This window comes from Corylus avellana, chromosome 11 (genome assembly GCF_965113065.1).
Source record: "Corylus avellana chromosome 11, dhCorAvel1.hap1.2, whole genome shotgun sequence".
NCBI lineage: Eukaryota > Viridiplantae > Streptophyta > Magnoliopsida > Fagales > Betulaceae > Corylus > Corylus avellana.
This window is the reverse complement of record NC_142500.1, coordinates 17,586,163-17,656,262: the sequence shown is the minus strand read 5'-3', so window position 1 is coordinate 17,656,262 and position 70,100 is coordinate 17,586,163. Positions and strand designations below refer to the sequence as shown.

Here is a 70,100-nt window from a genome sequence, read left to right as displayed (position 1 = left end):
ATGGCCATCAGAAATCTAGTTCAGTTAGGAGCTGTTACATGGAATAAGGATGCTCTTCAATTAACTGGTGAAGGTAGGTATTTGGTTAAATTGGGTATTGAGCCTCGGCTTGGTAAGCTGATTCTAGGCTGCAAAGAGCATCGTTTGTTTCGAGAGGGAATTGTTCTTGCTGCTGTAATGGCAAATGCCAGTAGCATATTTTGTAGAGTTGGTAATGATGAAGACAAACAGAAATCTGATTGCCTTAAGGTGCAATTTTGTCATCCCGGTGGCGACCTATTTACTCTTCTCTCTGTTTACAAGGAATGGGAGTCTGTGCCTCCAGATAGGAAAGGTAAGTGGTGTTGGGAAAACAGTATCAATGCCAAATCTATGCGGAGATGTCAAGACACAGTCAGGGAATTAGAATTTTGCCTCAAACATGAACTTAATGCTATCATTCCGAGTCACTGGTATTGGGATCCTCTTAAGTCTACTGAGTATGATAAATATATGAAACAGGTTATACTCTCTTCCCTTCAAGAAAATGTAGCCATGTACTCTGGATATGATAAACTTGGTTATGAAGTGGCACTAACTGGACATCATGTCCAGCTGCATCCTTCAAGTTCATTGCTGATATTCAGTCAGAAGCCTAGGTGGGTAGTTTTTGGTGAACTCTTGTCAATTTCTAATGAATATCTGGTCTGTGTAACTGGTGTTGATATAGAATCTTTGTCTACCCTTTATCCTCCCCCTCTGTTTGATGTATCTGAGATGGACAGCCGAAAGTTGCAGGTGAGGGTGTTGACTGGTTTAGGTAGTACTCTCCTTAAAAGATTTTGTGGAAAGTTCAGCAGTAATCTGCTTGGTCTTGTATCACGTTTACGGACCAACTTCATGGATGAACGTATTGGCATTGAAGTCAATGTTAACCTGAATGAGATTCGGTTACTTTCCCCTTCACAGTGCATGGAAAAGGTTTTTATTTTTGTAAATGGTGTGTTGGAGTATGAGCGTAAGTTATTACTTAACGAATGCATGGAGAAGTGCTTATATCATGGAACTGGTGTTTCATCTTCTATAGCACTGTTTGGAGCTGGTGCTGAGATCAAGCATTTGGAGCTTGAAAAGAGATATTTGACCGTTGATGTCTATTATTCAAATGTGGATGCCATTTCTGATAAGGAGCTTATAATGTTTCTTGAGAAGTTTGCTTCTGGTAGTATCTGTGCTATCCACAAGTTTACAGGCATTGGACAGGACAGTGATGACAAAGGGAAGTGGGGCAGGATAACATTTCTTACTCCTGATGCCGCTAAAAAGGCTGCTGAACTAAATAATGTTGAATTCAATGGCTCCTTAGTAAAGGTAGTTCCTTCACAGACATCATTTGGAGGGGACTCATTTCCTGCTGTTAAAGCTAAAGTTTGTTGGCCGCGTAGGCCCAGTAATGGGTTTGCAATTGTAAAATGTGAGGCTCATGATGTTGGGTTCATGCTTAGAGATTTCTATAATCTGGCGATAGGAGGAAAGTTTGTTCGCTGTAAAGCTAGCAACAAATCTTCTGATGGTGTTGTGATAAGCGGAATTGATAAAGAAATCTCTGAAGCCGAAATTTTTGAAATTTTGAGGTCTGCTACAAATAGGAGAATCCTGGATCTTTTCCTGGTGCGAGGAGATGCTGTAGAAAATCCGCCATGCAGTGCTTGTGAAGAAGCACTCCTAAAAGAAATCTCTCCCTTTATGCCTAAAAGGAACCCCTACACTAATTGTTGCCGAGTCCAGGTCCTTCCACCAGAACAAAAGGATACTTTCATGAAAGCTTTTATCTCTTTTGATGGAAGATTGCACTTGGAGGCGGCAAAAGCTTTAGAGCAACTGGAAGGGAAAGTATTGCCTTGTTGTTCTTCATGGCAGAAGATAAAGTGCCAGCAATTATTTCATAGCTCGTTGTCATGTCCTGGGCCCGTCTATGTTGTGATCAAGAAGCAACTGGATCCTTTACTTGAAAGCTTCAGGGATTTAAAAGGTACTGCTAGGGGCACATTATCCTTTTCATATACAGATGTTTATCCATTACTTTTTCTTGCTTATTTTCTGTTTCTTTTCTATTTTTTGGGGTTGCTTCAAGTCTTGGGATTATCTTCCATTTGTGCTTCTTTCTCATTTAACTTTCTTCTTGATTCTATTTGGTTCTTTGAATTTTCTCTGATCAACTTTTTGATTACTTCTCTTTTTACATATAGCCACATGTAGTCTTATGATAGAAACTGTTGTGATGTTGGTTCCTTTTACTAGCTAGTTCATGTTGTTATTATTGAGATGGTCAAGACAATCATTTATGCAGCAAGATGCATTGTGTCAGAATCATTGTCTGAAAGAAAAGAATCCTTTCTATATATCTTTAGATGTTTGTCAAAATTTGTAACTGTCTTCCTCCTGAACTTCCCTGTAATCTAGCAACGATTGGCTTATATTGAGCCTCATGTGTAAATAATTTTGTGGTTTAATAGTTCAATTGTTCTGTTCTATATAATAATACTTTACTCTTCTGGATAAGTAAGATTTTTGGCCTCTTTTTTTTTTTTTTGGGTCTGAGCAATTGGGGCTTGTTTTTCTTCTGACATACTAAAAATGTTTATGGAAGTTATATATACTTCTTGAAATTGGATTATGGATTCGATGGTAAAAAAGTGACTGCTTAGGTACAAAGTGCAGAACTAAATGATAGGTTTGGATACAATGATTATGAATTTGGATTATTTACTTCAATGCACTGTTTTTCAATTGTATACACATTTTTGTTCCTGTATAATATTTTTAAGTTTCCAGTTTATGCATCCTGATAATTTGCTATGATAAAATGGAACCTTTTAGCTTTGAACTGAGACGAATTTGGTGCTATATAGCCAATAACTTTGAAATTACATCTAACATCTATTGATTTCTAATGCTATCTACATTAGAATAAGATGGGCCAAAAGTATTTGACGGTTGTTTGAAATTGTCATTAGATTTGTACAACTCCAGTACTTGTATTTTGTTGCTTAACTATATTGTTTCAAATTTGTTTCTGCATCATGTTGGTGAATATGCAGTGAAAATAGATGATCAAGAGGTAAATAACACTTCCTGAAACTTTTAGTTTCTATTTGGTTGATTATCCACTCCGGAAACAGAGATTCCGGAGAAGTTTCTGTAAAATTTAGAGTTAGGATGGGTATATAACCTTAATTAGTTTCTGTGCTTTATATAGTTTCTGTATAAAGTGCATCTGGTGCATGAGGTAATCATGGAAAACTAATTAAAGTTATCTCTCATGGTATATAATGTTATGCAATTAAAGCTTTAAGAAGCAGGATTTCAAAAAGTGAACTTGGTTAAATGAGAATGTTGAATTGGATGATTGGGTAATACTGGAAATGAAAAAAATTAGACATAAATGCATTCATGTCAAGTCTGGTGGCACCAATGATAGAGAAGATGAGGGAAATCATCTTAAGATGGTTTGGTTTGTGCAATATAGACACAAGAATGTGTGGATATGGATAGTGATATGGTTCAAGTTGATGTAGTGGGAAATGGCATGATTGCCTAGGATTTGCTGGACGATATCTTGCTATGTAGTGCTGAATGGTGAAAAAGGATTTATATAGAAAGCTTTAAGCAGTTGAAGTTTTCTTGAGTTGTATTCATCTCAAATAAATATAAGATCTGTTATTAGCTTGTTGGGCAGTCTTGTTGATTGTTCTTGCTTTTCTCCATTTTAGATTATGCTTATGTGCCTTTCCTCTATGTATTCATTTTTCATTATTGCTTGCTCAGATTTGTGATTTAATGTGGCAAAATAGATTTCACTTTAATTGAAGTGAATCTTATGTAAAAGCAACAGTCGCCTGTCTCCTTTGCTAAGTGTCATAGGCATCTGAACTAACCTCAGGATTTTCCTGCTCCCATTTCTTGCTAGTCATGCTGATTTCCTTTTAGGTAGAATCTGTAATATGTGAGAAGTTAAGCAGAGACGTTGCATCTGTGAGTAGGGACTTACAGACAGCTCTAGCATTTATATGTGACATTATGTTGAAATGGGGCAAAGGTTTGTTGCGAATCTCAAGTTGTTAATAGTGGATCATCACCATGATCCATTGCCCGTTATGTTTGTGTGTACATAGACATGATTGCTTAAGCACTGTCTGTGAGTGACTTTGGGTGAATGACTTACCTGCTGTTAGGAGGTGTTGATACTGTTAGCCAATTCGCTGGTTATGTATATCCGCTAAGTTGGAGGTGATGTTGACCAATGTTCTCACTATGTTAGCATTGCTCTAATTTCCTAGACTTTATGAATAAACTTTTCCAGTATTTTTTTTCTTAATGCTGAGGACCAAAATTGGAACGATTCATAATTTTCTTAAGATAGATTTAATACAATAAATTTTCTGGGAGCGGATTCTGAATTTGGTCAGGGTGTCACTGGAATTTATTGAGACAGAAAAACACAAATGTGCATCTTCATGTTTGTCTCAATATCGAGGAGCAAATTGGGAAGGACTTGTATTTTTCTTTTATTGAGATTCTGTAAAATAAGTTTGCTTCATGGAGTTTCTAAATTTGGTTGGTGAGAGCTTTTGAATTACTAGGTGAAATGAATAAAGGAGGGGCTATTGTCTTCATTTTTCCCTTGTGTGAATATGTGTCACAGTTCCACATTTGGATAATTAGGGTGTTCCAATTTTTCGCAAATATATGTTATCAGCACAATCATATAGAGTCAGAACAATCTTGTTCTGCGATTACTGTGCTAACAGTTGTGAGTGGTCTCTTTCACAGGTGCAGAGTGCACTCTAGACAGGATTGCTAATGGTTCCTTTCGAGTGAAGATATCTGCAAATGCTACAAAAACTGTGGCAGAGCTGAGAAGACCTGTGGAAGAGCTTATGAGAGGGAAGACCATGGATCATGCCAGCCTCACCCCTACCATTATACAGCATCTATTTTCCAGAGATGGCATCAGTCTTAAGAAGTCGGTGCAACAAGAGACAGGAACCTTCATTATCTTTGACAGGCATAGCCTTAATGTACGGGTATTTGGTTCTCCAGACAAGGTTGAGTTGGCACAGAAGAAATTGGTTGAATGCCTTTTGACCCTTCACGAAAGCAAGCAACTTGAAATCCATCTCCGAGGTGGTGTTCTGCCTCCTAACCTAATGAAGGAAGTGGTGCGTAAATTTGGGCCAGACCTCCATGGGCTCAAAGCGAAGGTACCTGGGGCTGACTTTACTCTCATTACTCGTCGGCATGTGATCTCTGTTCATGGTAGTGAAGAGTTAAAGCAAAAAGCAGAAGGGATTATTTATGAGATTGCACAGATGCCATATGGGTCGGCTGAAGGGTTTGACAGTGAAACTGCTTGCCCCATTTGCTTGTGTGACGTCGAGGATGGTTACCGGCTTGAGCGCTGCGGGCATTTGTGCTGTCGGTTGTGTCTGGTGGAGCAGTGTGAGTTTGCAATCAAGAACAATGACAGTTTTCCTATATGCTGTGCCCGTGAGAGCTGCCGGGCTCCTATTTTGGTTACAGATTTGAGGTCTCTCTTGACAAATGATAAGTTGGGGGAACTCTTCAGGGCTTCTGTGGGAGCATTTGTTGCATTGAGTGGGGGTGTTTACAGGTTTTGCCCATCTCCCGACTGTCCTTCAGTTTACCGAGTGGCAGATCCTGGGACTGCTGGTGAGCCATTTTTCTGCGGGGCATGTTATGCAGAGACTTGTACTAGGTGCCATTTAGAGTGTCATCCTTACATGTCATGCGAGCGGTACCAGGAGTTCAAGGACGATCCAGATTCGTCTCTCAAGGAATGGTGCAAGGGCAAAGAAAATGTGAAGAACTGCCCTGTATGTGGGTATACAATTGAGAAAGTTGATGGGTGCAACCACGTTGAGTGTAGGTGTGGGAGGCACATCTGCTGGGTATGTTTGGAGTTCTTTCAAAGCAGTAATGATTGCTATGACCACTTGAGGATTCTACACCCGCCCGAAGTTTTTTAGCTGCTGCCTGCTGTCTGCTGTGTTAATAATATTACCTTAATACCTAATCTATGGCCTTGAGTTATTCTTGTATGTATATCCCAGATGTATATAGGTCGTAATAAGTATATACTAATGTGTAGCCAGACAAATGATGCCTTTTTATCTCCCATCACTAGTCTTTTTCATGCAAAGTATGAACCCTCATGGGATCCTGCAACTGCTTCTGTAAATGTCTTCAGATGATTGCCTTCGTTTTCATCTGTTTTCAGGATTCTTATGCTACAAATGAATTTCTTTGCAATTACAAAATGTCACCACGCATACAAAACCTGAATATAAAAGCCATTTTTTTTCTCTCTCTTCGTTGATGTCTGTAAAATGATAATGACAAAGGAGAGGAACAAATGAAAATAAAAAAAGAAAGATCAAAATAAGTATCTGCAGCCAAATACAAAGCCTACGCCAACAAATCCCAAACAAAATGCGAAAGCCATGAACCATGTTACACCACTCCCACCCTCACCCCCATGATCCTCCTCTTTCAACAATCCGCCATAGCCACAACCCTTCTGCTTTTGTGTAACTTGAAGCTCAAGCAACCTCACCCACTGCCGATAAGCAAACAACCGCGTTGCCTCCTCAAGCAAAGCATTGGAAACACAATCCCTCTCTTTAACCAGAGCTGCCGCTTTCTTTTCCGCCTCTCGTGCCCGCGTCTGTGACAGCCTCAAAGCCTTCAAAAGCTCCAACTTCTCATTCTCGCCGCCACTAATATACACGTGAAACTCGTCGTTATCGTCTTCTTTCCCTGTGGTCGTCATGCTAAGTATCCTATTCATGGACGATACGACCGTCGTATCCGACCCCGTAAAAACCTTCATGGGCGGAGGCAGATCACAGTTCTGCATGAGGTCAACACCAGGCTTTTGAGAAACCTCAACACCCATCACCATCTCGTTCCCATCCAAAGCTTTAGAGTTCAACTTCTGGTTGTTCGACGATGCCCTCCCTGCCATAACTGAAGCCTTCATGAATCATGCAAATAATATTTCAATGATTCTGGTTGGTTAACTTCATGGGTTTTGATCAGAATTTCCGAAACAAAGGCTGAGAGTGTTTGAAACGTGCAAGAAAGTGGGGGGTTGGTGGTTGAAATGGTGATTGCGTTAAGAGTGGAGGATTGGGGATGGTAGATTTCACATGTAGGTGGCTACGGTTTGGGCTTTAATATTACATGTTGCTTTAAATATGGGAGAAAATTCGTTGCTTGCGTGGTCGGACAAACATATGTCTACTTTGGCAAGATTCCATCTAATGAAATGATGCCCCAACCCTTTCCTCAAAAGCCAAGGGGAAACTAAACCACCATTTAGTTTTCAAAAGAGAATTAAAAATAAATTTGTTGAGAAGACTTTTCTAAATTTTAAAAACTCTCAATTTCACCCCTCGAACTTTCAATTTGATGCAATTTACTCAATTCGGTCAATTTTTACTGTTAAACTCTAACGGAAACCCCTAAAAAGACAAAATTACCCTTCGATTTTCTTTTTAAAAACAACAAAAAAAAAAATTGAAAAAAAAGGGGTCACAAGGGCCAACCCTGATTTTTTTTATATATATAATAATTTTTCAAAATTTTTAATTCGAAATTTTTTTTTTTTTTAAAAAAAAAAAAGTCAAGGGTATAATGGTCATTTATCACTTTTAAAGTTTAAAAATTGATGGATGGGTTAAATTACATCAAATTGAAAGTTCAGGAGATGAAATTGAAAATTTTTTAAGGTCTTCTCAAAATGTATGATAGTCCAGAGATTTAAAGTAAATTTTTTCCGATAAGAATAATAGGTTCTACTGTATCTAAGAACAATCTCAAGACATGTCTTGTTTTAAAAAGGAAAAATATAATTTTTGGTAGTACTCCCAATCAGGCCCAAAAGTTAAGGCCCAATTTGTATAAAGGCCTACAATGCATATTCATGGATGATTCACGATGAAGGCTAGCTTTGAGGTTTTAAATGTAGCAGTGAAAAACTAATCCTATGTCTCAAGTACAATGCATATTTATGTTGCTACAATTATAACCATTTTTTATTTTTTATTTTAGAGCAATAATACCTACATCATCTAAGAGTTTACATGTTTATAGAACTTAACCAAATTGATTTAACAACCCACCAAAGCATTCTCAATATATAATGAGATTAAAAAAAAAAAAAAAAAAAAAAAAAACCCAGATGGAGTGCACTGGATTACAACAAATACACCGTCTCCACGATAAAATAGAGCCCCAAAAAAAAAAATCCTTTGAAAAACTGTATTGGCCTATCCACCTTTTCTTTATCTAATTCTATTCAATTAGGTAGCATAAGCATCTTAATCTACCTAATCTGCCTGCAAAATCCAAGACCAGCTTAATTATAACCCCTACTGACTCTTTAGTAGGTTGCATTCTAGTTCATAGCCAATGGATTTCCTTACTTTAGAAATGTTATTTAGTAGACTATTATACGATTGTCATACAACTTAAATGACACAACATTGAAAGTTCGCGTTTGAATCAACATGAGCTTGTAAAAAATAAAATCTAAGGAGTAAGGACTAAATTTTTATTATTATATCATTCCAATTGTATAAGAGTCCTATATCAATCTACTAAATAGCGTTTGTTGAGCACTTCAATAGAGGGCACATGGTACAAATTTTATATACTTACACATCCTTCACATGTATTATATATATAATAGTAATTTTTAGCACACCGGCATGCTTGAACAATAAGCACGCCGGTGTTAAAAAATTATTTTATTTTATTTTTTTTATTGTTCAAATATTATTTTAATAATATTTTATAATATTTTAACACCGGCGTGTTTGAACCCGATGTGCTAAAAATCACCACTCATATATATATACAGCACACTCATAATTGGTCAAATTCTCACGTGTTAGTATGTATAATATTCTTATAAAATTCAGTAAATATTGCAATATAAAATATCCTAATTAAGCTTTGTGCATCCCCCATCCTAAATACATCAGATTCAACAGTCAGTCTAGTTTAATAAGTTATAATATTGTATAATATCTTAATTGAGTGGATTAGCTAGCTTCTGATCTCCAAGATGAAGGGTCTTTGTCAGCTAAAATAATTACTACTCTCCCCGGCCATGGCTACTCAGCCTACTCTGAGATCACCATTGACGTACTTGCATTTCAAGGGTCCTTTATGGTGAAATATCATCCTGTATAACTAAAAACTAATTCAGTAAGCATCAATATTTATCATTAACCCCCATTTATTTTGGCGAAAAATATCTTCTTTTTTTTTTTTTTTTTTTTTTTTTTTTTGCTGTTTGAAAAACATTTTGAGGCATTTGGCTCATGTGAAAAATCATCAAATATTTCAAAAAAAAAAAAAAAATCATCAAATATTTCTTTTATTTTAATATAATCTGAGAAGCGGCGAGTCAGAGAGAGACAATGAAGAGAAGCTGCAAAGGAAAAGAGTGTGTGAGAATAAAAGACCTTTAAGGGTGAAATTAAGATCTAATGTAATTGTCTGCTCATATTGCCTGCAATTTGGGTAAGTAATTATGAGATAACCCTTATAAGACCTATCTGTATAAACAAGTATCCGGCCAGCTCAAGGTAGACCACACAAAAGGCCTTGCCCGGGGTGTGGAAGAGTGGCAGAAAATGGTTTGTACATATAAGAATTATAAACCATTTTACGCCTTATGAATGCTATTTTATTTAATCAATTGAAAACATTTGCAACCTGACCAATATTTTATGGTGCAATTCCATTTTTGCCTAAAACCCAATTCCAATTTCCATGGACATAGGCGCGTATATATATAGAATAATAGGCAATACTATTCCTACCCACCTAGTTCTTCTGGCATTCATAAAAGTAAAATGAAAGTCTTCTAGTGAGGCTTAGTATAATATGTTGGGACATTACTTGAATTAAAAGTCTAATTCTATATAAGTTTGTGGACTTCACCATATCCCTACTCTAATTGCAAAAGGAAGCATCATCATCATCCATTATCTACCATATCACACACCACTATTGGCTATAGTATTATTTATTAGAGAAATAAATACCTAGTTGATTTTTTATTTTATTTTTATTTATAGAGGTCTTAATATACATGTTGAAACATCACTTATTACTTGAGCAAATTGTAACTTTTTATGCCACCAAAACATTTTGGACCAATAAGAGCATAAGAAATGTCATAATAGGACATTAGGGACACATGTTCCATAACATAACAAATGAGACACGTGTCTTAATCTCAACAAATCCATTTCCAATTAAAATTAGATCCGAACCGAATTCACTGTTCTTTTATGCATGAACCTGGTCTGGTGTTCTAGGGAAAAAAGAAGTTGATGAATTAAGAAGTTAATTGGAAGCAAGTATAAAAGGTGTTTTTATATTTATTTGATTTTCACATTCATGCATGGGACTTTGAGTGATAAGGGTGTTGATGAATTAAGAAGTTGCTTAATTGCCATGTTTTTTCTTTTTAATATAAAATATATTTTGGTTCACCACCGTCTTTTGCCGGTGAATGATTGGTTCTAACTTAAAATGAAATGAAAAAAACAAAAAAGGGAAAAAGTATACTTTACCCCCTCAAATTTGGAGCGATTTTCAATTTGACCTCAAATGTTTCAATTTTTGCAATGCACCTCCTCAAACTTTCAAATTTTTGCAATTTGACCAATATTATTCCAAAATTTCTATATTGCCCCAAATTTTTTATTTTTTGTTTTTATTTTTTATTTTTTTTTATAAAGAAAAATTTGAGGGTGCAAAAATGGCTAGATGGCCAAAGAGGTGGCTGTAGAATTTTTCTTATAAAAAAAAAAAAAAAAATTATGGGCAATATGAGAAGTTTGAGATACAATCGGTCAAATTGTAAAAATTTAAAAGTTTGAGAAAGTGCATTACAAAAATTGAATAATTAGAGGTTGAATTAAAAATTGCTCTCAACTTTAAAGGGTAAAGTGTACTTTTTCCCAAAATAAAAAATAAAATAAAATAAATCGATGATTGGTTCAACAAAAAGATACCAACCTCCTTTTCCAACTCTTTCACCTGCATTTTCCACATTTTTTTTTTTTTTTAAATGTGTGATTTTTTATAAGATTTATCCAATAAGTGAGTGGACCGTTGAAATCTATAAAATTTCATTCACATTTAACAATATAATAGTAAGATTGTTAGGCCTTGTTTGTTAAGCTGCAACACAGTTCCCCATTTTCCATGGCACGGTTTCTCGATCAGTACCATTTGACCATACTGTAGTGAGACATGGTTAATCATATATGGGACAAGCTAAGTTATATTAAAAGACAATAGAGTCCTTATGAAAGATAAAAAATCAATGTGTAAAGTGTTTAGAAGGGGCAAAATAGGAATTATCTACACTTTTAATTTTCAAACCTGGTAGTATATACTGCATCAGTCTGTTTAACTACAAATTGTACTTGAACCTTCGGGGCCAACCCAGAGGCATACAGACTATACAGTGCCGTGTGAAATGAAAAGATCTGCCAAACACCCTCTTAGAAATTTCCAATTTCTTGACAGAGAGCTTAGAATATGATGCCCAAGATAACGATCAATAAATGTTGATTTGATCGGTTGACCCGGTTTTATCATTGACTATTAGTCCAGCACTATCACATATTTAAATTGGTGATTTATAACTGATTGGCAAAAGAAAATAAAAGCTACCTAATTCCATTATGAATGTAGGATCATGGAAATAAACTAGGGTAAAGATGGCACGCCGCGTGCAAAAAAAAAATTTTTAAAAAAAAAAAAAAAAAAAAAAATTTTTTTTGCACTGTCGTGCATGGGCGTGCCACGCACGACGCGTGCTGCTAATCATGACTTCAAATATTGCCTTAAAATTACGACATGTCACAATAAATAATCAATAATCACATAAGTAATTTGCTCTCTCCTCCACTCAAAATTGTTTTATGAGGAGCTCTCTCCTCTTCTCTCCTCCCCTTTTACTCCCTACTCCTACCCTCCCTTCCCCTTTTTTATTTATTTATTTACTTTTTATGTTTGTAGGTGTTCTCTAATAAGATCAACAACTTCTGCCTTTCTACTATGCGTCCGTTCACCTTCCATTGTGTTGTGCTGTTCATCTTCTCTTCGGCCTTTGTTGCTGCTTGGTGGTTGTTTGCAGTGGCGGATCCAGGAGTTCATTCTACCGGGGGCGTCAATAAAATAATAAAATATAATGATAAATAATTTTTTTTTCTCTTTATATATTATATTTTTATTATAATATGGTAAATACAATAATAAAAAAAAAAATTATACCACAATATATGTATCATAAAAAGCATATTTATATGCTAAATTGATATATTAGTTACCATGTAGGCACTAGTACAAAAGTAAAGGAAAATACAAAATACAAAGTGCCTAAAATTGCATTCTATGTGGTCTTAGAGAAACAAAATCATTAAGTATTAAATCTGAATCGAAGCTTTTCAGCAATTCCCCTTTCAATGTAGACAAGTAAATTATCTTTAAGAAATTTATCTTTCATTTTGCTACGAAGTATTGTTTTAATAATTGTTTACTTCTCATACTCTAATGATATTATAATAAAATTATTAGCATATTCCGATAGCTATTAGCCTAAAATGAATTAATAAAAAGAACAAATCTAAGATTAGTAATAATCTTCTGAAACTTGTTGATGCTTGAAAAAAATTCCAAAGTACTATATAAAACACACCAAAAAAAAAAACAAAAAAAAAATATTATTTTAGAATAAGATAAACAAAATGCCAAATATTGATAAATAAACATTAAATTTCTTGACTTTTTTTGTTTTTTTTTGTTTTTAATGTGAAACCGAAACAGCTGGAGTTTTTTACTTTTTTTTTAAAAAAAAAACAAAAAAAAAAACAAAATTTTGTTACCTGGGGCAGTAAACAATTCAGCCAATTTTTTTTTTTTTTTTTTTTTTAGAAAAAAAAAAAAAAAAAAAAAAAAAAATTTTACCAGGGGCGACCGCCCCCAGGTCGCCCCTGCTTCTCTCCGCCACTGGTTGTTTGTTTGTGTTTTTTGTTTTGAATAAGAGGTTTATTCCCTCTAAATTTGCCCTCATGAGCGATGAGAAATAATTAATTATAAGGGGTTATTTCTCACGGCTTAGATAGTTCAGTGTGAGGGGTTATCTCGCATGGCTAAAAATCACCACTCATATATATATCTAAAGGACACTCATAATTGGATATAAAATATCCTAATTAAGCTTTGTGCATCCCCATCCTAAATACATAAGATTCAACAATCAGTTTAGTTTAATAAGTTATAATATTGTATAATATCTTAATTGAGTGGATTAGCTAGCTTCTGATCTCCAAGATGAAGGGTCTTTGTCGGCTAAAATAACTACTACTCTCCCCGGCCATGGCTACTCAGCCTACTCTGAGATCACCATCTGAGATCACCATTGACGTACTTGCATTTCAAGGGTCCTTTATGGTGAAATTTCATCCCGTATAACTAAAAACTAATTCAGTATGCATCAATATTTATCATTAACCCCCATTTATTTCGGCAAAAAATACCTTTTTTTTTTTTTTTTTTTTTTGCTGCTTGAAAAACATTTTGAGGCGTTTGGCTCATGTGAAAAATCATCAAATATTTCTTCTATTTTAATATAATCTGAGGAGCGGCAACGCAGAGAGAGACGATGAAGAGAAGTTGCAAAGGAAGAGAGTGTGTGAGAATAAAAAACCTTTAAGGGTGAGATTAAGATCTAATGTAATTGTCTGTTCATATTGCTTGCAATTTGGGTAAGTAATTATGAGATAACCCTTATAAGACTTATCTGCACAAACAAGTATCCGGCCAGCTCAAGGTAGACCACACAAAAGGCCTTGCCCAGGGTGTGGAAGAGTGACAGAAAATGGTTTGTGCAGATAAGAATTGTAAACCATTTTACGCCTTATGAATGCTATTTTCTTTAATCAATTGAAAACATTTGCAATTTTCAATTGCAACTTGACCAATATTTTATGGTGCAATTCCATTTTTGCCTAATAGCCAATTCCAATTTCCATGCACATAGGCTTATATATATATAATAATAGGCAACACTATTCCTACCCACCTAGTTCTTCTGGCATTCATAAAAGTAAAATGAAAGTCTTCTAGTGAGGCTTGGTATAATATGTTGGGACATTACTTGAATTAAAAGTCTAATATAAGTTTGTGGACTTCACCATATCCCTACTCTAATTGCAAAAGGAAGCATCATCATCATCCATTATCTACCATATCACACACCACTATTGGCTATAGTATTATTTATTAGAGAAATAAATACCTAGTCGATTTTTTATTTTATTTTTATTTATAGAGGTCTTAATATACATGTTGAAACATCACTTATTACTTGAGCAAATTGTAACTTTTTATGCCACCAAAACATTTTGGACCAATAAGAGCATAAGAAATGTCATAATAGGACATTAGGGACACATGTTCCATAGCATAACAAATGAGACACGTGTCTTAATCCCAACGAATCCATTTCCAATTAAAATTAGATTCGAACCGAATTCACAGTTATTTTATGCATGAACCTGGTCTGGTCTGGTGTTCTAGGGAAAAAAAGAAGTTGATGAATTAATAAGTTAATTGGAAGCAAGTATAAAAGGTGTTTTTATATTTGTTTGATTTTCATATTCATGCATAGGACTTTGAGTGATAAGGGTGTTGATGAATTAAGAAGTTGCTTAATTGCCATGTTTTTTCTTTTTAATATAAAATATATTTTGGTTCACCACCGTCTTTTGCCGGTGAATGATTGGTTCTAACTTTAATTGAAATTAAAAAAACAAAAAACAAAACAAAAAAAAGGGAAAAAGTATACTTTACCCCCTAAAATTTGGAACGATTTTCAATTCGACCTCAAATGTTTTAATTTTTGCAATGCACCTCCTAAACTTCCAAATTTTTGCAATTTGACTAATATTATTCCAAAATTTCCATATTGCCCCAAATTTTTTATTTTTTTGTTTTCTTTTATTAAAAAAAAAAATTGGGGATGCAAAAATGGCTAGATGGCCAAAGGGTGGCTGTAGAATTTTTTTAATTTTTTTTTTATAAAAAATAAATAAAAAATAAAAAATTATGGGCAATATGAGAAGTTTGGGATACAATCGGTCAAATTGCAAAAATTTGAAAGTTTGGAGAGGTACATTGCAAAAATTGAATCATTAAAAGTCGAATTAAAAATTGCTCCAAACTTTAAAGGGTAAAGAGTACTTTTTTCAAAAAAAAAAAAAAAAAAAAGAAAGAAAGAAAGAAAGAAGAATCGATGATTGGTTCAACAAAAAGATACCAACCTCCTTTTCCATCTCTTTCACCTGCATTTTCCACTTCTTTTTTTTTTTTTTTTTTTTTTTAATGTGTGATTTTTTATAAGATTTATCCAATAAGTGAGTGGACCTATGAAATCTATAAAATTTCATTCACATTTAACAATATAATAGTAAGATTGTTAGGCTTGTTTGTTAAGCTGCACTACAGTCCCCCATTTTCCATGACACGGTTCCTCGATCAGTACCATCTGACCACACTGTAGTGAGACACGGTTAATCATGTATGGGACAAGCTAAGTTATATTAAAAGACAATAAAGCCCTTATGAAAGATAGAAAATCAATGTGTAAAGTGTTTAGAAGGGGCAAAATAGGAATTATTTACACTTTTAATTTTCAAACTTGGTATTATATATTGCATCAGTCTGTTTAACTACAAATTGTACATGAACCTTCGGGGCCAACCTAGAGGCATACAGTGCCGTGTAAAATGAAAAGATTTGCCAAACACCCTCTTAGAAATTTCCAATTTCTTGACAGAGAGCTTAGAATATGATGACCAAGATAACGATCAATAAATGTAGATTTGACCGGTTGACCCGGTTTTATCATTGACTATTAGTCCAGCACTATCACGTATTTAAATTGGTGATTTATGACTGATTGGCAAAAGAAAATAAAAGCTACCTAATTCCATTATGAATGTAGGATTATGGAAATAAACTAACTTCAATTCTTTCAAATATTGCCTTAAAATTACGACATGTCACGATAAATAATCAATAATCACATAAGCCGTCTCTCTCGCCTTCTCCTCAGAAAACAATAATATGCTCCCTCCTCCTCTCAAAATTGTTTTCAGAGGAGCTCTCTCCTCTTCCCTCCTTTCCCTTTACTTCTTGCTCTTACCCTCTCTTCCATTTTTTTCATTTATTTATTTACTTTTTATGTTTGTAGGTGTTCTCTAATAAGATCAACAATTTCGGCCTCTCTACTATGCGTCCGTTCACCTACCACCGTGTTGTGCTATTCATCTTCTCCTCGACCTTTGTTGCTGCTTGGTGGTTGTTTGTTTGTGTTTTTTATTTTGAATAAGGAGTTTATTCCCTCTAAATCTGCTCTCATGAGCGATGTGAAATAATTAAGTGTAAGAGGTTATTTCTCACGGCCTGGATAGTTCAGTGTGAAGGGTTATCTCGCATGGCTGATTTAAATAAATTTTGTTAGAAAATTTGGCTACCTATATGTTAGATCTAATCTGCTCGGAGTAGATCTATTCTTTAACTGTATTTGTACATGAGTTAGCGGAATATTGAAGTTATAGGTAGCATGTGACTATGATTTTGCAGAACTTTATGCTTTGTGCTATAAGAGTTTTTATCTCAGCTTTGTAAGAGTTTTTTTTTTTTTTTTCAAAAAAAGAATTCAAATATTTATTTTCTGTCCAAACCCATTACACACAAAACATAAGAGAAACGATAAAAATTATTCTCTATCTAATTATTTATTTATTTTTGTAGATTTGCAAAATATGGGTTTCATAAATCTAATGATAAATTTGTAAAATAGATGATTATAAGATATTTAAGAGAATGGTATGTAACATATACTTTCTACCCATAAAAGAGTGAAAACACATTCAGTCATAAATTGGTTTATTATTAGGAATTCTACAATTTTTATTACACGTTTTTTTATAAGTTAATGTAGCTGTTTACGCATCACTTATTACGACAGTTATTAAAATGTGAACAGTCATGTGAGAGTTCATATAGCACTTGCCTGTCGTGACGTGACAATTCACATTACATTTACTACATCGGACACTAAAGCATAAACCGTTTGATAGTTTATATGACCCACATTCCCATAAAATATAAATTATCACATAAATTTGCAAAAAAAATTATAATAAAAACTGTAATCCCCGCTAATCATTTTCTTAATTTTTTTTTGGTGGTGCTTTTTATGTTAAAAGAAAAACATAATTTTTTTTTTTAAAAAAAAAATATATAATTAAGATTTCACATTATTTTTCCGAGAACCCACGAAATACGTTAACGCGGAAATGACTAGTCTGACTTCCAGTGAAGCAAAGAAAAAACGAAGCTACCAAGTAAGTGCACCAGTCCTTCATTGAAACCGACATGTCCCAAGAAATCAACAATAGCCTTAAAAGCATCGTGGAAAAATAGAAACCAAAAAACAAAAAAAACAGAAAGAATCCCAAGTTCTTTACTCCCATCAACTCAATCCACCATGTTTGTGGTGAAAAGTAAGGTAGAGCAGTTTCAATTGCCTTCTCTCCTTCTCTCTGTCTTTTTCTCCACACGCAAAGGTATGAGCTTATATCCCCTGTTTTGATCCTCCTCTGTTTCTTGCCCTGTTTTTGCTATGGGGCATTATAGAAGACTGGGCCCCCTTACACGGCGGGATTCGGATGACTGTCCTCCTTTTCCATCACCACGATGGACTCCTCCATCACAACAAGTGGTTCCTCCACATGATGAACACAAGCAATTAATGAAAATCAGTTTGATTCTCACGGCTTGCATGATTGGCGGGGTTCTTTTGGTTGGAATTATACTTTCGATTATGAGGAAGTACTACACGAGGAGGAATAGATCAAGGAGAAGAAATCCACCAATACTGTTTGCAACAGAAGAAGATTATCTTGATGAAGATCATGGACCTGTGATTGATCACCACGTATGGTATATCAACACCGTTGGTCTCCAGCCATCTGTTATTGATTCTATCACAGTCTGCAAGTACAATAAAGACGAGGGGTTGATAGATGGAACAGAGTGCTCTGTTTGCTTGAGTGAGTTTGAGGAAGATGAGAGTCTTAGACTCTTGCCAAAGTGCAGCCACGCCTTTCACCTCCCCTGTATAGATACCTGGTTGAGATCACACAAGAATTGCCCCTTGTGTCGTGCTCCTATAGTTAGCAACGCTGCGGGTGCCGGTGCCGGTGCCGGTACTGGTTCTCAGGCAACTGCATCCGAGCCTAGTACGAGTTCTTCCGGTTCAAGCCAAGAAACCCATGTAGAGAATCTTGAGAATTTTAATGGGGTGGAAAGCAACCAAGCTGGAGAGGGTGGAACTAGTGAAATTGGGGTTCGAGATGAAAGTTTTCACTCTTTGGCAGTTGCTGAAATATCAGAGAAAAGTATGCAGAATTCTACCTCTAGGAAGTGCCGATCTCGAGTGCAAAGTAATCTGGCTGACAATCAAAGAGTCGTGGAAGAAGAAGTACAATCGATGAGGAGGTCAGTTTCACTGGATTCGCCTTCTGCTGCAAGGATTTATCATGCTGTGGCTAATATTGTCACTGATCAAAGAAGTTCAGAATCCCAATCAGTACACCTGAAAAGTTGCAGTGCAGACATTGTTGCCAAGCCGGATGGTGGAACTTCAAGCATGTGCAAACTGATGAAAAGTTCTTCAATTGGGCGTTCACTGCAGAAGGGACCCATTTCGATGAAAAGATCTATTTCTTCTAGCAGAAGGTTCTTGTCATCCAGACATTGGAGAAGTGGGAGCTCAATCCTTCCCTTGTGAAGATGAAGATGAGGCTTTCAGAATTTTCATATCCAGAGCTTCAGGCCGGTGGCCAAACCAACAAAGTAGGCGGTATTCTCAAGGAGCCTGGATATTAGCTACTCTTGTTTCTGCACCAAATATATGTTCCCAGATAAATCCATATCTTATAAAAAGAATGACTGCAATTTGGGTATTGTTATTGTAGTTAATATCTTGAATGGCTAATACTTTATATATATTTCAAGAGAAATATAATGATATTTTAGAAATTATACTAATTTCAGTTTTTGTTTCTCTTACCTTGTTTTTTTTTCTTCATATAAATGTTCTGTTTTTCCTTTCATTCCAATATGTAGCTCATGTTTTAGCTGCCATTTAGATTCTCATTTACATAATCATCCGGGTGAATTAGATGGGATCAAGTTATAAGGCCACATAAGATCACCCAGCCTTATGTTCCTACCTTCCCCCACTTGCCAGTATAATCCCTTACAAAAAGATCAGCCTTTCCTAAGCAAATAAGCCTATTGATTGTCAAGGAAGAACAAGTCTTGGCTTCAGTGGCCAGAGGATCATGATTCCTGAAATGTTTTAACTTTAGGATTTGATGGAAGAGACTAAAGATTACAACCCTCTCACAGATTTACACTAACAAATACTTTTCCACCTCATAATCATATTACATATTTTCTGCTTTGATTCCAATGCCCCAACCAGAAAATACAAGCCTGATGTGAAGCCTAAAACAAGACATAATATACACTGGAAATGAAGAATTGACATATTTGATGGAGTCTTTCTTCTTCCTGCTATAGCTTCACCTTCCACCCTCGAATTCTAATGATAACTCTCTGGGTTGACTTAAGAACGTCACCTTTTCTTCTTGAGAAAGTCTATGATCATTTACTTTCTAGATCATATTCAGCGGAATAAACACAACTAAAGTAGCTACCAACCAAATCTCTCTCTCTCTCTCTCTCTCTCTCTCTCTAAAAGCTCTCCCTCACAAAACTCTCTCGACCTCCTCCCCCTTAGATCTTTGTTCTGGGAGGGAAGATCTTCCCTCCTCTACAACTCGCTATCCATGTCCTTCTCCTCATCTCCCCTTCGACGCTCCCTCATTTTATTCTTCTTTATTTTTTCTAGTTTCCTGTTTGAATTTTGAGAGGTTAGATCTACTGCAATCCCATTTCTTCCACCACTCACCCGCACCCCCTCCTTCATCGCCAGCCTCCTCGTGTAGCCCACGCGTGCTGTTGCATGCATGGGGTGGTACACGTGCCGCCACCCCTTTTGGTCTCTTGCAGAAGATTTCTTCCATCACAGTTCACAATACTCTTCTTTGTAGAGCCTTTTTGGTATACCATAAATTTCAGATCTGAATTTAAACCTCAAAAACATTCGATTTTGGTGCTTTTTTGTCTCACCACCCTAGATGGTGTCTCCTGCACTACTATACATCTACCTCTTAGTCTTCTCAGCTCCCTTATAAGCTGGACAAGAGCTAAGTTAAAAAGAGTTTCCTTTATTGACACCTATACCGTCCAGCATAGGCCACTACAATCGCTGGCAGCTTTTCTGATTACCTTCAAAGATCCCCTCTGGAGTTGTAGCTGGATTGTTGTCAAGATTAGATTTTTATTTTATTTATTTTTATTTATTTTGGATTTAGTAATTTTCAGTATTTTGCATCTAAGCTGTTTGTTTGTATTTGTTTTTAGTCATCTAAAAAAACAAACACAACTAAAGTAGTGAAAAGCGAAAAATAACCCCTAATGTCCTAAATGACAGAAGGTATGCTTTTAATTAGCCATCAAATGTTGGTTCCACAAGCACTACATTGATGTTCCCCAGAATCTCAACAAACATGTCTAGAAGCTACTTGAGCACATGCCATATTTCATTCATCACTTATTTGATTTCATGGATCCAAAAATGAAATGGAAAATGCATTCTATAATGACAAATGCAATATCTCACTAAACAAGATTATAAACACTTACAATACCAGACGGTCCACATCCAGTACAAGACTACAAGAAGTCGAGGGAATTGTGCCCTTTGCAAAAGTTGAAGAAGGCCAGCATTCTTCCTCAAGATCAAACATATGAAACTCCTTAAGTTACGCTCGTACTCTCCAATTTTGGTTTTGTAAGAGAACCCATGTTGTAACTGTACACCAAACAATGTCCTCATTTATTGGAAGGAGTAATTTTGGATTTTTGTGCAGCAGTAGGAAATCCTTTTGGTTTTCCAGACTTCATCTTCTGCTTCTTCCAATTTACTCTCTCAGACCAGAACGAAAACTCAAGTTCTGGTAAAATTAACTTTAGCCAACGAAGTAACCCTCCATTTTGTCTGGTAAAATTATAGGTGCCAACATAATGCATATTCTTTGAAACTGGGATCAGGGGAAGCAAAATTTAAGAATTCTAAAGGATTAGTTATTGCCACTGTTAGAGGCACATCACACTCCAGCTTGATGTCAAGCATGCAGGAAGATATTGGGATAAGAAGATCCTTGTCCTTTTCTGTGACACTCCTATCAGAGTGAAGCCTTCCGATCAATAATAAAGAATGCTTTTCGTTTTTTACAGAAGCTCTTTGAACTCGGCTGATGTATATAATAGGTAAATGGGAAATTGGTGAAGCGGTTGATGGATATCAAAAAACAAATTTTACCAGCAGCTGAATAAGACTAAGCATTTTGAAGCCATTCTTTACTGGTTATCCGGCTACATCCAGACACTCCTTAAAGTTTGTGGCATGCAATTGAGATATTGGCTAGCTTGTCTCTTCGAACGCCTCATTATGATATTCGGAACATGTTCTCCATCAGAGATGCCAGATCTATCTTGATATCTCAACACCTCAGCTGTGACAAATCCAACAAAGAGAGAGCAAATCTATGCCCTCATGCTTTACCAGTAGTCACCACATGAGCAGATTCCATTCCTGAAGTGATGAAAGCGCTTTACATCCCTCACAACAATCTCTCTGTTCACAATTTTGGTAATGAATTTAGTTGCTTCATGGCAATCCCCACACACTCTAAGGTTCTTTGTGATCAGTAATCTGGTTCCTGGCCCCGTGTTTAAGAGGCCAAAAGCAATAGCAAGCCTCTCACTGTGATTACCCAACATTTTTTCTTTGACTTCCTCTTCAACATCGTGCAACACAAATTCAGTCTTTGGGAGGTATCCAATAGCTCTCATCTCATGATCCAACTCATCCAAAAGTTGCATAATATCTTCATATTGATGGTGACTCTTGTCTTCCATAAGAAAAGCATGGAGCTTCCCTTTCACTTCCACTACACTACACCCTGGTACTTTCTTCATCCCTGTCTTTTTCATGATTTTTCTGACACCAGCTACTTCCTCCCACTTCCTCGCCTTACCAAAGTAGTTCGAGACCAAAGCATAAACTCCCAAGTCATCCGGATTCAACTCAAGCACCTTTTTTGCGGCAATCTCACCAATCAACAACTTGCCATTTTTGCAGCAACCTGCCAGGAGGGCAACCCAAACAGCAAGACCCGGATTAGTATTCATGGAATCTATTAGCTCATGAGCCTCTTCAACACGCCCTGCGCGAGCCAAAAGATCAACCATACAAGCATAATGCTTTTCAGCTGGAGGGATATTATATTTGTTAACCATGAGATTAAACCAGTATTGACCTTCTTGCACAAGACCTGAGTGACTAAAGGCCGAGAGTAGAGAAGCAAAAGTAGCATGATCTGGTTTTAGATTTGTTTTTGTCATCTCTAAGAAGAGTGACAGAGCTTCTTTTCCATGCCCATGAATTCCATAGCTGGTAATCATTGCATTCCAAGAGATTAAGTCTTTGGCTTTTATCTGATCAAAGAGAGTACGTGCCCAGGACAGGGCTCCACATTTTGAATACAAATCAATCACTGCAGTACCTAAAACTTGATCAAAATCAAGTCTTCTCACAATATATCCATGTACAGATTTGCCCAATTTCAAAAACCCAACTTGGGAACATGCTAGAAGTGCACCCAAAAGAGACACCAAGTCCGGTCTGTATCCACAACTCTGCATCTCTATCAAGAATTCAAGTGCATTCCCCGCAAAACCATTTTGAGCAAAGCCAGAAATTAATGCACCCCAAGATACGACATTCTTACAAGGCATCTTCTTGAATACCCGACAAGCAAGCCCCAAATGTCCATTCTTAGCATACATATCCAAAAGGCTGGTTTGAACTACAACATCCATAGGAAGATCTCTCCGAATCAAATACCCGTGAACACAAGGACCCAATTTTGAGTCTCCAAGATTCGCACATGCCTGTATCAATCCCACCATCACAATCCCATCTCCTTCTATTCCCTCCTTCTGCATTCGCCTATACGTATCAACTGCTTCTATTGGCCGTCCACTTTGTGCAAACCCACTTATCATAGTTGTCCAACAAACAAGATCCCTTCGCGGCATCTTATCAAACACCGCGATAGCTTCATCCATCTTCCCACACTTTGCATACAAATTCAAAACAGAAGACCCAACAAACACATCAAACCCATACCCACAATCAACTGCTCTACACCAAATTTCCTCCCCCGTTTTCAAATCCGACAAGCTCATGCATGCCTTGAGGGCCACCGTGAAAGTCGAGCTATCTGGTCGAACACCTTCCAAGATCATCCGACGATATAGATTTAGAACTTCAACTGGGTACTCTTTATGCGAATATGCAATGACCATGGCATTCCACGCATCTATGCCTCGTTGAGGCAATAAGTCAAACACTTTCCGGGCAGACACAATATCTCCTGTACGTGCATATAATGCTATTACTCGGCCACTGAAGTTTCCATGGTCGAAGAGACCAGTCAAGACCATGAGAGCATGTACTTTAGCTATGGAAGCTTTGTCTTTACAGGCTAAGAGGAGCGGTTTGAGGCGCTTTGGCCATGGAAGTAACTGCATCTATGTATGGGAAGCTGAAACTCCAACTCTTTGATGTTCCTAGAGAGTTAGTTTATAGCCGTTGAGAAACAGAAACAGAAATGGAGGGAATGAATGTAGGTTCTTCTGACTTCAATATATATATATAATGTTTACTTTTCTTCAGTTTTAATTGAATCACAACCGTTGAGAGCTGATTGAATCACGACAGTCGAACTCTATGATGTATTGATGTTCCTATGTATGCAAACGTACAGTCCTTTTTTCGCTCACTTTAATCGCTACCGTTGGATCTGCTTTTTAACTTTATCTGTAGCGTTTCCCCTCACGGCGTCCTTTTGAGCCATTATGATTAACGACGGCAACTCACGGCTGAGATTGCTTCGTCTCCCACAACGGTCACCTGACTCACCTCCTTTCGAAGCTACGATGGCAGGCCTAAAATCCCACAACGGTCACCTACGAGCTTCTGCCATATTCGAAGATCTCCAAACCCATTTTGAACTCCGTGTAACAAGACGCTTCTGAAGGGACTTGACTCTTGAGGTGATGTGCGCTCTAATACAAATCCTCCACAGTGCAATCCTTGAGCTTATATTTACCTTCACTCGCCCCTGTTCGATGACCATGCTACCCACCAAAAAACCTGAAGACGACGACTTCCCACTCCCAAAAACGAGACCTTTTGGGGAAGCACCTCCATCCATAGTGCCCACCATTGGCCTAAGAGCACGGTCTTGGATGGTGGGTATTTCGTATAATCCTACTATTTTCTTCTTACAGCTCTTTTTGTGCTTGGTTTTTTAAAGTTACATATATGCTCGTTAGTTTTCTGAATGTTTTCGTACAAGAAAAAAAAATGTTGGTATTTGGGCATCCACCTTCTATCCGCCATTCACCCCATTTTAGTTAAATTTGCATGATCACTGTTCCTTTTCCAGGAAAAATCTGTTATGGGTGGGTGGTCTTTTCCCTCCGTTGCCTTCCTCTGTTTGCATAGACAAAAAAAAAAAAAAAATCACTAATTTGAATGTTTACAACGGCAGCATATTTTATTCTGCTAATTTCCTTGCTGAAAATGCTCATGTAGCTAGCTCGAACTGTGTTCCTTTTGTTGTCACTTTATGCACTCTGATTTAGTGGGGTTCGCATTCTGATCAAGATTATTATGCTCAGACTTGATCACAAACTATTAAGACTAGGCTTTACGTTGATCTCTCTAAACATAAAGAACCATTTGGATTGAAAGAATAATGCTTCAAACTGGTGTAGAGCATACAAAATGGGCTTCAGTCACTATCAAACTGTTTCCTTGCTCTGCTGATGTAGCAAATCAGAAGACACAACTTGTATTTTTCTGCAGAAGCTTAGCAATGACAAACTATAAATGATACTAGTTATGTTTATGTCTTAATTAGTTCTTCATCTGAGATGTTCCCTCTTCTAAAACTGGTTAGAAACAATTTTTTTTTTTTTGTTTTGGTCTTAGCCCTACTTGATTCTAGCTTTTGTCTATTGAGTTGTGTAAAATTTCAATCACTTGGGGGAAACGATCTTGCTATAAACCATATGAATGGGAACTGAAAGTTTAGCATTAGGTATAAAAATTGAAATCATCATATCCAACGATAACTCACTCTTGATATGCCCATTGTTAATTATGAGGGATTTGATTTATCTTAATAAACTTTATTTTTATTTTACTTTTAAACTTGCAACTTCAAGTACTTTTTGTTTGTGTTTGACATAGATAGACGAGTAGGAGATTGATGCATTAGATTTAATAAACCTCCCTATTTATAATAGTGTTCTAAACATGGCCCAATATGAAACACTTGACATGAGTACTATGATACAAAATTCCCCTTTTGGTACATTATCATTTGATTTGTAAGTACAAAACCACACAGTTTTGAAATTTGAGACTATATTTGGTTGCGTGTAACTCTATACTATTGCCTGAAATATCATTGTTTGAAAGCTTTAGTACTGAAGATTATGAGGATATAACAAGATGGCCGGAGGTTTTTCTCTCACACCCTCTGCCTTCTTGTTTTGTATGCCTCTTGCTCTTGGAATTTGGTATCATAAATGTATGGTTATGTTTGCACATATTATAGTGCAAGTTAATGGCAGCCAACCGGATATGTCCATTTATTTGGGATTTAGATGGAACACAAACCTCAATGCCAGGACATGTGGGGAACATATGAAACTATTCATGACCAAACACGGCCGTTGGTTTTATTGGTGTCCACTTGGCCAGGTGAGAGTGTAATTGACCTTATTTATTATACAAGTAGGTTCATGCTAAACAACTAAAGCAATAGTATTCTAATGCGTGGTTAGTGTTTTGCAGCACCATGGAAGATGTTGTATTTGGGTTGATGAATATCACCTGGAAGATGTTTCGCAGGAACATCATAGGAGTTGTATTTGGGCTGACGAATATGATGACTCGGAAGAAGTTTTGCAGGACCATCATAATAGGAGATGTATTTCGGCTGTAAGGGTTGATGAATATAACCCGGAAGATGTTTTGCAGGACCATCGGAGGACTTGGGGAGCTGATGAACATAATCCGGAGGAGCTCTGGCAAAGAGCACAAGTTGGATGGCAAGCGACGGTGGCGGATAAGACACATTGGTTGGATTTGTTTGGCTGCTGTGGTTGTGGTGTTGTCATGGGGCTGTTGTTGCTTATTGTATTTATGCTATTTGTTATTATTGTGTAAGAACGGGTAATTGGCTATTATTATTGCGTTATTTTTCAGTTATGAATGTATATATTTGAATCTTGCTAGATCTTTTCTTTTTTTAATATATTATATATTGCATATATATTTTAATTTAAATTAAAAATTAAAAATAATAATAATTCAATGATATACACGAGCACCTAGAGGCAAAGAGGAGGGACAAGGCTTGGTTTTGCCTTTTGCTTGGGCTGAGGAGTTCTCTCTTACAAAATTTCTGTCCAAAGATAAAGGGACGTGAGGGAGAATTACGGGTGGCGGGAGAATTACGGGTGGCTTGGCTTGGTGTTAACACCTACGGCTACCTCCTAAAAGCTCACATTAACTTGATTGTTTATAATACATAAATTCCTATTTATAATTGTTTGAGTTGACCTATATAAGTAAGCTTAAATCAACTTATACAAGGAAACATAAATCGACCTATATTAGGAAATATAAATCAATAATATAAAATGATAATATATTCTGACATTCTATTCGGACCCTCTAACAGTTCTCTATTTTTTTTATTTTTTTATTTTTTATTTTTTGGTTGACATGTTCGCACAAGAGGCTCTCACAATTCTCTATTCCGGTAGGAGCTTTTTAGAATTGTTTGTACGATTGTAAGAAATTTCTAATTATAAAGATCTCAATCGATCACGTTATAAGTAGAAAAAAAGTTAGGCTCGGTGAAGAAGCTTCTGTTTTGGACATGACACTTCAAAAATGAATTTGTTCCAAAGTATGCGGATAATGCATGAAAAAGGAACACAAAAGAAAGGCAAAGCTACGTTGGATTCCCAAGCCTTTATCTCTTATTAGAATCCCAGCTTTAACGCAACTAGCTATAGCCAATAGTTTCCACCTCCAAACCCCACAAATTCTATGACTTCAAATGATAAATCACGCAAGACAGATACATTATGCACAATATATCATTTTGATCTAGATTTAATTATCATCAATTATTATACAATATCATCATTGTTCTGTGTTCAACAATAGGATAAATTCAAGTCATATTGCCAGGCTCCCCCCCTCCCCACTTCTGTAAGAGATTTTAATAGAAATCATCAATCCACTATGTCCTTTATAATAAAAATACAAACTATTACAAAAACTAATATATAATATAAATAAAAGAAGAAAAAGAAGGTGGTGATCGAGCACTCCCAATTGGCTAAGGAGATGGTCGAACTTCTCCCAATCATTTTAGAAAGAATGAATTTACAAAGTAATATAGCACAGCATGATTGACTTTCCGATCAAGAGGAACGCTTTAGGCTTTAGCCAATTGGTAGAAACTGGGAGACTAGTGCTGTTCACCAACCTTTTATTAAATATTATGTTAGAAATTTTTTTGAAGCAGGAGCAGGAGCCTTGTGGATTCATGACGTTGATGTTCCACTTGCTTATTAGGTGCTCATGGCGGGTAGTTGGATTTATTCCCCCCCCCACCCACACTACTTGGAACAACAGACAAAAGGCATGTCAAGTGTCAACCTTGTTCATTATTCTTCACCCTGTCTGCTTCTCTCCTTCTAAAACCAAAATCTAGGAACCCCCAACCAACACTGACAGTCTCTGAGGAACAGCAGCAACATGGGAGACCATGAGGACGACGACAGAGGTGGAGAACAGGGAGGTTGTCCCAACACTCCGAAGCTACCTATACAAGGGAAGAGGAACATACTCATCACAAGCGCCTTGCCTTACGTCAACAACGTTCCTCATCTCGGAAATATCATTGGATGTAAATTTTTACTCTATATTTTCATCTTCTTATTTACACTTTTGTTTTCATATCCCTTATGCATATGTACTTGAATGAAAATGAGTGATTTTTTTAGAATATTAATTAAATGATTAAATTTATTATTTATTATTAGTTTAAGCTTTTAGAATAATTAGTAATTTAGCATTGTATTTGATTAAGTCCAAACCTATTACATGACAGCACATTTCGACAAGTTGTAAAAGAGTTGTAGGTCTAATATTTTTTATTTACAATTTTAAGTACCCTCCAAAATATGGGGTTTGTGTGGTGTACAAATTTCTTTTTTTCTTTCCTTTTTGAGTTTTTTTTTTTCTCATTCTTTCTAAGAGTTGACATAATTCTTATCTTTGACATTGGATGTAAAAGTTGCTGTTTCCATGACTATGTGAGGTGTGTCATGAGTCCAGCTCCATTAGAGTAAAGCTCATGTGGGCTTAGGATTCCTACAGTGACAAGGGAAAAAAAGGGTCATTTAAAAAAAATTTATAGTGGATTTATAAGGAGTTGGTGATTTCCACAACAATATTGAATTTCTTTAGCATAATGAATTCGTTAAATTCATAATTTTGGCGAGAAAATCATGAATTCGTAATTTATTGTGTTATTTCTATTCTTGGTATGGATTTCAAGTTTTGGACATAAACTTGGAAGACATTATAACCTATTTTATTATAACAGTGGATTTAGAAGGAGTTGTCCCTTGATTTTTCCTTCAAGCTAACAGGGTTTTGTAGGTAGATGTTGGTATTTTTGTGTGAATAATTTTCTTTGTGATTGGAGTGTGTTCTCAGCTTTGGAATTTCAAAACGAACATTTTTTGAGTTCACTTGAAATTGTTAGTTGGGATTGTCTTAATTTACATAGAGACCAAGTTGTGGCCCAACAGGTTAAATGTGGCATGCTTAAATGCAGGCGTTCTAAGTGCTGATGTCTTTGCTCGATATTGCCGTCTTCGTGGCTACAATGCGATATACATATGTGGAACTGACGAGTATGGAACAGCAACAGAGACAAAGGCTTTGGAGGAGAATTGCACCCCACAAGAGATTTGTGACAAGTATGTTATTCATAGAACTAGGAGCATATTTTATGAATTCAGTGGAATTTTTGTTTATTGAAGGTTTCCTGTCATTTGCAAATCTAGAAACAGAATATGTAGCTGATTTACTGATGTTCACCGTGTAGTGTGTAGCATGTGATCATAAAGATGAGAATTTGTATGGAGATATACAAAATTTATAATGATATTTTTTTGCCCTTCTGTTTTTTGGTGAGATTATATAGCAAGGCAAAATGGTCTTACTTTCAATTTAATTTTTGAAGATGTTAGTGAGTTGATTTTCAGGTCTCTCATTCTGTATTATAATGTATTTTGAATACTATATTCTCCCTGTAGAGTTTCTTTAGGTTGATACTGTTAGCATTCCCCTATTCCTCTTAAAAATCTTTGCTCTTGGTTAATGATTTCAATAATATCTCTTAGAAAAGTGATCACCTTGTGTTTGCTTTACAGATATCATGCAATTCATAAGGAAGTTTACAATTGGTTCAACATAAGTTTTGACAAATTTGGGCGTACATCGACTCCTCAACAAACCGATATTTGCCAAGCAATTTTCAAGAAACTGATGGAGGACAATTGGCTTTCTGAAAGCATGATACAACAGGTACAAAGTCCTGCTCAGATGCTATAATGGCTTTATGTGCTTGTAAAAATGCTCCTTTTCTTCTCTGCCTATTGTTCTTTTGGTGTTACGAATTTGAAGCACTATTTACTCTCTAATGAATTTTAATTCCAAAAAAAAATTCAGTTTTATTGCGAGACATGCAGTCGTTTCTTGGCTGATCGGCTTGTTGAAGGCACCTGCCCATTTCCAAATTGTAATTATGATTCTGCACGTGGGGACCAATGTGATAAGTGTTGTCAGCTGCTAAATCCAACTGAACTTAAAGATCCTAGATGTAAGGTATGTGTGTCCTCTGTAGTATCTTAAGTGCAGCCATTTTCCCTTCCTTTTGTTTAATGGTCTTGGCTAGAATCTAGCTAAGAGAATGTTAGTTTTCCACTTTGCAAATTGGAGTTGGAAAATATGTACTTTCTTTTGAACATTTCTCTGGTCTCATAATTAGATTGTACTCAACAGGTATGTTGTAAAACTCCGCAAATTCGTGATACAAACCATTTATTTCTCGAGCTCCCTATGCTGAAGGATAAATTAGAGGAATATATCAACAACATGTCAGTTGCAGGATCCTGGAGCCAGAATGCTATTCAAACTACATATGCATGGCTTAAAGGAGGACTGAAACCCCGCTGTATTACCAGGGATCTTAAGTGGGGGGTTCCTGTTCCACATGAGAAATTCAAGGATAAGGTTAGCATGTAAATTATTGTGAAATTTGAAGATTCATTGTTTCTCTTTGTAGTGGAGAAGTTCCTTTATGTAGTAATCTTAAAGAAGTTTTCAAGAAATTTTTTCTCCAATTCATTATGCTCAGGTTTTCTATGTATGGTATGATGCACCTATTGGTTATGTCTCGATCACTTCATGCTACACACCTGATTGGGAGAAGTGGTGGAAGAACCCTGAAAATGTGGAGCTGTATCAGTTCATGGGAAAGGATAATGTGCCATTCCACACTGTAAGAGCTTTTCAGCACTTCTACTCTAACTACAAAATGTTATCTGTGAAGGGTGAATTCTTTAAAATAGGCTAAGAAGATTATTCCCACAATCCACTTATATGGTTTTTTGATAATCTAATTCCAGGTGATGTTTCCATCCACACTTATTGGAACTGGAGAAAACTGGACATTGATGAAGAGCATTAGTGTTACAGAATATTTAAACTATGAAGCAGGTATATTTTAGCTACCCAAAGTGATTCTCACTATGCAACTCCTTATGGTGATTTGTATTTGATGCTTTCATTCTTCATGTTTAAGATCTTTTTATACCATCTTTTCAGGTAAGTTCTCTAAAAGCAGGGGTATAGGAGTTTTTGGCAATGATGTGAAAGATACTAACATTCCCCCAGAAGTGTGGAGATACTACTTGCTGACTAACAGGCCGGAGGTAAGTTGTGTTGATGAGGCTTCTGGTGACTCTTCATTAACTCACTTTACTTGCAAAAAATAATGGATTTGCTTTCATTAGGTTTCAGACACCTTGTTTACATGGGCAGACTTGCAAGCAAAACTAAATACTGAGCTACTGAATAATTTGGGCAATTTCATTAACAGGGTATTGAGTTTCATTGCCAAGCCTCCAGGTCAGTAAGCTGCTTGCAGGCATCAAATCTTTTTAGTTCCCCATCCATACAGTGTTGATGAAGCTTTTGGGATGTGGTTGTGGGGATTTCCCATGAGTGCCAGCCATTCTCTTTTTCACTTGTCATTTGTTGACTGTTTGATGCTGCCCTTTTCTTGTATCTGTGGTGAAATTTGAATACAGCTTGGTAAATGATACATCCAGTTTTTGGAGCAAAAATTACTTTTAAAAATTCATTTATATATTCTATCATTGAATCTAAATATTTTAGCAAGATAATCCATGAGATCTCATTGATAAAATGTGTAAATAATTATGTGCCGGATATTGGGATGCATGCATCTATACTTTTAGTAACTGCAGAAAAATTTTCTATAAGTTTGGACTAAAAGAGTAAAAGTGCAGTGTATATTATATAATTTTGCATTCCATGTGTTCCTGTTGCAGTCAATGCACAATTGCTTACTTATCTTTCCTTCCATAATTCATATACTCTCTCTTTTTTTTTTTTTTTTTTTTTTTTTTTTTTATGATAATTAATTTTTGCAGGACTAGGATATGGATCTATCATTCCTGATGCTCCAGGGGTGGAATCGCATCTCTTGACAAAATCATTGGCAGAAAAAATTGGTGATTATGTGGAGCAATATGTAGAAGCAATGGAAAAGGTGATTAAATACAGTTATGTGCAATTTAGTTTTTATGCAATAGAATTTTCTATTTACAGTATTCTCTGTGCATTGTTTTATCAAGAAGGGGAAATATCCATTTTTCATATGACAGGTTAAACTAAAGCAGGCATTGAAAATTGGAATGAGCATCTCTAGTGAGGGGAATGCATATCTGCAAGTAAGCTTGTTAAAGGCTTAGTAGTTATTTAATTTATGGTATTTGCAAACTTTATTGATTGTTGTTCATGCAATCTTCAATCGCTTTTTGTTCATCAAACCTTTTATTTTGAAGGAGAGCCAATTTTGGAAGCTTTACAAGGAAAACCAAGCTTCCTGCTCTGCTGTTATGAGAACTTCAGTGGGGCTTGTTTATCTTCTTGCATGTTTGTTAGAACCTTTCATGCCTTCATTTTCTCTCAAGGTATGCTTCACATCCTGCATTCAACACCTTTCAGATCAAAAGGTACCTTCCAATGGTTATCTCAAGGTGTTTGTTTCACCATCAAATGCTTCTGCTTTTTTTTTTTTTTTTTTTTTTTTTTTTTTTTTTTTTACACTCAAGGTGCTGAACCAGCTTAATTTGCCTCCTGAAACACTGCTTTCACTTAGTGATGAAACTGGAGATCTTGAAAGGGCAAGAAAACCTTGGGAAATTCTTCCAGCTGGTCATAAAATTGGGACACCTGAGCCTTTGTTTAGGGAGTTGGTATATGTTTTATTCTATTCTTCCCAGTAACTTTTTTGTTTTTTTTTTTTCCTTTTCCCTTCTCTCTCTGCTTTTCTAGATGGTTGTATCATAATACACCTTCTCTGTTGTGCAGAAAGATGAGGATGTGGCATTTTTTCGGATGAAGTTTTCTGGCAGTCAAGCTGAAAGGGCTGCTGAAGGCAGACGTTGAAGCAAGGAAATGGCTGAGCAATTATGAAAAACATGGCTATTTTCCAGAAGAAGTTTTCTGGAGGACAGCTGATATATATAGTTGTATGAGGCAGAAGCTGGAAGGAAATCACTGAGCAATTAGGGAAGACAAAACTTAGTTGATTTATTTTTCCTGTTACATGGCTGCCACTCTAATAGTTTATATCCAATTATAATTTCATGCCAAGGATTTCATAAAATTTATGTCCTATTTCATATTAATTACTTATAATTTAAATGTTAACTCACTACTTGTTCCAAAAGTTTAAGCTAATAAGAAATTGTTGATTTACTCATTTGATTAATATTTTAACGCTTTCCTTCACATGTGCGCTCAAATTTACCAAGTAAGACTAAACAATTGGAATATTTAGTTAAAATGAGAGATAAATGATAAAAACAAGATTTGAACTCAGGATCTTTGTTTTGATACCACTTTAAATCACAACTTGTCCCAGTTAAGTCTTCTCTCAAACAAGTAAAAAGACAGCATTGTCTAAGGAAGAAAAAGGGGTGGCGGTCAATCATCCACTCTTGAGATTCATATTGATCAATTTGGTTTATAACTTTTTTTTACATATCCGCACAAGAGGAGGGAGGATTGAATTTTTAGTTTGTAACTAGTCCTCTTACTACAAAACGCTAATCTAACCGGCAAATATTTAGATTCTGCTCTACCCAAACTTGTAGGCATGAAATAGGCTGAACATGCTGCTTCCCAACTTTGAAATTGGTCTTAAATTGGAATTAACAAGTTACTCATCGAAGAAATAAATATGGGTTAAGAAGCTTTTTCTTAACATGTGCCAAGTTCAACTTCAACTTCAACTGCTCATGAACTGTCACTGCAATACTAAAAACAGTATCATGTAAATTATCATGTGTTAGTCTACATTTTAGTGACTGAAGCGATAAATGACACGTAAATTATCACGTCAGTTTGTAAAAAAACTTGTAATAAAAACTGTAGTACTCTTACCAGCATTCAGACAAAAAATTCCGAACTTTGAAAAATGAAAAGAGGAATCCACCAGATAATGTTGTTAATTATATAAATCAATAAGTTAACCCTAATTAAATTATAACTAACATTAAGAAATTTTCAAAAAATTATCATGCTCCAATTTTTACAAATTTTTCATTGGATATAAAATCTAGATTTTGATAAAAACACCAGATGTGTTATCCCAAATAGAGCTTAATAAATCTCTCTAATTCCCAAGATGGGCCTTTTTGGAAAGAAAAAAAAAAAAGTTGCATTAAATTTAAAAACCCATGCTCTCAAATTCATATTATTATTACATTGATCATAGAAGCTCGCTGTAGCTCTGAAATGCTCAATCAGAGCAAGTAGAGCTCGAAGCCTCACTACTCCCTTCAACAATGGCGGAAATCACCGAATCACCTCCAGAACCTCCAGGAGAGACGCAGCAGACATCCGAAACCACTCGCAAAAGGCAAGAACCCGAATCAGACTTCGACCCCAAAACCATGCGAAAATCCAAACCCGGACTCAAGCGCCTCACTCTCACCCTCTCAGTCCTCTTCTCCTTCCTCCTAGGTCCACTCCCCCTTCTCTATCATGTTCATTTATGTTTATATGTGATATTTCGTATGAATTTGTATTTGCTTCCAATTTATGAATGGATTTTTGCTTTTGACCACAAATTCGTGGTTTTGATTCATTGCAGGCTTTCCATTTATGTGGAAATCAGTGGAAATCTATCGCGCGCCGCTCCCATTCCGCGAAATCGATGTGCTATCGGCCCAAATCGAATCGAAGCCCTTGTTGTTCCCATGCCATTTCCAAGCGATCTTCGTAGGCTTTGATTCCAAACCCTCCTTAACCCCAGACGCTCTAGAATCTTCCATTCTCTACGAAATTGCCAAATTGACCTCCAACACACCACAATGCGGCACTTGCACGAACCACACTGTCTCCGTGGTTGTAGATTCTAGTTCCGGTTGTGTGCAGTCTCGAAATGGTGAATACTTGGCTCCGTGGCAGTGTGGCGCATTGGGGGCAGTTGATTTCGGTGATGATGAGGGTGTTGATGATGTTTTGGTTGATGTGTTGGGTGGGAAGGTGTATAGTGTGGTGGTGGTGAATGGGGATGGTGAGGAGGTGAGGGCTGTGGTGGGGAAGTATCGGCATGCTTGGGTTGTGGGGAGGGTTTCGGAGAAGGAGGCGGTGGCCAGGGCTACGGAGATTTTCATTAAGGTGTTTGTGAACGGTGGGAAGGAGGAAGGGTTGATTCATGGGGAGTTTATGCCCGTGGGGGCTGATGGGAGGATTGTACTTTCATTTAATCTGCTTAATTCGGATCCACAAGATTGGGTTTATGATTGGTATGAAGCTTGGGTTTGACTGCTTATTTACTGAAAGTTATCTTATTTTTGGATATCGTAGTGGGTTTTAATGTTAAAGACATGGTAGAGTTGTTTCCTTTTAGTTGTGTTTACTTTTATGGAAAACATAGTGATGAAGTCGAATAACAAAATTTATAACACAACATTGGGTATGAATATGAAGAATTAGGGCGGTCACGCATTTATCCTTGGTTTGATTAAAAGGCACTGGAAGCTGACTCTAGCCTTTTTCCCTTGTGGATGTTTATCATGTCTTCTCTGTTAGCTTCCAGGACAAATAAATTGTTGATTTCCTTAAAGATCTCAATGTCTCTGGTGGACATGACATAATGATAAGTTAATCAGTTAGAAGTTAAGATTCTTCTTTTTGTGTTTTGAGTTGCTATGTTCCAATTTGGAGTGATCGTGGCTTTCTTTAAGCTTTGGTGAAGGTTTTGTGAACTGGGCCTATTCTTCTTTTTGTGTTTTGATTTATACTCAAATATGTTTATTTTGAAATAGTATTTATTCCAGTTTGTTCTTGCATTCTCTTTTACTGCAGGGATTTTCAAGCAATAGAGGAGACCCTATTGGCCCCTGTAATTAAGGCTCTGGGACCCGTAGCAAACATAAGTGTGGAAAGTCAGGTAATAAATATTCCATTATTTGTAAAATGCTTGTCCTTGTTTTATTAAATTTTTGGTATTAAAGCTGTATAGATCATCCTCTTATTTGATTGTAATTTCTTCCTGATGGGCAGGTTTTATACCATACACCAAAGTCTTCATTTTCTTATTGGGATGATAAGAGGGAGAGCTACATCTTTAGTACCAAGGATCTTCCTTTCTTTGTATGCTTCTTTAAATCTTTAAGTCATGATTTACTCCTCGAGTAGAAATTTAGGAGGATATTACTTTCACATTTATTTTTTATAACCAGTAAATTTAGAAGAATATTACTACAAGGTAAGCTGTAGACATACATATTACCCTGTCTATGATATGATTACTCTAAAGTAGTGCTTGGATCTGCCCATAGAATATAAAATGAATCATCATAATACTTTATAGTTAAAATGAAATGCTCGATGGATTATGATGGTATCATTTGGTGCCCAAATTGCAAAAGTATATTTTTGTTATGAAATAGTGCATTTTTTTAGGCAAAATGCCTTTTGGATGATAAATTACCACTAATCCTAAATTTCTAAGTTGATTAAAAGTGATGAACATAATCTCTTAATTATTGTTCTATTATTCCTCTTACATGTGGGCCTAGATTTTTCTCAATAAGTGGGATCTAACATGTGAAATTTTTACCTATAAATAAAAGGTATAGTGGAGTCAGGATTCGAACTCAAGACCATTTGCTCCGATATCATAATAAATTATTACTTATCTCAAAAGCCGGAGTTGGAAAATGGTAAATTTAATTACTTCACCATTATTTATAGATTGGAAAAAAGGGAAATAATGTTTGGAGCAACTTAATTAAAACATGAGAAGATTGTTGGTGACTTTTATGATGATGGTGGCAACTGGATGGTGATAATAGTAGGGGTAGTGGACATAATATGGCAATGTGTGGCATAATGGTGAATAACAGATTTTATTCTAGACATTATGTTGTTTAATCAAGTACTGAAGTTAAAAGTTTTCATCTTTCAGTCTCAAAAGTGCATTGGCCCTAAATATTTTTTTGTTTATGTTTGGAGAACCCAAATTAATTGAAGCCAAAATCTCCTTACCTTGCTTTCTCTTAAAATAATGAGGTGACTAGAATAATGCTTCTCTCTCCATTCTTTCCATTATAGTTTCTTCATTTTTACTTTTTTTCCATTTACGTATGTGGGAAGTACAGGAATATTTTAGTCAAGGGCCATTCCCTATTTGTATGTGTGTGTGGTACACGCAAGTGTCATTGTTGTTTTCTTTATCTTCCCGAGAGTAGTTTTCTTTTATTATCTTATATACTTTTAGTTTTAATTATAGTTGTAATTTCTTTGTTATTTATTTATTTTACTAATTTTACTAGCCTGAATTAATCAGGTGAATTCAAACGAGTGGCACTTGGATACTTCTATTGCAGCAGGCGGGAGGTCAAAGATATTGCAATTTGTGGTGTATATTCTTTAACTCGATTCTCCTTTTGATTATTATTTCAATGAAAGTATTTTATCTGATTTTTTAATTTATATTTTGAGTGAATGCAATATATGTTTTTCTCTTTACTGTGCGATATATTATAAGCATCTAGTGATATGTACTTACCGAAAAAAAAAAGAAAAAAAAAAGCATCTAGTGATATGTGGCTTTTAGTTAATGGACATCCATATGCTGAATACTGGTGTCAGTGGGCTGGAAGACTTGTCCATTCTTGACAGTTCGATGACAATTTTATTTTTCTATGTTGTCAGATATATACCATCTGCAAAGGAATGCCCTCTTCTACTAAAGCTTCCAAATGGAGAGATTTCTAAGACAAATGGGTTCATATCTCCAGTGAGATATCATGTCTTTATTATCTTCATACTTGCTGTTATGAAATTTTATAAAGTTACAAACTTTGAATGACAACATCATGCAGATGTGGGGCGGTGTTATTGTTTGGAATCCCCAAGGCTGTCTAAAGGATTCAGAAAGTCAGCATCCTCTCAGGCACACAATTTCTCCTCAGGTTAGATGCTTATCTACAAAGTTGTCCAGTTACATGTGTTCTGTATCTATCATTCACAGATGGGGGTTTGAACTTAAAGTTCAAGTGTCTCAAAGCTTTCGATACCTTTTTTTCCTTTACATTGCTTTTGTTATATATTACTGTTAACTCTAATTCCTGCATGTTTGAAATGGAAACCATTGTAGCTATTCCATTTTACAAGTAATAAGAAATGTTGGTATGAAATAGCAAATTCTCAGGTGCAAAGAAAGTACAAAAATTGTCATCCTATGAATTTTAAAAATTTGAAAGAACAACAAATTCAACAAAAGAAGTAGGAATACTGCTAAAGACAAGAACCCACTCATACAAGGATTCAGAAAAATTTGAGTTCAATAATAGAGTTCTCAATGATGTTAAATGTGCTCCTATTCCTCCTTTCGAATTGTCCATGTGAGGAAAAAAGGGGCACCGCTCCATTTTAAACTACTTTGTCTGCCAAAATACGTTTCCCACTGAGATAGAACTCAATAACCCTTTTAAGTATCGCTCATCGAATCCCACGGGCAGTAAAGATATGGGTCCATGACTCTTGAAAAATAGAACAATGGTTCAACGGATGATCAACTGACTTGCAACTATGTTTATGCTTTGCAACACGAATTAACTACATTTTACCCCACTAGTGCATATGAAAGAAATGCAAAGAAAGAAACATAATTAAGTTTAAAAAAATTACAAAGTTCTATAGACTCTACAAATGAAAGTGAGCATAAACTACAAACATGCATCTTCTAACCCATCACATTATTATTTCCAAACTTGAAATGATTAGGAGTCTATGTTCTGTTATTGCAGATAGCTTCTAGTTAATTTTCTTAACACTGATGAATCCATATTCTGAAACAGGATCTTCAGAAGATTTTTGAAGTTATCATGGGGCAGTTTCGCCAACTTTTTGGTCTTAAATCTGACAATCTTTACCATGGTGCATCAGGCACATCCAGCCTTTTAGCTAGCGAGAGAGGCTTCACTGAATGGTAAGAAGAATGGTCCTTTTGCTTCCAATCAGAATGATGAGGTAGACAAACTTTTGCTGCATGGAAACAATACCCTTCTTTTTAATTCTGCAAATTGTTTTTGGGCAAATCTTAGCCTGATGATTGAGTCAAGTGCCAGAAATGCATTGTCATTTTTGATTTATTCTTTCCTACGACATTTCTCAATTTAGTAGTGCATATTTTGGTTCTTCAAACTTTGAAGGCTTATTATAGTCAATTGAACTTCTTTACCTTATACTAACACATTTTCTTCATATTATTGACTTGGCTTATCAAATTTTTTTTTAAAAAAAATATTTTCCATTACTTATCAAAAAAAATATTATTGACTTGGCTTCTATTGTGTCCGCTCCAAGTGTAATCTTAACGGCCATTTGTCTCTAGGGAATTGGATGTCTTGTCGCGGCAACATACCTGTTTTAATCTTCATTCATGTACTACAACACTTGGATCTCTTTCCAGATTGGTATGTTCATAGTTTTGTCACATGTCATTTTTTTCTGTTCAGTTTAGGCATTAATAAATCAACCCCCTTGATTCAGGAAGACACTTTCTTACAAGTTTGTAAATTTTGTCCATGTAGGTTCAATCATTGCCAAGGATGATTATCATGGATGAGATTGGTAAACAGGTGAGTTGTCAAGATGAATGCTTATTGATTGGTCTTCTCTTTTTATTTTTTTGGGAAAATTACTTATTTGATCCTCGAAGTTTGCAGTTTGCAGTTATACCAAACTAATCCCTAAGGTATCAAAAGTATCATGAAAATCCTTGGGGTAAGCTATCTGCCTAAAATGGTCTCTGCCATCTAGCCGTTTGATGGAAACTATTAAATGCACACTTGGATCTACTTCATAACCAATCACCAATTGACACATGGCATAGCTGATGATTCAGACTTTCTGTTTTTATAAAATTATAGTTTTACTCTTTAAATAAGTAAACAGAAATAGGGCTGTCCTTCAAAGCCACCCCTCACAAGATGAGAGGCGGCCAGCCACCCCTCTGTGAGAGGCGGGCCGACTGCCCCTCTTCTTCTTCTTGATTTTTTAATTTTTGGGGGTAAAACTGTACTTTTATAAGAACAAGAAGCATGAGTCATTAGCTATGTCATGTGTCAATTGGCGATTGGTTGTGAAGAGAATTCACATGTGCATCTAGTGGTTTCCATCAAACGTTTCGACGATTGGGACCATTTTGAACAAATAACTTAGCTGGGGGATCTTCATTAATTGTTCAGTCGATGTCTTGGTCCTTCATCTAGGAGTATAAACGGTTATTTAGGTTCATTACCTATGTAATTGTTCAAAGTACATTACCTTCCTTTTTGAATAAAACTCATACAATTGGAAGAAAAAAAAGAAGAAATTTTACAGTTATGAATTGGAAAAAGAAGATGAAGTTACCATTATCTGCTTTTGTGTGAGATGAAAGAGTAATCACTGCAAAAATGTTGGTTGGAACCTAGGCATTACAATTGGGTTTGGGTATCATTAGCTGTCTTGTGTGTGTGTACAGATAAATAGTACAGATTCTGCCTGTTGTTTACTGTGTTCTGGTTAGCAGGTTTTTAGCTCAGGAGCTCGTAAGACTAGTTTCACTATATTGTCCATCTTTGTTGATCTTTGTGAGCAGTCACTTCAAATGACTTCTCAAAATGTGGTTATTATAGCAGGTTTTCTGCACAGGAGCACATTCATTTCCTATATTCATTTTGATATTTGTCTTTGTGAACAATGTGTTCTAATGAGCAGTTTTAAGAATATGATTATCTAGGTATGAGTAATGCTACATACATCTCCATCCCACTGGGCTGGCATAGCAGTGCCCATCAGCCTTTGTAAAAAAAAAAAAAAAAAAAATTTCTAAGGGCTGAAGTGGCAATCAACCCAATGGGATGAGAGTGTAGTATATAGCATTACTCATCTAGGTATATTGTAAGCACTCAAGGTCACTCCCCCCCCCCCCCCCCCCCCCCCCCCACCACCACACTCCCTATATATATATATAAGTGGGCTTGTTGTGCCATCATATGTTTATTGCTCCACCTTTTATTTTTGGAAGAGAAGACTGTCACTGCTGCAATAAACTGCTTAGAGTGTGTTCTTAACTTTTGTTATTACAATGACATGTCTATTTACTTACCCATTAATAGCATCTTTTGCTCTTCCAGACTTTCTGCTTCCTGTTCTTTACAGAAGCATGTATTTGTTGAATTGTTTTTTATTTTCAGAGCAGATAAATTAAAGATGAGTCAGAAAATATCTTAATGAAAAAAAGGTCATTTCTAATAAATTAGCTTTGTTCTATTTAAATGAGGGAAGAAAGAGAAGGAAATATTTCTAAAACAATTTTTTTTTTTTTTTTCTTTTTGATAAGTAATAATCCAAAAACATTTTTTGACAAAAATTGAGTCAACAGAGATCTCAAAAACATAAGATTAAACTTATCCTATGTCTGCTTTACACCATGAAAGGTCTGGCTATATTGTGTACCATAACTGTTGTTTCTAGTGTAACTTATGGCTTTTTGCCTGAAGCAGGTAATGTATTCTGTTGAGGCTGCAAACTTGGCTCAAAGTAATGCCTCTCTTGGAATTTATGATGCTTCCGCTGGTATGTTATCAGGATTCCTTGTAGTCTACTTTTGCTTCTGTTTATGATTTTTTTTTTGTCTATATTTCTCATTGCAAGCAAAACCTAATATGGAGTTTGCTCTCATTTATTGTCAGTGTCGTCTAGGCAAGCAAGATCTCTGGCAGAGGATGCCTTTTTTCACCCATCAATTATGTCCGTCAGCTACTACTCATTTGAGCATTGTTTTGCTGTTTATTCGGTTAGTTGTTTAAACATTTGAGCATTCTAGATCCTGTTTAAACTCTCAAATTTAGTTAGAATATCTTCACAGTCAAATGATTAGACAAAGAGCATATGTAGAGTAGGTGAAATCTACTCTGCATTGCGTATAGGCGATAGACCTGTATGCTATGATAAGAATTGTTTTTATATAAATATTCAGACAATAGCTTGATATACGTAAAAAAAAAAAAAAGAGATTCCTAAACCATGAGTTTGTATAAATATAAATATTATGAAGTTTCAAATGGTGGTTACAAATAGCATTAATCTATTTGTCTACTCGGCCTGACTGTTTGATTTTTTTTTTTTTTTTTTTTAAAAAAAAGAAGCTCAACTTACTAAAAAAAAGAAATATAATTGCTTTTTTATTTTAAAATTTATGGTTCATTGTGGTTATCCTGTTTGCATACCCAAAAGGTTGTGTTGTATTGTTGGGGTTGAAAATCAAATCTTTAAGATTTATTTCAATTATCATCATCCCTTTTTACCTTAAAGGGCATTTAGATTGGATTTGGCTTAGGTAATTATATTTATACGGATAATGAACAAGTCTAGCTTCTTTGCAACATGATATAATACAATGACTAATCTCATATATCTTATATTTTCTGCCACTTTTTGCACAGCCTTTCTTTCTGCCAGTTTCATTGCATGTCCTCCTGGCCGCATTTAGAGAATGGAGAAGATACAAGCAAGAAAACATAAAGTACTTAGCATGGAAGACCAAAGTAAAAAAAGATTCTTAATCATTTCCCCGAACCTGAGTTGACATGAAGCAAGGCTCCAATATTAAAGCTATTAAGATTAGGACAAAAAGCATCGCCGGAGGCAGGTCGCATGGGAGGAAACTGGCCACTTCTAAGCTTCCTGGAAGAAGACAGCATTAACTGTGTTTTTTGGTTTGAGTTTGTTGTCCCTTTCATTGGTTGTAATTCTCAAACCACAAGCAAAACTCGAGATACGCCAACTCCATTTCAGTTGTAAATACCTGTAGGCAGTGATGTTCAAGATTTTTTTTTTTTTTTTGAGAGGCATTGTTTTGATAGATTTTTATGTATTATTTCGGTTATTGGTGAATGAGACAATGAGATAAAAGGTTTTTGCTCGAGTAGACGAAATTGGTCGAGTGTTAAATTTTAAGTCGTGTTTGGTACTTTAGGCTACGTAGGCCTAACCTCTTCTTGCCAGAACATAGCGTAAAAGTTTTTTTTGACAAGATTAATTGAGTTTTGAAGATATTACTGATATCTTATATTGTTCTAATTGTTTTTTATTTGTAAAAAATAAAGATTTTTAATTTTAGGGGAATGTGTTTTAATGGAAATTTTCATGATGATTTTATATGTTGGCAGTAAGACTTTTAAAGGGTTCTGATTGATGCTGTAAATTTTGAGTAATGAGTGTAAATGGTCCTTTGGGAAGTTGGCCGTTGTTGTTCTATTTTTTTCCGATGCCAAATATGTTTTGAAAAATACTTTCAATGAAAAATTCATTCAAAGAACAATTTTTTTTTTAATTATTTAGTTGAAACTTTAAACATAATTTGCTAACGTTAGTTTCGTCAAAACTCTTATGTTAAAATCAATAAATCCAACAAAGGTTGGTAAATAGTATGGTGGCTGCTGTGGCATGGAAGAGTAAGAGTGTGAGGGTGGCAGCAAAAGGGATTGGGATTTCTTCAAACACCTAATTAAGAGAGAACTCAATTAAATTCACCTATCCGAGTAGGTAAAATCCATTTCGAGCCTCTCTTATTTAGGGTTTGAACAGACTACAATTTGGTCACCGAATTGCAACCAATCCCAATATGCAAGAAAGGGCATAAACTTTAAAAATGCCCTACAATTCAACAAAATACCTTTCCTTCACTTGGGATATAATTTCGCATTGACCATGAAAACCTTTTTCTTTAACTACTTGTTTTTAGTTGTGGAAATACAAGGAGCTTTTAAACATTAGAAAATCTATCTTATCAACATGTCTTTGGCATTGTTCCGAAACATTTCCCTATCATCAACAAATACCATAATATCATTAAATTAAAGGTTTCCACCATAATCCATATCATAGAAAATGCAATTTCCACAGCAGTTAATTAAACAAATGAATATGTGAGAATAAATGGTAATAGAGCTGCAGCAAAGTCAGCCTCTCATGGGATGGGGGATTTGAGGAATTAAGTAGTGTGGATCGAAAATCGTCTTAATTAGTCATCCCCAATCCCTAATCAGTTTAGTTGATTCTCACAATGTACGAGAAAAATCCAAACACTTCATAAAAGAAACCAATAAATTCATTACGTTAAAATTCCTACCTCCCTTGCAAGCTAATAATTTCCCATCGGTTTAATATCAAAATGAGCTTGGTGAAGCCACTCTATCAGCAATACAACCAGAGTCATAAGGGGGACCACAAAAAAAAAAAAAAAAACTAAAAAAATTAAAAAAAAAAAAAAGGAAAAAGAAAAAGAAGAGAGAAAGATGTCAAGCCCTTGGCAGTCAAAACACAGGCCTGCTAACATGCAAGTGCCATAGGAATATAATGATACAGGGAATATATCCGGAAAATAACCTGCTCTCCTCTTACATGTCAGGCTCTTGATTCCAACGCTAGAAGTATCTTCTTTCTTGGACCCTGAAAACACCATGGTAAAACACAAAAAGCTTAGACAAGCTCAGGGAAACATTCCCACCAGTTCAACAAAAACACGAAAGAGTTGTTTATTGAAGCATTTTACATGATATCCACATATCAATGGAGTTAGACAAAAGGAAGGTACTGTCTTCGTAAAAGTAAAGACTACATCAGAAAAGCCATGCTTCACCCAGACTTAGTTAGTATATATGTGCCCTCAACTTCTGTGAATACTACCATAAAAAGAGAAGAGAAGAGAATTAGATATGAATGTGTTCTAGCACTTCAAAGGAATCGCCCATTGAGGAAAGCTATAAGGATTCAAATGTTACAGTTCAATTATATGCAACAAAATATGATGGCTGTGTTAGAATGTGCTGAGCAGGAAAACGAAGTTGTGCTTGTTCAGAATGGCAAAGCAAGGACAGAAGGGAGATCATAAGGCTGAATGATGCAGGAAGGAATTTGGAGGAAGAATAATAGAGGAAGGGAAAAAAAAGAAAAGGGATTGAGTCACACAATCCAAAGAGAAGGGAAATTTGATGTTGTCTTACCACCGGGAAGAAGAGAGAAGAGAAAGAGGAGTCACACCTCAAAAGAACAAAATTAGTTTATTCATCAAATTTCCAGTCCTTTTCCTACAAGGGTTATGTTTCCCAAGTAAAACACAGAAGTTAAAAGTATTTTAAATCAAGTTGGAAAAATATTACAAAAAAATAGAAAAAGACCCCAAAACATACAATCAAGACTAATGGGCCTCTGGTTTTCAGAAAATCTGGAAACAACAATATTACCCCTAACATAATTAAACTTAAACCTAATTAGAACTGAACTAGCAGCAATTTGACCTAAAATAGGTAACAGCTAACTACTAGTTGACCCTGATCAACCCAAATAAAGTCTGAAGATTATAAAACCTGACTTCAGATCTAGTTTCTGTTAGAAAGAACAGCTTGAATTTCACAAGGAACAGGGGTCAAAACTGAAACACTAAAGGCAAAACAAAAGATAATGAAGAAAATACCCAATCTGAAAATGTATTCTTCCGTAAACTATATTACATTGCTGGGACAACACATATCTAGATGGAGTTTTAGCAGACCTGGAACATATTTGAACCACCTTAAAACCCAAAAGACCTCAACCAAATTGGTTAGGATTGTATGCTTTTCACCAGACTTTTGGTGCCTTAGTATTTTCAAAATTACTTTCAACAAAATTGTACTCCCATTTTGCAGGTTGAAATTAGGTCTTCTTCAGAATAATTTTCAAAAGTTGGATTTCTTGGTCTTGAACAAGATGATAGTTGTGGGGGGGGGGGGGGGGGGGAAGTCAAGGGGAAGTCAAAACTTATTTTCACTACTACTTTATATGTACAAGAGCAGTTCCACATATCCAATGTCAGTGGAAAGAATTCTAAAATATTTCTCTTGTACACTTGTTGTGTATTAGTGTTCCGCCACTATATCATGCTTTTCTTTTTGATGACTTCTTTATTTATCAAAAACAAATTGAGAGAGAGAGAGAGAGAGAGAGAGAGGAGGAGAAGAACTCTTAAGATATTGCTAAGGACCAAAACAAAAGGGAAAGAAAATGAAACTGTGTTGTATCCTAGTCTCATTTAGACTTACCATTGGTATTCCTAAAGCCTTGAGGTCGTCATCAGTCATGTGTATTAGAGCAGTCATATCAACCTGCAGAAACAGAAAGGGGTCTAAAAGTTAAAGGCTACTCAGAAAGTAGAGATAAAACAGCAAAGAAAGTATACAATTTTGCAAACAGGAAGAAGAAAAACATTTTCATACTTCCTCTGCTTGAAAAGTAATAGTATACTTGTCGAGACCCAAAGAGTCCAGAAATTCATCCACTGATGTCCCAGCCTGCGCCATAAGAAAGCAGGGCTCAGAAATAGCGTATTTGTCTGTGCATATACTGAAAGACTAGATCACTTCAATTGTGTAGGGGAAAAGAAAAAAAAGAAAAAAAGAAAAACATATCTTTCTAGTTGGAATTCCAGGTGCTAAGATAAGGTAGTCAGATTAACCCTCCACCCACCCAGCTTGATCCAAAGATTCTTATTTTCATGCGAACAAGGGCCTTTCAGCCATTTGATAAAGCAATAAAGAATGTGCATGGTATAATGATAACAAATGCCATGTTTTTCAATTGCTTTGAAATTATGTGAACCATTGGAAAAGCCCACTTGGATGATGGGCTATCAGTGGGAGGACTGTCATTGCTTAACCATAATAAAAGTTGGATTTGATCCCCTAGTCTCTGATTTTTACTTGAGTACCAAAGAATTTAGTCTTAAATCATCTAATGTTAACAGATAATATTGACGAAGCTTCGTTTGGCAGGTAATAAGAGAACCTGCCCCCTGTTTTAGTCCACCACTGGCACCAAACAGCAGCAAAATCATATTTGTTACCCCAAGAGGCAGGGATTCGACCTAATAGTTCATTAACGATGATATAACAATTTCTTTGCTCAGCCTGTTAGCAATAATGTGTACTATGCAAGGTAGGTTCAAGAAGTGGACCCGACCCCATCATTTTCCTGTTTTGCAGTAACAGTCTTATTTCTTTTTTCTAACTAATGTATCTCGTCCCATCAATGATAGGTCTTAAGTACGACTATGATAATATATACACTGAAACTAATATAACATCTCCGATTGTCCCCATGTTATTCTTCTCACTATAAAGTGCTGCTCTTTTTCTTTTTTTTGTCCATATTTGCAGCTACCTTCATACCCACCCCATACTTTAGTCCAAACCCTTTATTCCACTCTGTATTTCTTGAGATACCTTAAAGCATACCATTGCAATTGGCAACCAACCCCAATGTAATTCATTCTGCATCGACTATATATTTGAAAGCAAGTCCTGGTGAAAATGCAAAACTACATGATGTAAAATCAAACAAGTTGCCAATTAAAAAACTATTCTGTCCCTACTCCTCCCCGAACCTCACACATAAAACCAAAAAAAAAAAAAGAAAAAAAAAAAGCTCATATACATCCTGGTCTGATGTATTTGTACCAAATGATGCATGTAGGACAACATTAAAATACTTAAAAACATGTATCATGCAATAATGCGTGTACAAATCCCAACCATATGAAGATAAGAAGCATTGACCTAATATTCCATCCCAATAGAGTTCAAATTGCAACTACCACCAAAAGATGCACAAAAAAATAACTTAACACCTATAGTGAGTGGATAAATTGAAATAAAATGAAAAAGGGCATGCCTTTTGTGAAGCTTTTTTTCTAGGAGCAGAATTCGTGGCCTTTTTGACATCAGTTGCAGCCTCAACAACTATACTTTTCCTGGCTGGTCTAAGAGCTTCCAGTTTTGGCTTTGAGGAATCAATGTTCAATGGTTGTGTATTAATCACGCCAGATAACTTTTCACGTAGATCCCTAACACCTGAAAGAGACCCACTTTGAGATGCTTGTTGGAGATTCTTCTTTTGGAGCTTGAAACGGAGATCTCGAGCCCCAACCTTGTGGCCTTCAAAAGCCATTAGAACCCAGTCAAAACCACATAAAGAAGATTTAGTGATATCCCACAATAGAGAAAGCTTTAGTTGCATGTTATAGCTCAGAGACAATCCATACTTGAAATTTGGTGTTCATCATTGTTATAAAGATCATGTTCCCACTTGTCATCTTGCCTCTGCCTGCAAAAGATATGTCATTGACTCGATTATTAAAATTTTTTGCCTCAATAAATTAAGAGAAATCAACCATTTAGAACAAAAATCCAGAAGATACTGTTGGAAGGGGAATTAAGAAGGGAGGATATTATCTAATATAATTAATTTCCACTTGAACAAGTAATGTTGACACTACCATCCAACAGAGGAAACTTATAGACTACCAACTACAAAGGCAACCGGCAATGTCTACGATAAATCCAAGAGAGTGTACGCACAGAGTTTCTCTTGACCTTTCTAGAAAAAAGTACAATCTAATGTTTGGTTAAGAGTATCCAATAAAGTAATTTATAAAAAATAAAATTAAAAATTAAAATTAAAAAGTATCTAATAAGGGCATGTTTGGTATGCAGAATGACTATTTTATCAGGAAAATGGATAGCTATTACTGGTAATGAAAGAAGTTAGAATGGAGTAGTTATTTCTATTCATTAGTTTGGTTGTAATGCTAGAATAGAACCCTGAATGTAGATTCTAATGTTTGGTACAATGCAATACACGGGTGACTAGAATCAAATTATAATCAAATTTTCTAAAACATCATTATAGTACAATTCTAATTTACATTTTTATGGACTTCACTATGACAAAAGTAAAAGTTCTAAATTCATTGGTCCAACGAGCAGCATCTGTTTTAAATCTTTAATCCAAATTTGTGCAACAATTTGCATAAGCTCCTTTCAGTTCCAGTTACACAAACATACAGTTCCTAAACAAAATACACTTTCATTAAACCTCTATTTGATTGCTAAACTTATCGTTTCACTTGTTCTTGTTTGCATCGATAGACAAGTATACAAGCAAAAACAAGAAAACAAAATATGATATGCCAAAATCGTTGTATATGGCACACCCAAATGAAATTCTCAACTTAAGAATTTTTATTTCATTTCTTTTCTTTTCTTCCATATTCTCAGCACCTAAATAGCGTATGAGCTACACGCATAACCAAAGATGGAAACAAAGATGCAAAAAGGAAAAGACAAGCATTGGCGATGACAGAATCTTCTCCATTTCTCCATGGACAGTAACTAGAGCGACATAGCAGAGAGACTCAAAGTCGACTAAGAGACCCAATCCGAAGACACAAAGAAAGATCATTTTATGCCAATTCACGTTCTATAACTATGTTGATGCCACAAAGGATTTATGTTCTATACACACACATGCACAAAGATATGGGAGGGACTAGACGATTGACACAGTGGTTTTCTCTGTTCAATTTTTCTTTGTCATTCTCTAAGAAGGCTTTTGTGTAAAATTAAATCAATGGGTGAAAGGAATAGCCATTCCTCTTCTTTTTGAGAGAAATAACTAGTCCTCATTCTGTGGAATAGCTATTCCTAGGAATAATAAACTAACCAAAGAAGGGTTTATTCAGCATGCCAAACGTACCCTAAAAGTAGGTTTGCAATACCAAATGGAAGGTTTCTAACTAAGCTTGAAACTGTTATGGAAGGATTCCAACTTCCCATCTAGATTACTCAAGACAGACTCACGCTTTGTGGAGGTGCATCAAGGCAATGTTAGGCCTTTGACCAGACTCTCTCTGTCCCTCCCTCTCTCCCTGCGTGTGTGAATAACCATATTCAAACAAAAACAAAGTTCTCAGACACTCTTGGATCAAAGGATTTGAGTTCTGCGAGGGAGGGAGAGTTAACAAATTGGTGAACAAGAAACTTTATGACATTACTTCATTATGTGATGCACAACAGTTCCCAGATTTCCAACCAACTGATCTTTGCAGTTGCAGATCCAGGGAATTTGAACCATTCCGGAAACAATAAACAGATTCAAGACTAGGAAACTCAAAAGTTAACTTCTCAACGGACATTTTGACGGCATCATTATGAGAGACTATCACAGGAATCCTTATATTTTTTCTTTGATAAGTAATCCAACAATTTTATTAAAAGCATAAAGGCACCCCTAAATACACTGGAAGCATACAAAAGAAAACACCTAGCTAGAAAGAGCATAGGAATCCTTATGATTTTGGTCTTTAAAACAAATAAAAGACAGCCACACAGTCAGCAAAGTCATGAAGGCAATTGCATTATTACAGTCAAATGCATTTCTTTCTCGATTTTCACCATAATTAGAAAACCTACATCAAAATTAACATTGAGATTCGAATTCTAGTATAAGCCCAGCTTCCAATCCAAAAAAAAGAAAAATCGTATACATAAACCATCAAAGACTACAAGCCTACATGCCTAGGCTACCAATCCGAATCAGCGTGAAGCTAAACACCTTTAGACCATCAACACTACATAGTAAAGTGAATTGTTAAACGGAGAAAGAGGGAACACTTTTTCTTGGAAACAGAAGAAAGCGAAAAAAACGAACCTCTTGCCGGTGAGCTGTCGCCGTCGATTATCACCAATGGAGGCCCCATTGAGTCGGTCCTTTATTGACCTTTTGGATTCAGCCTCCACTCGATCAGCATACATCTTATTCCTTACTAGTTAAAGAGATACAAGAAACCCTAACGCTAACCCTAAACGTAATCGGGGAAAGCAGCAGAAGAAAAAGATTTTCAATCGTGGAGAGGAAAAGGGGAAATAAAAAACCCTAATTAAACCCCTCTTTTGGGAGTCTAATCAGAGGTAATAATAGTTTGAATTCCGGCGATAGAGAGAAATATAAAAGGAATTGAAGTCCAGGGAAATTTGTTTTGGAAAGGGAATTCTGAAGGGCAAAGAGACAGAGAGAAAGAGGAATCAGGCCTAAGCCAACTGTAAAACGCAGCGTTTTTGTTTTGGTTGTTCCTTTTCTTTTTACTTTTTTTTTTTCCACTCACATGTGAATTTATAAATTGGTTCAAAGATAAATTATTGGTTGGTCCATTTTTTATTTTTTATTTTTCACTTTGACATGAGTAGAAGTAGATTCTGCTTCATCCCAATAAGATTTCTACAAAGGAGGTGGCTTGCCTTAACAAAAGGGGTGGCTCTCAACCATTCCCAAATTGAAGGGTGGCTCGTCATCTTCTTGTTGTGCTATGCATGAATTCTTTTAAAATTGTGAGTTTCATATTTGTTATAATTGCATATTTTTGCAATTGAGTACATTTTAAAATTGGAGTATTTTGAGAAACCAACATAATTTCACATCAAACCAACACATTTTTCATCCATAATTAACCTACTTGTAACAAAATAGTAGTTTGGGGGAGAGCGTTGCAATTTGTTAAAATTTAAAAGTATAAGTGTAAATATAGTAGTAGTTTAAGGGGGCAAAGTATAAATAACCCAAAATTAAATATACATGTGTACATATACTCATAAAGACTTAGCACTCATGAGTATAACATCGAGTAATTATATTTATTACCTATTCCCTCCCTCCCATCCCCTCTCATTTCTCTAAAGTTTATGTGGTATGATCTTCTAATAAAAAATAAAGCTAATCTTCATGCACCAAATGCTATAGGAGATCATGTCACATAAGTTTTAAGAGAATGTGATTTGGGTTGGGGGGGGTGGGGGTTGGATGTATAGCATTTATGGTGTTGTTAGGTTGCTCAAATACCATTTGTAACGACTTCAGAAAAACTTTAGCCATATTTGTGTTATTACTCTAAAATGAATAGTAAAATTGCAACTATAGCCTTTTAAAGTCACTTATTAACACAATCTCACCTACTAAAGAACTAATATGATACTTAACACCCATGAATTCACCAACTCAACAATGTAAACAATTAATATTTTCAATATAGGACTAACCTTTTAGGATAGCACAAATCTCCTAAATCAAAATTTAATAACTTGGAGCTCTATTTTTGTACCAAAGCATATATATATATATATATATATATATATATATATATATATATATTAGCATAAGCAATGGCATTCCAAGAATCTGCAGGACCAACTATGAAAGAGTCGAGAAGCAAATTACAGCTGCACAGTATTCAATATAGTTATGCTTTGATATTTTATTATGGCTCAAAGTGGCTTCATCACTCTGAGTAAGATGACAATTTTTTTTTAACAGACAAATAACCAGAGTCTCATTTTATATAGGATGACAATTGTATTTCCCTACCGCATACTAATTGTTCATCACACTTTTTGTAAATAGCATCCTTTTTTGTTTTTGTTTTTTTGATGAATCAGTAACAATTTTATAACAGCTACTATCACAAATTTAACAGTGAATTTAAAAGCTACATTAATTTTGAGATGACACAAAGAGAATATGAGTCTTCCTTTTAGCATTACTCGTATAATTTATAATTTTGCATTAGACCAGCAGAAATCAAGATTTTGAAACATACTTCAAAATCTCAAAACACTCAGCAACAAACTATATCAAAACATAGAACAAACAAAGGCAAAACTATACCAGGATCCGGCATCAATCCCCCAATTGTAGCAAATTTGTACATTACCCGTTGCATGTCCTCCTAAATTTACTTGCTCATAATGCAGACTCTAACCTTCAACTTTATTTTCTGCTGAAATTGGTCCTCAGTCAGGGGATAATTTGCATGCTTAATATCATTTCTGTTTCTCCAAATATGATACACAATAGATCCATACGCAAGCCTACAAACAAAAGCTTTGAAAACCTTCTTCCTCCACTGTTTCAGCCCTTCTTCAACAATATACACAATGGTCTTCAACAGCACACAACTTCATAACATTTCTCCAAATTCTACCACTATAGCTACAGCTAAAAAACAAGTTATCCCTGTCTTCTATAACATGCCGGCAAAACATACATTTTGTGTCCTCGTGATAACCCCACCTCAACAATTTATCACCTGTGGTTAATGCATTTTTCATTGCCAACCAAAGAATAAAAGCATGTTTTGGTATTAGTTGCCACCAATCCACACACCCCTGTTTATTTCTCAAAGCATTCCATGTATCAAAACTGGAATATTTATCAGTTTTGGAAAATCACAAAAACAATATCATAGCACATTAAAATATCAAAAAATGCTTTACCACAACACACAGAAACATTTCTTTCACCCTCTATTTATCGGGGATCCATCTCTGAAATGGTTATAGTTGCTGAACTACTTTCCCGTTCATTGCTAGGTAGATTTGTCTCTATCAATTGTCTTTGAGCAGAAAATGCTATTTGTTTTGGAGTAGGAAGTGACATAGTTTCATTGGTAAGCATAGAGATAACATCAGACATAGTTGGCCTATCCGCCGCAAACTCTTGTACGCATAAGAGACCCACATGAATGCATCTCAAAATCTGGAGTGTAGAATAGGATTCAACCAGAGTCGAATCCATTAGTTCCAAACTTCTATCTTCTCTCCATAATTCCCAGGCCTGCAACCAACCCATGTCCCACAATTTATTTTCCAGTTCAATTTGATCATTTAGAACCCAAGCTTGATAGTATTAACAAGTACAAAGCAAAAAGATAAATATGAGATTTAGCCTAGCTACTTACATATCCTACTAAGTTCATGGGGCGTTCAGGATGATAAATGCCTCTAGTTTTTTGGCCACTAACAATCTCCAATATTAGAACTCCAAAACTGTATACATCTGACTTCTCTGAAAAATTTCCTTCCATGATATACTCTGGTGACATATAACCACTGCAACCAATAATGTAAGGAAGATTTTAGTTTTTGAGGGTAAAGTAGGGACATAACAAGTGAGTGTCTACTTACGGTGTTCCAGCTACTTTCCCTGTATTAGCTTCAGCATCGTTGCGACCAAAAACCTTGGCCATGCCAAAATCCGATATTTTAGGATTCATGTCATCATCAAGCAAGATGTTACTTGCTTTTAAATCTCTATGAATAATTCTTAGTCTAGAGTATTTATGCAAATAAAGAAGTCCTTGAGCAATGCCTTCAATGATGTTGTAACGTCGCTTCCAATCCAAAAGCTCCCTTTTCTTTGGATCTAGAAAGAGTATGTATAGACAATTAGTACGTCCTTAAGTTACAATTAAAGATTCAAAGTAATTTGAACAAATGAAAGAGATGTAGCATGGCAAACCAAAGAGGAAAAAGTCCAAGCTTTTGTTGGGCATGTATTCATAGATCAACATCTTTTCATCTCTATTAACACAACAACCCAAAAGTCTAACAAGATTCATGTGCTGGAGTTTTGCAATTAGTATAAGCTCATTCTTGAACTCCACTAATCCTTGTCCAGAACTTTTAGAAAGTCTCTTCACAGCTATCTTTTGTCCCTCGGGTAATTTTCCCTGAATTAGAGTACTTATAAGGGAGAGCTTTAAACTTGTTAATAAAAGCACAATGGAAATTGTAGTGAACCAAGCCTTACCTTATATACAGGACCAAAACCACCTTGTCCAAGTTTATTTTCAATAGAAAAGTTGTCCGTGGCAGCTACAACGGACGCAAAACTGAATACTTTAAAATCATGACCTTTCTTCCCATCATTGTTAATCTCATTTGCGTCTCCAAATCTGTTTGAAGTCGTCAATTCGAGTAATGTAGCTTCCTCACTGCTTTCCTGCTCCCCTGTTGCACAAAATATTCATAGTTAAACTCAATCTTTATCTGACTTTATAAATTAATTGATCTTCTATTTAATTAGTAGCTAAAATCTTACGTTGGATTTTTTTCCTCCACAAAAAACTTAAGAATCCCAAGATTACAACTAAAGCAGCCACTGTTGCTAGGATCCATATCCACCATTTGATTTTTCTGATGCTGGGCTTATCTCCTACTCAAAAGTTTATGAAGTACTAACTTAGCACAAACGTTTCATAGAAAAAAAAAAAACTCACTAAATCACGCGCAGCTGCGGGGTTGTGGGTGGGGGGTGCTTACCAGTTTTGATCAGAACATAAAACTGTTCTCTATTGCCAAGTTGATCTTCTTCAAATTGACTAGTGTAGAACCGGCATCCAGTTTCATTAATGTAAACCGTACCAAAACCAGAACAGGAACAATTGCTCGAGCATTGAGCCCAACAATCCCCAATACTGATACTCGAATTGACATCCAAACGAGATGGTGCCGTTGGAGAAAAAGAACCAAGTTTTTTCACGAACATTTGATTGCTATTCCTGCAAGTGGATGTATTTTTCTGTGCACACCCACGATTAGAGGAATGACCAAAACACATACCACTTCTCACAAAAATATCTTTTGGGTTATCTGTAAGGGACCCGTCTGAGCCCAAGACCCACCTCGAAACACTCATATTTGGAGAAGAATAATTGAAGTATCTCTCAGTCTCATTAGAAACATAACTAAAATTGTAATAGCGCCAATCTGAAGTCATCGTACCAACATTCTCAAAATCCGAATTGCTCCCAACCCCACTAACCCAATACATATTCCCTCGGTGTTTCATGACCAACTGTCCTGTCCCATTTTCCATAAGGTCCCATTCAAGAGAAAAGCCTCCAGGGGCAGGAATTTTGTCAGTTACCCATGAAGTAAGCATCCATTTTTGCCGTGTTTTTAAGTTGACGCCTAGTTTCATACCAGGAAGAAGTGTGTCTGTCGGATGATCAAAGCTTTGCCATAAGATTCTATCAGAATTCAACTCTTTCACTATAAAGTTGCCCGAGTTTTCTAGAGTAGCAGTGGAGTTTGGTGCTGCTTCATTGGCATTTAATACAATTGGGCTCCCTTCTCCATCATGCACAATCTTCAATAGGCCGTCTGTGTCAATTGTGAGAAATAGTTGACTATTAATTTGTATAGGGGTGCCTCGGTTAGCAATCCATACCTTAGATTCGTAATCATCATTGGTGTACCATATTGCTAAATATCCACCAGCCAGATTAGTGCTGTTGAAGCCTAATTGAAATCTCCCATCATTTGAAACCAAGTGCTGTGAGTACCCAAGCTCTTCACCAGGTTTGATGGTGTCATTGGTGTGTGTGATCTGAGCATGAGAAAGTTGTGGCCCTGAATTTCCAAGACACCAACATGACAAAACGGAGAGAAATATTGGAGTAAGAAGGAATTTCAGGCTAGCCATTGCTGGGAACAGATTTCAGTTTGGTGTTAATTTGCTTAATAGTTTTCATGTGTTGATGTTCTACACGCTACCTACACTCGGGTCAAAGCTCGTTTTTTCCTTGCCTTGACATCTTTGGTACGTGGCAGAAAGCCTTTGGCCCTAGTATTGAACAACCACGCCAACTGACGAAGAAATTAATTACACAAAAAGACGAGATGGATTTTTATTCACGATGACGTTGCATTATTTGGTCGACGCCCTTTTATTATATACCGCCGAAATGATTTATGTTAATATTTTTTTATTTTTTATTTTTATTTGTGAAATCAAGTGAATTTCATGTAGATTCAATGATAAATTTATTTATTCATTATGAAGATGGTTAAAAAATAATTAAAAAATAAATGAATTATATCGTTTTCTCCGCTGTATAACAGCAATGATCTACACGTTTTGAAACTTTTTACTATGATCTTTAGCTAAAATTCCAGATAATGAATGAGTTGCTATAGCCTACATACAAACTCTTTTTTAATAGGTGAGGCACAACATGTAAAATATTTAATTAAAATTAAGAGTGAATTTGACAAAGTCAATATTGGAACTCAAAAATTTTGATTCTCATACCATGTTAAATCACTACTTAACTAAAAAAAAAAAAAAAATTAATATAAAAATGCCAAGTACTTAAAAGAGAATAGACTAAAATTACGATAAATTCCAAGCCAAATACTAGCAACGGAGAGGTAAAGTATTATTAATGTACAAGTCAAATACATGTGGAAATAATATAAATCAAATATGTTGATGAATCATATATTTATTTGAAAGAGCTATAACAATTCAAGAAAACCCGATGTACATCGATTCTTGAAGAATATCCGACAGATTCATTGTATAGGACAAAAGTATAGACCTCGGTCTACCTGAGTCCTGCGCAACCGAGTAATTTTAGGTGGCCTACTTGTGCCATACTAAGAATGATGTGGCTATTAAAACCACTATTTGATCAAAATTTAATAATGATCAATCACAAGCCAAATGGTGAATTTAATAGCCACATCATCATTCTTAATAGGACACAAGTAGACCACCTAGAATTACTCTGTGCAACCTTTACATCTAGATCATTCACCTGCGAATTATATTCGATCCAAGCCTGAATTACTTGACCACTCTTCAAGTCAAGGTGTGCCATGTTCGAGGCATAGGTCGAGCGTTTGCCTAGGGTTAACTTCGAACATTTCAAGCAAATGTCGAATGCTCAGAATAGGGTTAGTCTTGAATGGTTAAGGAAAATATATATTAGATGTTTGGCTTAGGGTTAGCCTCGAACATTCCAAGAAGATATCTAGCGTTCGGGTAGGGTTGGAAAATGATGAAAATGTCAAATTAATTTTGAGAATTTGGTTTATAGCACCTATTGGATTTCTTTTAATGCTAATTTAAATTACGAGGGTTGGTTTTCATAAAGTGTAATTGGTTTAGAAATGTTTGTTTGCATTCTGGCTCTCGCGTACATCTCTGCTAAGTTGGCTTTTTTTTTTTTTTTTTTTTTTTTTTAATTAAAGGTAGATAGAGCATGCCAACTCAACAACGTGTGTATATATATATATATATATATATATATATATATATATAAACACGCAAGATGGACACTAGAATCCAAAGAAGCTTTGCTCTGAATAAATTGATTAAATTTATCTCGATCTTGTTATCAGCTTAAACTATTAAGATAAGTGGTAGTTTAACATGATTTTAGAGCACGAGCCTATTTTAGCGGTCTCCGTTGCTTTGATAAGCCGAGTCATTTATTTGACCAATTTTCAACTATTCTAAAAATAGCTCTGTCATCATTATTTTTTATTTTCTTGTAATTTTCTCCCTTAGTACCCATTCCCGGTATTGAATAGAAAATAAAAAATCTAATTTTTCTAACTTTTTTGCAACAGCTGCGCTCTGTCCACCCCATACGGCCAGTATGGGATGGCCGAAACTACCCCAGCCCCTTGGGGTTGGTCCGGCCACCCCCAAATGCACCCGTTTTCTTTTTTTTTTTGGCCAAGGGGTGGCCGGACTACCCCCAAATCGGCATGGGGGTGGCTGGAACCACCCCAGCGTTCTCCTGTTTTTATTTTTTTTTATTTTTTTTATTATTAATATTTTGCTTAAAAAAAAAAAAAATTAATTTGAATGAAAAAGTCAACCACGTGTCAGCCCGCACTGTAGCTGAAACAGTGCCGTTTCAACTACAATGCGGGGCTCTTTCCTTGCCAAACATAGCTATAGCTTTTGTTTCTTTGTAAAGAGACAGAGAGCTTTGGATTCCGTTGGCTTACTTTGAATGAGGTCAACAATGGTGGACTCTAGCTATTGTGTTAGTTTTATTCTGACTACCTATTGTATTGAACAGAGTACGAAATGCGAAAATGAAAGGGGTTTAAATTTTTGGTGTAAAAGCAAAAGAAGGCCTGCAGTCTGATGTTTTGTGCACCTGTTTGCAATTCCCATCCAACATCCTTCAATCAATTCTTCTCTGTTTTTTCCCAAGCAACGTCCGAAATTACTTGTTTGACCGACTATTTGTTTAAATATTTCAAATAAATGGAGCAAATTGATATACAAAGTATGGCCTACAACGACAACTGGTGCTGATGATCGACTTTATTGGATTGTAGAAATCTTTTTCTGTCTTTCTTCTTTTTTTCCTGGTAAAGATAGAGAGTTTTGGATTCTGTTGGTTACTTGAATGTGGCCAATTATGCAGTCTCCGTAAATCACATGGCCATGGAGGCTATGGAGCCCATTCAAGGAAAAGATTTTCACAATTCATATTTTAAGTCTTTTCACAAGTCCATAACAACCGGAGTGGTAATATGCGTTTGCATGTTGGGTTTTGATAGTATCAAAATATATCTATAAAATTATATAGGTTTTATTGAAAAACAAGTGGAGTAAGATCAATTAGCTTAATAAGTGTCAACAAATAAATTCAAAGGTCAGTATAATGAGTGAGTTTCCTATTGTTGTTGGGTTCGCATAAAAGCATAAAAATGCGTTTGTTAAAATGAAGAGGTGACCAAACAGACCATTACAAATTGAAGTAGCATCATTGCGACCTGATCCTCCACAAAAAAATTAGGTAATTGGGATTGGTGAATTGCTCTTTGTGAGCTTGTGATGTTTCTTTGCACAAACTATTGTTTTTTTTTTTTTTACATGTTCGCACGAGAGGGAAGAAGAGATTTAAATTAGTAAATTTTGTTTCATAAAACATGGTCCTCAGCCGATTAAACTACCCATGGAGGACGCATAAATTATTGCATTACTAGGTAAAATGGACAGGACAGGATAAGACATGCTCCCTTTGTTAAACATCTTTTTTTTGTTTTTAAGAGTTGTGATTGACATGTATTTTTTAATTTCACATGAATTTTTAATAAAATATGTGATTATCACGCGCGCGCGCACACACACATATATATATATATATATATATATATATATATACACACTAGTTTGTCCAACCTTAGAGTGGCATGTTTAAATATGTTAAGTTACACATACACATAGCATTTCCAACATATTAGGTAAAATATCAATATTAGTTAAAATTTAGGATGTGTAGTACTAGAATTTCTCTTTTTCATATTTTTATTTGAAAGAGAGAGGAATGATGAGAAACAATTTTTTATTTGAATATCGTGCTTATTTACTTCTAGCCAATCTACTGGAAGTTAAAAAATGAGCAATTTTAACAACTTCTTATGATGTTTAGTATTTCTCTATGAAAAATAGAAACTACAGTAAATAACAATTTCTTGCTATTTATTGTAGCACAATGTCCAAATAAAAAATTGTTCCCACCATTCGTCTCTCATTCAAATGAAAATATGAAAAATAGAATATAATTAAAAAGAGATTAATATTTAAAAGCAAGTAGCTAGAGAATATATTAAGGTGCATATAAAAAAAATATATATAAGAAAACTTCACAAAGGACTATTGAATAATCATGTGTTTTGAAAAGAACCCCTTAAATTTAAAAACTCTCAATTTCACCCCTCCAACTTTCAAGTTGATGCAATTTGCGCCCCTTCGTCAATTTTTGCCATTAAACCCTAACGAAAACCATAAAAAGATAAAATTACCCCTCAATTTTCTTTTTTTTTTTTGTTTAAAATGAAAAAATGAAGAAAAAAAATGGTCACAAGGTGACCCACGGTTGGGTCACCTTGTGATTAATTTTTTTATAATAACTTTATTATTATTTTTTAATTTTTAATTTTTAATTTCAAATTCATATGGTTATCTTATCACTTTTAACGTGTAAAAACTGATGTAATATATTGCATTAAATTGAAAATTTATGAGTATTATAATAGTCATTTTAGTACTTTTAACGTTTAAATACTAATAGAGGGGTACATTGCGTTAAATTGATAGTTCACAAGGTGTTCCAAAGAGGTAGTTCAATCGGCTGGGACCACACCTAATGAAGCGAAAGTCACTAGTTCGAATCCCCCTCCCCCCTCTTGTGCGGACATGTCAAAAAAAAAAGTTCACAAAGTGAAATTGAGAGTTTTTAAAATTTAAAAAAGTCTTCTCAAAACGCATAATAGTTCGAGAGTCCGAGGTGAAGTTTCCAAAAAAATAACTAAAATAAGAATTGCACTTTTTTCCCGCAATATTTTAGCTATTGCATGTTGTTGGAGAAGTGTAAAACTCTTTTTTTTTTTTCTTTTTTTTTTTGGGTGCACACTCAACGAAGAATGATCATCTCCATCTCAAAAGAAATAGAATTGTCCTCAAAAGGTAGCTCAATCGATTGGAACTACACCTTATGAAATGGTAGTTACTAGTTCAAATTTTTTTTACCCTTCTCACACGGACATGTAAAAAAGAAAAAAATTAAAATTAAAATTGAGAGGAACGATTAGTTATTTTAAGAAAGGGTAAAATTGATAATTTTACCCTTTTACCGGCTCATCTCCTTTCCATTTCATTTCCTATTCCATACTGAATAGTCAATAGCCTTAAAAAGTAGTGGAGAGAGGTGTTGATGAGACAGAGAAAGTGGTGGTGACAGACTTTATTGGATTGTGGAAATCTTTTTCTTAATTTCCTTTGTTTCTTTGTCTTTCTTCTGTTTTGTTTTTCCTGGTAAAGAGACAGAGAGAGAGCATTGGATTCCGTTGGCTTACTTGAATGAGGCCAACAATGGTGGACTCTAGCTGCTCCATGATTTAGTACGAAAGGAATCAAAGAAAAAGTAAAATAGAAAGTTCACCTACACTTGCATTATTGGATGAAGAGGGAGACTTCTCAACAATTAAAATTAAGGATAAGCTTGAGATTGCGTTTAAAGGAATCAAAGAAAAAGTAAAATAGAAAGTTCACCTACACTTGCATTATTGGATGAAGAGGGAGACTTCTCAACAATTAAAATTAAGGATAAGCTTGAGATTGTGTTTAAGGCATTTAAAAGTATTTTTAATATTCAAAAAGATCGTTTGAAGAAAAAAATATTCGTTTGGTAAAAAAATTAAAAACGCTTTTAAGAATCTAAAAAGCGTAAAAATGGCCAAAATGCACTTTTGGCAAAAGCTTAAAAATGAAGCTTTTACCAAAAAATTCATTTTGACTTAAAAACTCTATTTCTCAAACGCAATCTTAAACATGCTCTAAGTCTTTGTATCATCACTGATGTACCTCTCTAACAATTGTATTATATTGTAACCCTTCTGCACCAAAAATTACATAATTTGTTTTTTTTTTTCTTAAAAATACAAAATACTAGATTGTAATTTTGAAAGATATTGCTTCAATTGAAAATTTGAAAAACAGTACAAATTATTTGATAATTCCCTAAAATTTTAGTTTTGGTCTGACTACCTATTGTGTTGAACAAGTACGAAATGGGAAAATGAAAGGGGTTTTTGTTTTTATCATCCGTTTGCCAAGCATTTAGCAAAGACTTTTGAGTAAAAAGGCTCCATCATCGCCATTCACAGAGTTTTTTTTGGTGTAAAAGCAAAAGACCTGCAGTCTGATCTTTTGTTCACCTGTTTGCAAATTTAATTGGGTATGGTGTATTTGGAAAATGTTGCGAGAATTAATAAAGAGCGAATGAATGATTTTGTCTTAAATGAGTTAAATTTGATTGATGCAATTTAATTAAGAGCTTTATTTAAAAATAGAATTTCAAAATTTACACGTAGAGATCGACTTTAATAACCATGGGCGGCTATAATTTGTTTGAACTAGGGTTTTTATTAAAAGAAAATATCATCCTAATTTGGAAAATAGGTATTTGATTTGGGGGAGATTCAATCTTATGCCCTATTAATATAACCATTAAAATTTGGGTAGCTAGCTAGTTTTATACTTGGCAAATAATTAGTTATACTCCTTAATTATATAACTTTTTTTTTTCCGACATGTCTGCACAAGAGGGGGAGAGGAGATTTGAACTAGTGACTTCTACTTTACGAGACGTGATCCCTACCCGATTGAGCTATACCTTAGGAACCCCTAATTATATAATTAATATTTTCATCGATTCTTTTATCATATGAATTAAATGGATGAATTAGGTTTTCTTCTTAGTAAACGATGAATTAATTAGGTAGCCAAAAAGAAAGTAGGAAGGCGACAATCCTAGTACCAGAATTGGAAAGGTTTCAACCGCCCCATCCTCAAAGTAGTGCAAAAGTCTAAATATAAAAGCCATATCGGCAGTACCAATAAATGATGTGTAAAAATTATAAAAACTAGTTAGAAATTAAAGATGAGATTGCATTACTTAAAATAAAATAAAATAAAGTATGATCAAGATTTCTTTTAATATATATATTAGATGTCATTTGTTAAGAAAATGCTATGATAATGAAATGGACAATCTATTTTCCCATATTTAGGGGAGTGCAACACTGGTTTGCAGTTTCGGCTGCCTTTCGTTTTTTCTTTGCTCCTTTTTAGTTCTTATCAAAGTGAGATTTGATTAAAGATATTATCACGTTTTAAAGTGAGAAGTTGGATCCAAAGAAACGCACTCTCACTGATTTGTTTGATCATCTCTCACAAATTTCAAGTCTCTGCCAATACTATACTGAACACTTTCTCTATCATATCACAACCTATTTGACAATTATAATTACTAGTCTAAACACCCAATAAAAAAGAAATGACAAAGTTTTTCTTCAAACTGGGTTGAAAGAATTTTCTTCAACTTAATTTATAAAAGTGACATGTGTCTCATAAACATGTGAGAACAGTGAAATGCACATGTTTTTTCAATAGTAGAGACAAAGTTGGAATAAATTTTATTAAAAACTCATGTGCATCTCACATGTTATTAATAAAAAAGACACATGTCACTTTTATAGAATAAATTGAATGAAATTCTTTTAACCCAATTTGAAGGAAAACTTTGCCAAAAAAGAAAAGAGTATAAAGTTAACCAAAAAAAAAAAGAAAAAAGAAGCAAATTAAACTCAATTGAAACCCTCTCAAGACAAGTTGATTGTTAATTTAATTCTCAATCTCAAAATAATTTAAACAATAAATTCTAAATTTCCACATTCCATTACTAGCAGCAATATATATATATTCCACTTAGTTTGAGGTAGTTGAATTTTGTGAATTCCCTCGAACTAAACAAGGATTCATAGATAGATCTTGAAGCTTATTGATGAGAGCCAAAACACCCTCTGGCCATGTTAGAGCCGTAGATTGATGGCGTGATTAACTTTGTTATAATGTCCTTCATCAATGAATCAACATTTCATCGATGGATTTGAAAGCCAAATTCACGTTTAGAATTTGGTAATTATGGCACCATATCCATTTCAGCAAAAACAACAACAACAAAAAAAAAGTCCTTTTTTTTTTTTTTTTTTTTTTTTTCCAACTTCAAGCTTTCACCTTGACAATTCACTTCTTGGGGTCGCCGGCATCATAGTTGTTTGTCAAAATGCCCAAGTGGCCAAGCAGAGAGAAGGCCTCCACCCAATAAGTTTTTCATTAATAAATTGGGATGTTGTAGATCATTATAGATTTGGTGAATCATTGGGATTTGGGGTCTCCACAAAAAAAAAGGTAAATTTGGATTCTTGGTGATGTTGGCATCCATAATGTTACCATAGCCATGCTATGGACGATTATAATGGTCTATGAATTGTGGACAAAATTGGATGCAAGAATCGTATAAGATTGAAACATAAAAACATCCCTATGTTGATATCAAATAAAGTGAGAAATTGGAAAATCAAAGGGCCTGGAAGTTAGAATATTAGTGGAGTGTTTGATAAACGGTAAGATCAATTCATTATTAGGATTATTGAAGAACAAGCCAGGCAACATCAATTGGCTTAATAAGTGTCAACAAATAAATTCCAAGGTCTGTTTAATGAGTTTGCTATTCTTGTTGGGTTTGCATAAGATCAACTCATAAGGGACTGAGCATAATGACACTCTTGAGAATAATACTAATTGGTGTACTGTATAATAAACTCTCTTGGGATTAGGCTTTCCCTAATAATTAAAACGGCCAACCTTTGATATGACCTTAAGCTATGCCCATTGGCAAGGATGCCTACAAGTCGGCTGGATGTCACCGCTCCCTTGCCGCTGCTGCTGAGGGGTTTTTGCTTTCTTTCTTGTATTTTGCTTTGCTTTGTGTTTTGTATTTATGTTTGTTGTGTTTTGTTGTTTTTTTCTGGGTATTTATCTCCTCGAGCTACTCTTGTTTGATATTTTTGTGGAGATTGCTTCATCAACCGGAGATCGGTTCTCCCCTGCTGCAGATTCAGATGGGAATTCAGTGCCTCTCCTTCAACGGCCTCCTTTTGGAGGGTGTTGTTGCTTCAAAGCTAGTCAGATCTTTGGCTTGCTTAAAACACCACTTTGATGGTGCCATTTCTTGGTCTGTTGACCAAGATCCAGAGGACCGGGCCATTTTTTGGCCCATTTCCTATTTGTTTGTATTTTCTGCATTGTTTTGCTGTTTTGGGTTTGTTGTTGGGGAGCTCAACCCCTTTTCGGTTTTTTGAGTTATGTACCCTTTCCTTATTTGCTTAGAAAAAAAAAAAAAAAAAAAAAAAAAAAAAAAAAATCTAGGCCGGCCAAACTTAAATCGATTTGGTTGGTCAGACCAAATTTATCATGGGTGAGTAGGTGTAGGGGAGCATAAAGAGAACCTACACCATAGTAGTTTTTTTTTTTTTTTTTTAGGAAACATATTAGTCTCATTTACTGATAATCAAGAGCAAAAACACTTACAATGCAAGGCAAGCTCTAAAGTATCCGTAGCATAAGCTACAAAGATATAAGCGTCAAAGTTAACGTATTACATTTCAAACTCTCAACAAGATCCGCTACTATTCTTTCAGACGGACAACATATTCTGGCTATTTACTCTAGCATAATGTTGAAATAAAAAATTATTTCTCACTATTCTTCTCTCCTTCGACTGAAAATATGAGAAATAAAATATAATTAAAATAATATTTAAAAACAAATAAAAACTAAAATAGATAGTGTGATAAAAAATAAAAAAAAAAACAGTAAATAAAAAAATCAGAGTTGCAAAAAATATTGTATTTAACCATGCGAAAAATTCATTGCTCTTTGGATAATGCTAGATATTCTAAAGGATTCTTCTCAAAATGCTTTTCAAATAATGTGGCAAGTATTTTTCTCCTTCAAATTTTTTTCATTTTTTTTCTTTTGTCTCCCAATCCCAAACAAAATAGTATTTGCCACATTATTTTAGAAGAATTTTTAACAGAATTGTTGGGACACCTAACAGCCCGCTTGCTCTTTTTCTTATGCATTTCCGTAGCCTTCAAAAGTAGTGGAGAGGCATTGATGAGAATGACATGAGACAGAAAACTACCCTGCAAAGTGATTGTGGAAATCTTACCTTTCCTTTGTTTCTTTGTCTTGTTATTAATTTTTTACTGGTAAAGAGACAGAGAGCTTTGAGCTATGTTGGCCGAGAGAAGAGTCCGACACTGTAGTTGGAACGGCACTGTTCCAGCTACAGTGCCATCTGACATGAACAGTGCTAAAATTTGACTTTGGTCTTTTTTTTTTATTTTTTAAACCAAAATATTACAATTGCTGCACGCTGCACATTAATTTTTTTTACAGCAAAATATTTAAAAAAAAAAAAAAAAGAAGGGAGGAGAACGATGGGGTGGTTCCAGCCACCACTTGGCCAAAATGGCGTGGCCGGACCACCCCATTTTTGGCCAAGGGGGTGGCTCCAGCCACCCCATGGCCAAGGGGGTGGTCCGGCCACACCCTTGGCCAATAAAAAAAAAAAAAAAAAAAAAAGGGGACCGGCTGCATTTGGGGGTGGCTGGACCACCCCCAAGGGGCTGGGGTGGTTTCAGCCACCCCACACCGGCCGTATGGGGTGGCCGAAACTACCCCAGCCCCTTGGGGGTGGTCCGGCCACCCCAAATGCACCCGTTCCCTTTTTTTTTTTTGGCCAAGGGGGTGGGCGGACCACCCCCTTGGCCATGGGGGTGGTCGAACCACCCCCAGATCGGCCAGGGAGTGGCTCCAGCCACCCCCTTGGCCAAAATGGGCCGTCCGGCCACCCCATTTTGGCCAAGGGGTGGCTGGAACCACCCCATCGTTCTCCTCGCTTTTTTATTTTTATTTTTAATATTTTGCTTTTAAAAAAAAAAAAAAATTTAATGTGCAGCGTGCAGCAATTGTAATATTTTGGTTTAAAAAAAAAAAAAAAAAAAATTTGACCAAAGTCAAATTTTAGTACTGTTCATGTCAGATGGCACTGTAGCTGAAACAGTGTCGTTCCAGCTACAATGCCGGGCTCTTCTCTCGGCAAACATAGCTGCTATGTTTGCCAACAGCCGGGATTGGCACTGTAGCTGGAACGACACTGTTCCAGCTACAGTGCCAACAACAAAAATTGACTTTTTACTAATTTTTTTTTTAAAAGCAAAATATTAATAAAAAAAAAAAAAAAAAAAGGAGGAGAAAGAAGGGGTGGTTCCAGCCACCCCTTGGCCAAAATGGGGGTGGCTCGACCATTCCTAGATCGGCCAGGGGGTGGCTCTAGCCACCCCATCTTTCTCCTCATTTTTTTTTAATTAATATTTTGCTTTAAAAAAAAAATTAATATGAAAAAGTCAATTTTTGCTGCCAACTATCAGTTGGCAGCAAAAATTGACTTTTTCATTTTTTTTTTTTTTTTTTTTTGAGGAGAAAGATGGGGTGGTTCCAGCCACCCCATTTTGGCCAAGGGGTGGCTGGAACCACCCCATTTTTGGCCAAGGGGGTGGCTGGAGCCACCCCTGGCCGATCTGGGGGTGGTCGAACCACCTCCATGGCCAAGGGGGTGGCCCATGGGGGTGGTTCGACCACCCCCAGATCGGCCAGGGGGTGGCTCCAGCCACCCCCTTGGCCAAAAATGGGGTGGTCCGGCCACCCCATTTTGGCTAAGGGGTGGCTGGAACCACCCCATCTTTCTCCTCATTTATTTTTTTTAAAAATATTTTGCTTAAAAAAAAAAAATATAATATGAAAAAGTCAATTTTTGCTACCACCTGTCAGTTGGCACTGTAACTGGAACAGTGCCGTTCCAGCTACAGTGCCGGCCTCGGCTGTTGGCAAACATAGCTGTATTGAGAGATAGGATATGGCGTGGCGCAGCTGGCGCTTGTGGCTGTATCTAGGTACTTTGGGCGTATCTAAGAGTAAAAAGATGAGTTCAAACTTTATTTTCATCGTTCTTTTCTATTTTATTTATTGACAAAAAATTTCAACTTATACACAAAAAAAAATTGAGTGTTAAAATATTAATTAGACAATCAAATTAACTATTTTTTTTTATTGGTTTAAGCTTTTTTATTGGTTTAAGCTTTTAATATGAAAAAGTCAATTTTTGCTGCCACCCGTCAGTTGGCACTGTAGCTGGAACAGTGCCGTTCCAGCTACAGTGCCGGCCTCGGCTGTTGGCAAACATAGCTGTATTGAGAGATAGGATATGGCGTGGCGCAGCTGGCGCTTGTGGCTGTATCTAGGTACTTTGGGCGTATCTAAGAGTAAAAAGATGAGTTCAAACTTTATTTTTATCGTTCTTTTCTATTTTATTTATTGACAAAAAATTTCAACTTATACACAAAAAAAAATTGAGTGTTAAAATATTAATTAGACAATCAAATTAACTATTTTTTTTATTGGTTTAAGCTTTTAGAATAGTTAGTAAATTAAGTCTTTCCGTTGCAATTTGAGTTAAAAAAAATAAAAAATAAAAAAAAATGAAAAAGAGTAGTGTTAGGAGTGCGTCTCGTTGGTCTACCTACCCAACCGGGCCAACCGGTCCGGGTTTCAAGTTTGACTCAAGTCCATGAAACCCAACTGCAAGGAAGGACAAGTAGCATATCTTATTTTTTGGTTTGGCTGCTAGAGAAAAAGGAATATATATATATATATATATATGATTCCGCAGGAAGGAAGTTTCTCCATTTACATTACCACCATAGCCCAAAGAATCAGTCCACAAGAAATGTTAGTCTTGTGGGTGCTTTTCACTGTCTTTATCTTATTGCCTTTTCTTGTGAATGTAGTTCATTGTGCCTAACCATGTAAATATTAATTGGTATATATTTATTGAATTTTTCTTCTTCTCTTTTTCTACTCGTTTGCCATCCAAAATCTTAATTCGTCACAATACGCATTATCACATAATAGCTACATATGAGTCCTATAAATCCAATGATGAATTTGAAAGAGAGATAGACGAGAGATGGAAAAATAACATTTCTCATTGTGTTATACCTTCTTTGGCCTTGTCCATAAGCAGCAACTCCTAGAATTGAAAAAGAAACATAGGGATAAACTATGGCGTTTAAGATGCAGAATCTTAAACTAATTGATAGATATACTTAGAAGTTTGGACATGAGGAATTAAATTTTGGAAATAACGTTCTGCATTTTTGTACCAAGAATATAAGAAGTTAGACAATATATCCTTGTTCTAATAGGGACTCAAGCTGGTTAGAATTTGACAGAACATCTTTCAGACAAATTCTTTAACCAGCATATCAACTTTACTGCCAAAAAATTATGTTCATAGGAGCGAACCTCAAAAGGTTGTTGCTGATTGCTATTAGGCAAATCTTCCGTTCTGTGGAGCATTTACATAATTTTGTAACTGTGATGCATGTAATATTTCACATAAAGGAAGCAAAATGCTGCTGGCTTGTTATGGAATAGGTAGTGGCATGTTTTTATTGATAAGCACAGAAATAACAGCAGACATTGTAAGTCGAATTTACCCCTAATTGGTTCTTAGGTACGAAAATTAAGAAGAATGCAAAAAAAAAAAAAAAAAATCACAAAATACATAGATTTACGTGGTTTACCACTAATAATTACGTCAAAAGAGTTTCAGTGAAATTTCATTATTTTCGAGAGTAACAATAAAAGAGGTCTCAATAACACGAGATGTAGGGCTTCCAACATCAAAATGGCTTGACTATGAATCGGGTTAGATACAAAATCAGGTTCTGCATAGCCTACCTAAATGACGGAAAAGAATCAAATAATAGAAAATGGCCCAAAATCTAGTAACTGAATCTTGGCC

General features: G+C 35.5%; 8 protein-coding genes and 1 long non-coding RNA gene across 9 annotated transcripts in view; 5 read left to right on the top strand and 4 right to left on the bottom strand.

Moving 5' to 3' along the window:
• The window catches only part of LOC132165289 (ATP-dependent RNA helicase DEAH11, chloroplastic), a 9,416-nt gene extending 3,134 nt beyond the window's left edge, over nucleotides 1–6,282 (top strand). Inside the window, exons 2-3 of the mRNA XM_059575786.2 lie at nucleotides 1–2,011; nucleotides 4,813–6,282. The exon at nucleotides 1–2,011 is cut by the window's left edge and continues 1,116 nt beyond it. Coding sequence (XP_059431769.2) covers nucleotides 1–2,011; nucleotides 4,813–6,029 — 3,228 coding nt within the window. The 3' untranslated portion in view covers nucleotides 6,030–6,282. The remainder of the gene's footprint in view (nucleotides 2,012–4,812) is intronic.
• A 64-nt stretch (nucleotides 6,283–6,346) lies between these two features.
• Nucleotides 6,347–7,191, bottom strand: LOC132165856 (uncharacterized). The gene has a single exon (XM_059576547.2). The coding sequence runs from the start codon at nucleotides 7,040–7,042 to the stop codon at nucleotides 6,437–6,439; it is 606 nt and encodes a 201-aa protein (XP_059432530.2). The 5' UTR covers nucleotides 7,043–7,191; the 3' UTR covers nucleotides 6,347–6,436.
• Nucleotides 7,192–17,585: 10,394 nt separating this feature from the next.
• On the top strand, nucleotides 17,586–19,234 carry LOC132165583 (uncharacterized). Its single transcript, XM_059576210.2, has one exon. It carries the CDS (start codon nucleotides 17,789–17,791, stop codon nucleotides 18,956–18,958), a length of 1,170 nt encoding a protein of 389 aa, XP_059432193.2. The 5' UTR covers nucleotides 17,586–17,788; the 3' UTR covers nucleotides 18,959–19,234.
• Nucleotides 19,235–20,822: 1,588 nt separating this feature from the next.
• Nucleotides 20,823–23,958, bottom strand: LOC132166368 (Tetratricopeptide repeat (TPR)-like superfamily protein). Its single transcript, XM_059577173.2, has one exon. It carries the CDS (start codon nucleotides 23,896–23,898, stop codon nucleotides 21,862–21,864), a length of 2,037 nt encoding a protein of 678 aa, XP_059433156.2. The 5' UTR covers nucleotides 23,899–23,958; the 3' UTR covers nucleotides 20,823–21,861.
• Nucleotides 23,959–24,229: 271 nt separating this feature from the next.
• On the top strand, nucleotides 24,230–26,405 carry LOC132166366 (uncharacterized). The gene is made up of 3 exons (XR_015909410.1): nucleotides 24,230–24,621; nucleotides 26,047–26,143; nucleotides 26,237–26,405. It is a non-coding gene; the product is annotated as an uncharacterized LOC132166366 (long non-coding RNA).
• Nucleotides 26,406–28,219: 1,814 nt separating this feature from the next.
• On the top strand, nucleotides 28,220–33,420 carry LOC132165621 (putative methionine--tRNA ligase). The gene is made up of 14 exons (XM_059576259.2): nucleotides 28,220–28,370; nucleotides 29,307–29,451; nucleotides 29,908–30,061; nucleotides 30,206–30,361; nucleotides 30,539–30,769; nucleotides 30,894–31,037; nucleotides 31,165–31,255; nucleotides 31,364–31,470; nucleotides 31,552–31,666; nucleotides 32,215–32,333; nucleotides 32,449–32,514; nucleotides 32,629–32,757; nucleotides 32,899–33,042; nucleotides 33,158–33,420. The coding sequence occupies exons 1-14, from the start codon at nucleotides 28,220–28,222 to the stop codon at nucleotides 33,233–33,235; spliced, it is 1,830 nt and encodes a 609-aa protein (XP_059432242.2). The 3' UTR covers nucleotides 33,236–33,420.
• Nucleotides 33,421–34,571: 1,151 nt separating this feature from the next.
• LOC132165622 (GPI transamidase component PIG-S-like protein) lies at nucleotides 34,572–43,286 on the top strand. The gene is made up of 13 exons (XM_059576260.2): nucleotides 34,572–34,816; nucleotides 34,947–35,604; nucleotides 36,167–36,251; nucleotides 36,365–36,454; nucleotides 37,653–37,726; nucleotides 38,021–38,105; nucleotides 38,191–38,280; nucleotides 39,169–39,299; nucleotides 39,705–39,786; nucleotides 39,904–39,951; nucleotides 41,863–41,935; nucleotides 42,052–42,155; nucleotides 42,805–43,286. Exons 1-13 carry the CDS (start codon nucleotides 34,639–34,641, stop codon nucleotides 42,922–42,924), a joined length of 1,818 nt encoding a protein of 605 aa, XP_059432243.2. The 5' UTR covers nucleotides 34,572–34,638; the 3' UTR covers nucleotides 42,925–43,286.
• A 1,167-nt stretch (nucleotides 43,287–44,453) lies between these two features.
• LOC132164927 (Sterile alpha motif (SAM) domain-containing protein) lies at nucleotides 44,454–51,268 on the bottom strand. The gene is made up of 6 exons (XM_059575447.2): nucleotides 50,888–51,268; nucleotides 48,441–48,502; nucleotides 48,071–48,333; nucleotides 46,618–46,692; nucleotides 46,444–46,506; nucleotides 44,454–44,812 (listed from the first exon to the last, which is right to left on the bottom strand). Exons 1-6 carry the CDS (start codon nucleotides 50,989–50,991, stop codon nucleotides 44,768–44,770), a joined length of 612 nt encoding a protein of 203 aa, XP_059431430.2. The 5' UTR covers nucleotides 50,992–51,268; the 3' UTR covers nucleotides 44,454–44,767.
• A 1,502-nt stretch (nucleotides 51,269–52,770) lies between these two features.
• Nucleotides 52,771–56,596, bottom strand: LOC132164926 (G-type lectin S-receptor-like serine/threonine-protein kinase At1g67520). The gene is made up of 7 exons (XM_088511502.1): nucleotides 55,330–56,596; nucleotides 55,109–55,222; nucleotides 54,818–55,017; nucleotides 54,527–54,737; nucleotides 54,193–54,430; nucleotides 53,967–54,117; nucleotides 52,771–53,842 (listed from the first exon to the last, which is right to left on the bottom strand). The coding sequence occupies exons 1-7, from the start codon at nucleotides 56,492–56,494 to the stop codon at nucleotides 53,537–53,539; spliced, it is 2,385 nt and encodes a 794-aa protein (XP_088367628.1). The 5' UTR covers nucleotides 56,495–56,596; the 3' UTR covers nucleotides 52,771–53,536.
• Nucleotides 56,597–70,100: the final 13,504 nt, after the last annotated feature.

Bases quoted from the DNA above. Each gene is read 5' to 3' on its own strand.
- LOC132165856 (XM_059576547.2), bottom strand. From the start codon at position 7,042: ATGAAGGCTTCAGTTATGGCAGGGAGGGCATCGTCGAACAACCAGAAG.
- LOC132165583 (XM_059576210.2), top strand. From the start codon at position 17,789: ATGGGGCATTATAGAAGACTGGGCCCCCTTACACGGCGGGATTCGGAT.
- LOC132166368 (XM_059577173.2), bottom strand. From the start codon at position 23,898: ATGCAGTTACTTCCATGGCCAAAGCGCCTCAAACCGCTCCTCTTAGCC.
- LOC132165621 (XM_059576259.2), top strand. From the start codon at position 28,220: ATGGGAGACCATGAGGACGACGACAGAGGTGGAGAACAGGGAGGTTGT. The intron at 32,758-32,898 runs GTATGCTTCACA...TTTACACTCAAG, and splicing joins TGCCTTCATTTTCTCTCAAG to GTGCTGAACCAGCTTAATTT. The intron at 33,043-33,157 runs GTATATGTTTTA...TCTGTTGTGCAG, and splicing joins AGCCTTTGTTTAGGGAGTTG to AAAGATGAGGATGTGGCATT.
- LOC132165622 (XM_059576260.2), top strand. From the start codon at position 34,639: ATGGCGGAAATCACCGAATCACCTCCAGAACCTCCAGGAGAGACGCAG. The intron at 39,787-39,903 runs GTATGTTCATAG...TTGTCCATGTAG, and splicing joins TTGGATCTCTTTCCAGATTG to GTTCAATCATTGCCAAGGAT. The intron at 42,156-42,804 runs GTTAGTTGTTTA...CTTTTTGCACAG, and splicing joins ATTGTTTTGCTGTTTATTCG to CCTTTCTTTCTGCCAGTTTC.
- LOC132164927 (XM_059575447.2), bottom strand. From the start codon at position 50,991: ATGTATGCTGATCGAGTGGAGGCTGAATCCAAAAGGTCAATAAAGGAC. The intron at 46,507-46,617 runs GTATGAAAATGT...CTGTTTCTGCAG, and splicing joins TTACTTTTCAAGCAGAGGAA to GTTGATATGACTGCTCTAAT. The intron at 44,813-46,443 runs GTAAGTCTAAAT...TGGTGTTTTCAG, and splicing joins AGGCTTTAGGAATACCAATG to GGTCCAAGAAAGAAGATACT.
- LOC132164926 (XM_088511502.1), bottom strand. From the start codon at position 56,494: ATGGCTAGCCTGAAATTCCTTCTTACTCCAATATTTCTCTCCGTTTTG. The intron at 54,738-54,817 runs GTAAGGCTTGGT...ACTCTAATTCAG, and splicing joins GTTTTGGTCCTGTATATAAG to GGAAAATTACCCGAGGGACA. The intron at 53,843-53,966 runs GTAAGTAGCTAG...GGTTGGTTGCAG, and splicing joins CCATGAACTTAGTAGGATAT to GCCTGGGAATTATGGAGAGA.